Here is a 72,089-nt window from a genome sequence, read left to right on the forward strand (position 1 = left end):
CTCCTATGAGCTTCTCTGCCACAGAGTTCATTCCTCCATCAGGGCACATAAATCCTCTACCCCCACCATCTGCCTCCCTCACTAGACTTGAGGCAGCTCCTGGAAGACGTTGTCTGGGGGACTTACTTACCTTCTACCCTAATGGACAGACCGATGCATGCTGAAGGAACAGGTGACCTGGTAAATGCTTGGAATGGTCTTGTGTGCCCCTCCTTTCTTTGAGACAGGCTGCATCTTGTCACTGTCCCAGTCACCCTTCCTTGAAACCCTGCATCAGAGTGAGTCATTGAGCACAAATGTTCATCTAGCTAAGGAATTCAAGAAAATGGAATTTTCTTACATTTTTGCCAGTTTATGGAAAAGCCACAAAGAAGCCAAACACAAACCCCAAACCAAACACAAAGGTCCTCCACATGTCAAGTGTGCCAGAAGTTAAGCCCTAAAGATGGAGTGTCAAGCTGGCTTTTGGCCTGGGGAGAGGATTTGCCTCCTTGGGGTCTTGGGACTGGTACAGCCATAGGGCAGGCGAAGATGTAGGCCTCTGAGTGAGGTGATTTATCCCGAGTGGGGACTGTGGGACTCTGTGGGGCCTGTGTAATCTGGGCCAGCCAAACATCTGGCTGATTATGAAGAGTAAAGCTTCCCAGAATCTGGTCCCCTAATTCCTTGTAGTCCTGTTGAGAGAGCAAGTGCACAGACACGCTTTTTCCATTTTCATGTACATACTTGACATCTCATAGTCCGAGACGTGGCGTGATCAGAGTAGGCCAGAAAAACTTTGTGTGAAGGTCATCGAAGACCCTCAGGGGAATCCTGGGGAGGAACCACTGTGCCTGGCCGGGTCTCCTCCTCCTTTCCGCAATAGTCCACTCTACCATGCTGGCGGAGGGCTGCTTTGACTCTGAGGTGCGGGGACTGGAGCCTGGCTGGGCAGTGCATGGCTTCCATCTCTCCACTAGGGGGTGGGGGAGTTTGGATGTCCAGTGAGGAGGCTGCTGCCTTAAGCTCCAGCGGGCTGGGAAACCAGGCGACTAGGAGAGCTAGTGAGCCACAGGGACCTGAGAGGCCTTTTGATGAGTTGCCTGTTGGAGGCAGGCCTGGTCCCTGGGGAAGAGTGGGCTATTTTGGGTCTTGCCTGGGTTGGCCTGAGGCAGGCCAGTGAGGGCGGCTACCCTGGGCTGTGACTCCTGCAGTCCTCACCTCCAGGCTAGCCTCCATCCATGACGGCTCCATCCCTTGTCCTAGACCAGCCATCAAAGGTGACTGTGAGCTGGGTGGAGGGCACAGGGATGGGCTTCCTCTTCTTCCCTGTACCCTGTGGCATGGGGCCCGAGGTGTTCCCCTGACAGGGCAGTCAGGGTGCCAGGAAGCCTGCTGCCACTGGGAGAATCTTTCCCCAGCCTCCTGCTAACTTACCCAAATGTTCTGCGTTTGAAATTTTATTCCTCGGGTCAAGGTGTGGATGCTTCCCTGTGGTGTCTTTGAAAAATGCGTCTCCCTCTGAGAGACAGAATATGTTAACAAAGGGCCAGCATAGTTCCCTTAGAATGAAGGAATTTCTCACACTCCTCTCCCCACCAGGGCCCCTCATCGTGGAGCAAGGACGGAGGGAGAGGAAGGACCAAGATGGGAGCCTAGAGGGGCAAACCACAGTTAGGAGGTCTGGGACAAGTAGGGAAGAGTGGTGGTAGAGGCCTCTTGGCAGTTTTCTAGGGAGGGAAAAGCTGGAGTAGAGAGAGGATTTTTGGAATGCAGGTGGGAACTGAAGCACGAGGGGCCGGGACGCTGACCAAAGCATTCCGTAATTTAACCTCACACTGCCTTTCTGTCAGAACTCCTGGAATTCTGAGCCGAATGTTTTGTTTCTCACCCTTCCCAACATCCCGGTCACTTGTCACTTACTGAGGGACTGACGAAATCTTGAAATGCAAACTCAAGTGAATTCATGTTCCAGGTTCGGGTTTTCTTCTTGGTAAAATGGAGAGAACTCTACTCATCATTCTGCACGGAAGGATCCAAGCATAGCATCTGCAAGGAAATACTTGTTTACCGATGCCATGGAAGGAAATGTAGAGTGTTTCCCTTTACCCCAATATGGAGGAGTATGAAAAATAAAAAGGCTGTCCTTTCTGGGAGGGTGCAGAAAGGGGTCTGATGAGAATGGAAGGCCAGGAAGATGCTGGCCTCCGCTTGTGAATTGCCCTCTGGTTGGACCGGATGTTACCATCAACTGAGAGTATGGAAGAGGGCCATATTTGACCTCTGGATTTTCAGAGAAGTGCCTCAACTTTAAGATTTTTATTTAGGTGGGCTATACGTAGACCCAGGTTCTAAGGACACAAGAATTAAAGAAAAAAAAATTCTCCAAACAAAAATAGACAAGTGATATACAAACACCACTTTTGATGATTTACACCCAGATAAATAATTTCAGAAAACCAAAATCTACTACAAGTACAAAAAGCAAACAATGTAAAAATGCACCATATTTTTCCCTGGGACAAGCAAGACGTCTGTTTTCCTATGAGCAGGCAGACTTTTCCCGTCCTGTGGCCCATCTTCATGGAGGGAAAAGAAGGGTTGAAAGATCTATGAATCATCTCTCCTTCATTCAGGAGCCTTAGGAGAAACTCACAGTACACAACAGGACAACCTATGTAAAGAAAGATGTGAGGGTAAAAGGAGTAAGAGTGACATGGGAGAACCTTCCAGGGGTAGACCTGGATGTAGACACTGAGCCTTCAAATCCAGTGCAGTTTCTAAAGGCGAGCATGCAAATCTGGCTCTGAGCACAACGGTGGCCAAAGCAAAGATGGAAATCAGATCTTCAAGAGGGCCTCCCACTGCTTAGCGCCCAGACCCAAGCCAGCTCACTTAGGAGCAGCACAGGTCTTGCTGGAACCAAACATCTGGCTGATTCTGGAAGAGTAAAAGTTTCTCCCAGGGCTTTCACGGAGGAAGCACTGAGTGAGGAAGTCAAGGACCTCTCTTCCACAATGCTGCAATACATGGAGCGGTGAGTTTTATACGCCTCACCAAAAAATTCCCTCCATGGTGGCAGATGCCATGTAAGCAAGGCCTTGCCAGTGAAAACGATCGCACCAGAACCCAAAACACTCTGACCCAAACATTCAGCTTTTTTTGCAGTTGGATTTGGCCCAAAGGTAAAATTTAGAAAATGCGGAGCAATAACTTGCAAGGTGTGTCCTGGGGGATAATAATATACAAGATGTGAAAAAAGGTTAAGCAAAGGTAAGCAGGCTATTTTCATAGCTGCAAACCCTCTCAGAACCTTTCCTGGGCTGATGCATTCAGACCTCTCTCTCTAAAACCTATTTACCTGCTTAACTCTGTGTGTGTCGGTAGGATGTTGGGGGTGGAGCGGAGAGGGGAAGCCTGGAAACAAAGAAAACTCCCCCAAGCCCCAAAGTGAGAGCTCCACTGTCTTGTGTCCCAACTATACCCCTGCTTCCGACTTGTTTTTAAAAGGGAAGCTTATACAGTGTCACCAGGAAGTGTTCATCTGAGGCAATGTTTCATGGCTTGGCTATAATTTTCCTGGGAAATGTAAAGAAATAATCTAAATAAATTTGTAAGTACGTTAACAATGAATGTTCAACTCAGCCCTATCTGGAATGATCTTGCATCTCAGCAGCGGTGATGGCCATCCAGCTCTGGGGGGATGGGGGGTGGGCCACCACATGCCTTTCTGTGAATCCTCTACAGATTCAGGGTCTCATCCCTGGGACGGTAGGAGAGTTGGCAGAGAAGAGTCCGTAGTTCTTCTGTGGCCTGGCCTTGTACTACCGCAGCCCTGGGTTTGGCATGCCCGGTGCAGAGCGGACCCATTCACTCTGGACTGGCATGGAGTGTGAGGCAGGGAGGACGTGCAAAGAGGTTCAGGGTCAGAACCTGACAGTGCTTGACCCTCGTGGGTATGAGCTAGAAAACAAACATCACACCCACTTTCTTAAACTGCCTGGTGTGTCCACTTCTTCTCCTTTGTTTGCATCTCTTCTTGTCTTCTTCAGGGGGAGATTTCCAGATGGGATCCTTCAAGTTGTAGGACAGTGGATCAGGTTCATATCCTATCAGATCTTCAACATTCCCCCCAGTTTTGTGGCCAAGTGTTTGGAAATGTTTGCTTTCCAAAGGCAGCCATTCATTTGTCTCTTGGTACAGCAAACATGCATTCAGCGCCGACCATATGCAAAACCAGAGTGAGCAGACATTCACAAACATATACAAAAGTCATCTGAACGTTACATAAATCTCTGTATAAATAGTATAAACCACATTTCTAGCCAGAAATGGCAAGCATCATGTATTTGACAAAGAACATTTATACAACAAACTCTATTCTTCTAGTAAAGTGGTTTTTAAATAATTTACACTCAAAGATTGTTGCTTGCCAAACCCGTCTTGTCATTAAATACAGGCATCCTGATTTGGGACAAATTGATGTGGTCAAGTTTTTTACTTTTCTGTGTCTGATTTTAAGCATCTTCCCCCTGCTCTGGCCATAAGGCCTTTTTCTGTCCCTTTCCTTCAGACTATTGCTCGGGACTAACCCTCTTCATGTACTCTCATAAGCCTATCAGGGAGCATTTAGTCGCCAGGGCGGCTTAGCACTTTCACATTGGGCAAATGGTCATCCCCTCCCCTCCGAAAACCTCTGGGTCCCACCTCGTGTATGAAAACTTTCTCTCAGGAAATTTTCTCTGTAGCTTTCTGCCAGACAGGTCTCTAAAAGAACACAGAACACCCCCTTCTGGGAGAATTATGGTGAAGAGAGGTTTAGCCGCAGATCATTTCCAAGCGAGATGAGGTACTGCGCTCATAAGCCATCTGAACAGGGTGCAGCGATCTGGTTGGTAGGAAATGTGCAAACAGCAGGACGAAGCCCCAGCGTGGTTAAAAGCCAGTGAAGATGAATTTCTTTTACTGTCCCATTCTTCAGTTAAGAAATAGTACATTAGGAGAGGAGAAGGGAGTTGAGGGAAATTGGAAGGGGAGGTGAACCATGAGAGACTATGGACTCTGAAAAACAATCTGTGGGGTTTGAAGGGGTGGGAGGTGGGAGGTTGGGGGAACCAGGTGGTGGGTATTGGAGAGGGCACGGATTGCATGGAGCACCGGGTGTGTTGCGAAAACAATGAATACTGTTACGCTGAAAAGAAAACGAAATCTTAAAAAAAAAAAAAAAGAAATAGCACATTAGGAATAAAATTCTCTCTACATGGCAGGTCAAAGATCAGAAGGGGTTATTGTCTGGATCCTGGGGAAGATCGATAATAGGAAACAGGAGACAGAATTCTAGTGTGCACATAGTTGTTCATTAGATGGTAGGACAAACTCATATACGAATGGCTTCCTGACTTGCCCAAAGGATGTGACTGGACAGTGAAACATTCCTCCCAGCACACGGGTGTGTCTGACAAGGAGTAATAATGAACTTGCCAATCTTGCTTCAGGATTCTGGAGGTTAGTGCCTACTTGGGAGGGTCTCCGTAGGGATGGTGGAGGAGAGGCATCCATGGATTAAGCTATTAACGTCCTGTTGAGCCATTTCTCCTGTGTCTAACCTTCCCCTTCATAGAGATGTCGTATTGTCCTACTTGTCTTAGTCCTGTGGCCTCAGTGCTTTGTGCTGGCCTCCACTGAGAGGGAAAATATTTCTGGTTGACGATGTGAGGTCAAAGAGGAGTTTTGAGAGAAATCTAGTGAAATCTGCCCCCCAGCATGATCCAGCCAGTATTTTGTGGGCAGCTACTATGTTCGTGTGTGTGCTAGCCCTAGAAGAGTTCTGCAGGGCAGGGAGGGTCTCCAGTTTCCCCTCGTCGAGGTCTTATCTCTTTTCTTGCCATGGCACATCGATATTTTTCAGCTGGTACATGGCATTTTCTCCTCAAATAGACCCCTTTCTTTATCTGAAAAATCAAGAGTTTCACACTGGCACAAGGCAATATCGGTGGTCAACCAGGTTGCCCTGCTCCCAGAACCCAATGAAATCTGCCTTTCCACCTTGAGTTTTAAAGATACATTTGTTTTCTTCTAGGAAAATAAGGGAGCAAGCTTCTTCTTTTCTTTTCTGTGGGTAAGAGTAGGTTATGATTTTAGAATGTTGTCCCGGTCCAGCAAGTTTTGCAACGCAATGACCTCATCTGTGTGAACTCATATTCTGTGGTCTAAAGGCATAGAAGATTAATTGGAGGGGTTATTTGGAACAACTGATACTACTTTATCTTATTTGATATGCCTTTGGTTCTTAACTTGTTGACTTAAAGATGTTTGTTTCCTGATTGATTACTTGAGAATGACTCTTGGATGTGTTTCAACACTGGTATTTTCAATGGCAGAAAAACATAAAGGAGAAAATTAAAATAACCAGTAATTGGGTATTTAAAAATTTTCAATGCATATATATATATATATACACACACACATATATATATACACATATATAATAGCTATCTTTATTTATAAAATAAACCATTTGTAACCAGTGTTTTTCACTGACTGTATCAAGAACATTCCATATTGTTTCATGTTTTTCTCTAATATCATTTTAATGGCTGCAGAGTTATTCCCTGTGTATAATACCATAATATATTAAACCAGTCCTTCATTGTTTGGACAGTGAGGATATTTCCAACTTTTTGCTTTTATAAACAAATCTTCACTTGACATCCAAATACATGTATCTTTAGCCATGATGATTTTCCTTAGGGATAAATGCTTAGTTGTGGAATTGCTATGTCAAAGTTTATGCATATTTTAACAGTTGTTAATAGGCTTTGCAATATTGCTCTCCAAAAAGGTGTTACCAATTTATCCTTCTATGAACAGGGTTGAGGTTGTTAACCTGTCTTCTTATCAACAAATATTATAAAAATTTTTGAAACATATTTGCTAGTTTGAGAGGCAAAAATGTGATCTGATTTTCATCATGTGCCCTCAGTTATTAGTGGGGATGAATATTTTCTGTTTACTGGCTACTTGTATTCTTTTCTTTTATGAATTACTTACTTATTTTAAATATTTTCCCTCCTATCATAGTTTAAGGTAATATCTTTTTTGCAAATAGAAATGTTTCAATTTTATGTGGTTAAGTTCATCAGTCTTTCCCTCTGTGGTTTTTGCCTTTACCATGTGCTTAGCTCATAGTGTGTATATATATGTGCATTTTATCCTTGATTTAATTTTTTTTGAGAGATTAAGGGGTGGAGGGGTAAAGGAAGAGGGAGAGAGAGAATCCTAAGCAGGCTCCAACCCCAGTGCAGAGCCTGAAGCGGGGCTTGATCTCACAACCCTGAGACCATGACCTGTGTTGAAATCAAGAGGAGGACACCCAACTGACTGAGCCACCTGGGCGCCGCCTTTATAGCCTTTCCTTTAAACACTGTAAATGCAATGCATGCTCCTTATGAAGGCTGCAAATAACGGGTATGAGTGTAAAAGAAAAGAGTTTTCTCTGCCTCCTACTCTGCGTCCCTATACTCCAGAGTAACTGCTGTTTGCCGTTTGGAAGGGGTCTTTAAAACAGGTATAGTTGGTCTTCGGTCCGTGGAGGGATCGTTTTCCCATGTTGACGGCGTGATGGTGCAGAGAGCTGGGGGTGGTGCCCACCTCACCTTCACTCACCTTCACTTCACTTCACCTACACTCAGCTTCCCATTCTCCACTCTGCATTTGCTTTCTTCCGGCTCTAGGACTGACATACCAGTTTGTTTCGGGCTGGGGGGTCCTCTCAGCAGACAGACCCTTTGGTTCTTGCTCTGGGACTCTGAAAGTAGCTTGTCCAGAGGCTGAGGTAGGTTGAGAACGGCAGTCCTGCTGGCCCAGGACACTTTCTCCTGGGGCATGAAATTTGGTGTTAGATGCTTTGTGCAGGCCTTCTACAAGGGGACACACCCAAAGGGATCCTCCATGGCTAGCATCAGGTGGGCTGAGTCAGGCTGTCTGGGAGCCACACCTGCCCTTGACTGCTGGTGACCACAGCTCCAGAGTCATGTGCCTCTACTCAAGGCTCTGTCCGCTCAGCTGGTGCTTTTTAGGCTATGTGATTATAATGGATCAATCCTTGAAATGCTTTTGTCAATATGAAGGGAACTGAATGTTCTGAAAGTTTCACATTCATCTTTATAGAGGGTTAAAATAAAATAACATTTTTTTTGTTGTTGTTGTCGTTGCCACATTAAAGAGAAGCCAGCCTCCGTTTTTCACACAGTGTTCCTTAGAACACTATTACATCCTTCACCGAGCCACACGGGGAGGTAAAACGCTCTTTCCTGAATGTCTTTTCAAATCAAGAACTTGGATCGGATGGACATTGGTTTCACGCACAGAACATTTTGATGTCTGATTTTTGTTCCTGTCCGGTAGTCTTAGAAAATACTCAGGTTTTAGTCCAGGTTCAAACTGGTCTGCTTTTTTTTTTTCTTTTTGGAAAAAACCCCCACTTCACTTTGTTTCACTCTTTCATAACAAGCTTAATTTTGGGGCCCAGCTCAGGGTTCAGCTAGAGAGTTTGGGTTGTTTTGGTTAGAGACTGACAGTGTGAGCTCTTGATTTGGACTGAATTTCTCCTGTACTAGGGGGAGAATCACTCATCTGTTAGTCAGCAGCCTTCACAGCTCCCGAAAGCTGCTCAGAATTCCCTAAAGATAAGACTTCAGCTCCTGGCCAAGTGGGGAACATGGTCCTGAGCAGAGGAGATGGGGCTGGGCCATCAGCACAGATACGGGGAAGCCATCAACAGGGCCCTTGCGCTTCCAGTTCGCAAACCTGGGCTGCCTGGCGAGACAGCCCCAAAGGCCATTTGGCCTTTCCTCTTGCCTGACCTGCTCCTTCCTGAAACGTGCACACCACAGATGAACCCATCAGCAGATGTTTGGGAGGAATGGAGAGGTGAGGAGCCTCATCGAGCTGAGGGTGTAAGTGTCTGTGATCTAGAATTTTGCCATCTCGAAGGATCCCTGTTCTTGAGATACTTGGCTGGGTAACCTCTGGTAAGTGACTTTTTTTATTTGAGCTTCTGGGCCTCATCTTTAAAGTGGGGATAATGAGATAATAACCATCTCACAGGATAATGAGATAATAACCATCCTCTCCCTACGGGATGGCTGTGAGTGTCTTATAGGAGCCTGCATGGGATGGGTTTAGCACAGTGCCTGGAGTATGGTGATGCGCTTAACTACACTAAGGAATTTTGGGGGAACACAGCACATATGCATGGACTGTGGCCTAATAATATCAAGGCACTGTAAGAACCAGTGAGTGGTTCTTGGACAGGCAAATGTTGTAGGAATTTGGAGGAGGGAGGAATTGCCAAGGACTTGGGAGTGAAGGGCAGGTTTCCTAGAGGTTTGAACTAGGATTTTTTTAAAAAAGATTTTATTTATTCATTTGACAGACAGAGATCACAAGTAGGCAGAGAAGCAGGCAGAGAGAAAGGAGGAAGCAGGCTCCCCGCTGAGCAGAGAGCCCGATGCGGGGCTTGATCCCAGGATCCTGGGATCATGACCTGTGCCGAAGGCAGAGGCTTTAACCCACTGAGCCACCCAGGTGCCCCAAGGATTTTTTTTTTTTAATTTAAATTCAATCCGCCAACATATAATACATCATTAGTTTCTGACGCATTGTTCATTGGTTCATTAGTTGCGTGTAACACCCAGCTTTTGAAGGGAATTCTGTGGAAGGTAAAGGCAGAGCAAACCTGGTGTTTTCTGCTCGGAGCCTGGGAATAGATCTGTATGTTACCTCTCCATCCCCTTTGTTTTAGATGTTAAGGGCCTTGACCAAAGCCGGATGACCAATTAGAGGCAGAGCTACAGCGAGAGGCGGTTTTCTTCCTTCATACTTTATCTGTTGCTATTTCTTTTAGTTATTGTGTTTTTGGGTGCCAGGGACAGAAAAAGCCCAACTCGTGCTGACTTAACCATACAACAAAAACAAAACCCGAACAACAGGGAAGGTAGTGCCTTGACTTCACTCTTGAACAGATCCTTCCCACTGTGGCTCCTGGCATTGACAGGCTTATGTGCTCCTAGCCTCTCATCCAGCAGAAAGGAAGCTTTCCCTCTCCCCCAGTCTACCATCAGGTCTCACTGGCCTGCCTGTGCTCATGGGTCCACCCACGACCAACCACTGTGGCCAAGGCTCCCCATGAAGCCTTTAAAATGACATGGTCTAGGAGGATCTTGCTGGTAGGAGGGGGAGTGGCTTTTGAGAAGACAAGAGTTGCCATGCTCAAGGACAAGGTTCACACACTTCTTGTGGTCATTTGTCCACAGAGTTAGGAGGGGCACTGTAGAGGGGCCGAGAGGCGAGGACTTCCTTTCTCTGGAATACTGAGTAAAAGTTTTTCTAGTGGCAGCAAAAGAGGCAGCTCTGGCTGCCTGTGCTCCCAGAAGTACATGAAATCGGAGGGCCCATCATGGGGTCCTGGCACATGGCTTTAGGGTCCTATCTAAGATGGGTCTGGAGAGCTGCCTAGTGGAGTTCTGGGTAACTGGACTTGGTAGTTGACCCAGTGACTGCTGAACATTCCAGAGGCACTGCAGTAAGACAAGGAGAGCTTGAAGAGGGCAAGAATCTTGGTGCCTTGAGTCCAGGGCTCAGAATGGGGATGAAAGACAGAGTGCCTGAGTGTCCCGTGTCAGCCCCGCTGTCCTTCTTCTCAGGCTGGGAGTCTGGTTGGTTTCCCTTCCTGTGTGGTGGTGCTGGGTGCTGGGTACTCCCGGGGCCACTTACTAGTGCTCTGTGGCTGTCAGGAGGTGGGGGGCAGGCAGCAGGTTGTGCCACTGAGGTAGTCTTCTGGGGGTTGGTAGGAAGCTGCCGTCCAGGCCCCATGGCCCCCTGCTCTTTGCGGTGTGCAGAGCGCACTGGCCTGGCCTGTTTGCACCCGGGTCCTCAATTATGTCCCTCAGAAGATTGGTGGGCAGCTGATATATGAAGTGAGAGCTCCCGAGGGAGAGCAGTAAGGGATGGAAGTGGGACCCGAAGCCGAGCAGGAGAGGGATTTTAGATAGAATGCATGAGCGTGGCTTCAGCTCCATCCTGCAGGGGACTCTGGGGTGTAATCTACTTCTCAGAGTTGGTTCTGAGCAAGAGAGCTGGGTTTTCACACCCCCACGACCTGTAGTCTTTGGCTTAGGGCCACCTAGAGGAAAGAAAACTCCCGCATACTTTTTGCAAGCTCACGATTTTGTAAACAAAAACACCTGGGGGTTGGGTACCAGAAAGAGCAAGAGGCTCTGGGGTAGGGGTGTGGTCTGGATGGAGCAGAGACACTGTCTACCCCTGTAGTTTCTTCTGTTCACAGAACTCTACCACACGTGTTCCTGTGGAGAACCCATGAGCACACATCTTCCCCATGGGGAAGAGTCCAGGAAATACCCAAGTCTGTATCTGAAGGCTTCCTGTATTAACTGGGTCTAAGTAAACTGAGCTAAACATAATTAGCTCATCACAGTGAGCAGGAAGGGATAGGTCTAGCTTCAGGCATGGCTATATCCAGGTGTCCAAATGGTACATCAGAAACTCTCACTGTCTCTTGACTCTGTCTTTGTGCTGGCTCCATCCTCAGGTTGGTGCTGTCCTCATGGTGGGAGGATGGCTGCCAGCCGCACTGGGAGGACTTAGGTCCAATGCAAGAGAGCACTTTGCTCTTAGGCCTCTGGCAAGAGTCATGGGACGATTTATGATTGGGTTATATGCTCGTCTATGAACGAATCTCTAATGTTCTGGTGACTAGGCCTGGGCCACCCTCACCCCTGGAGTCGTGTGCAAGTGTGCGCATGTGTACAAAACCTTGCCAAGGAACATCGGGGAAATGGAGAGAGCCTAGGTTAGTGCTGGGGCTCAGACCCCAAAGCCACACCTTAGGGACTGTGTGGTTATACCCCAAAGACCTCTTGCTGTCTCCTGATGTTCATGGTGACCTGTCCCTGGAATCTGGGGCTCAAATCTAAGGGGCCAGTCTCCTGGAATGGTTTGCTGTGTGCATTCATTCACTTCATTTTTTCAATTTATTTTATTATTTTGTTTTTTTTTTAAGATTTTATTTATTTATTTGTCAGAGAGAGAGCAAGAAAGCGAGAGTGAGAGAGCACAAGCAGGGGGAGCAGCAGGCCTGCTGTAGGGCTGGATCCCTGGGATCATGACCTTAGTTGAAGGCAGACACTTATGACTGAGCCACCCAGGAGCCCCTCACTTTTTCAATGTAATATTATAGAAGTTCTATGTAGGAATGTTATAATATCGAATAATACATAATTCATGTAAACTCAAAAATATATATTATTTTAAATATAATATAAAACATAAAAGTATTTTTATTATCTATTATTATGTATATTTATTTTACACACATATAAAATACAAAATGCCAATTACTCATAATCTCAACCCCAGAGCAAATCATTGTTAGTAGCTTTGGGGAAAATCACTCTCTAGGTAGCCCTTTCCCCAGCTCAGTGACCCAAATTTCTACCTTTTTCTTTAATATCTGGATGAAGTCACTCCAGCCCCTGACTTTTGCGACAGCAAGAAATCCATTTTACCTAAGTAGTAACTCATCGTTTCTTGCCCTGAGCCTGTCCATCCATGTGTCCCTTCATGTAATTTTTACTGAGAGCCTATCAGACATCAGGAGCATGCTCTAGGCACCTGAGATGTGCTGGTGATTGAAAAAGGCTAAGATGCTGCCCTTGTAGGGTTTAGGTAGTAAATGATGAACCCAGCAACTGAACCAATGATCTCACCTATGAAAGATGCTAAGTGCTAGAGGGCTGGAGCAGGGTGAGGGGCCAGGATGGAGGCTGTGGATGACAGGTGGCAGGGGTACCTAAGGATTGGAGCGGGGACTTGAAGGACGAGGGTGGCCATCTGGGCAAAAAGCGTCCCAAGCAGAGGGAATAGCCAGTGTGAAAAAGTTGGGAAAGTATCTGGAATGTTCTAGAAGAGAAAGGAGGCCATATGAAAAAAGCCAAGTGAATGGCAGGGTCTGTGTGTAGGAGGTGGTCCAGCTGGGTAGCCAAGTGGGATAGGACCACACAGTGGGAGTCTGGAAGGCTTTGGGGACATTGGCTTTAATGACACAGAATGGCGAGCCATGAGCACGTTCTGCTAGAGGAGAGAAGCCTCTGACTTGTGCATACTCGATGGGGGCTCCATATTTCCCCTGGGCTTCCTCCTGCTGCAGTGGCCTGCAAATTGGGCAGGCCTCCCTCCTCCATTCCCCATGGCAGGACTGAGCCTAAGCTGGCTAGGGGATTCTGAGGCTAAGTGGCTTTATCACCACTGAGGTACAGTATGGGCACGTGTGTGATGGGTGTTTAAATGCAGAGATGTACTTGCTCTTGGCAGGCAAAAAAAGACCAGGAGGTTATACAGTGCTGGGCAGGAAGCAGGACTTGGTGCAAAGAAGGGAGACTTCCTTGACTCCTGTATTGTGGCTGCAATCTCGTCAAAGATTATGGCTCAAGCAAGGTGCTTCTGTCTGTGTTCCCACAGTGCCTGCAGTTGCCAACCTGGCCTGTCCTTACCTTGCTGCTTCTGCTTGTGGCTGGCATCCTCAAACTTCTCTCTCTCCTCCCCCCTCCCCAGCTGCTGACCGTCTCTGTAAGTCTCCCATTCATTTTCCCCAAGATCAAGGATCTGCATGGTTTTATTAACCACCTTGACCCTACCCCAGGCTACGTGGTAGATCACTAAACTGGCTCTGAATCAAATAGAAAGGTGCCTGTGTGCTATCCCAGCCCCCGGGAGAGTGTGCATGAGATGTATTCCTGTCTCACTCTCCAGGTGGTTGTTAGGGGTCTGTATGCATGGTAGGGAAGACAATGGTGGCTCTGTTCCTTGGGAAATTCTGCTTTGCTTTGGACCTGTAGCCACTGTCCAAAGAGTCTGTTGCTTCATGTTTCTGGTTTCCACTTGTTTAGTCATTAGACAAATGCTTTTAGAGCAGCAAGGCCCCATGCTGGAAGCTGGAAGCATACCGATGGTTTTAATCAGAATCTTGACCCCTGGGGGACACATACTTGTAAGATGGGGGAAGTGTTCCAGTGTATGGGGTTGTAATCATTATCATCATCATCATCATCGTAATCACCATCATCTTCTTCATCTTTACCACTAATATTTATTCTAATTTGTCTAAGCATTCCACATGCATTAACTTATTCCTTACAACCATTCTAGGAAGCAGGTGCTGTTATGACTCCCACTTTACAGATGAGAAAATCAAAGCACAAAGAGATTTAGTAATGTGCCCAAGGTCCCACCACTAAAAAGTGCCAGAGCAGGGATCTGAATGCTGGTGGTTTGGATTCCAGAACCGGAGAAGTAACTGTGGTCCTCAGTGCATTACCGTGTCATTCAATACTCTGATGAACGCTGGTTTCATGAGATGTTCATAGACGTTCCAGAAGGAAAAGGGGTAGTTAAATGGTTTGGGAAATGCTGGGCCAAACAGGGAGGTAAGCAGTTTTTTATTGCAGGCCTTCTCAGAGCCTTTAATTTGCTAAGGTATGAATCTCTAGTGGCAGCAATTTCTAAACATAGCTGACCATGCTTTTGAGGGGTGGGAACACCTATCAATATTGCCTGGGACTGGTATTTCATTGAATGAAATTTAAGAGAGCTGTTTTGTGGCTTGTTTTTCCTTGCCATTCCTACTTGTAGCTTTCTTACTTTATCTTTCTTTTTTTTTTTAAAGATTTTATTTATTTGACAGATATCACAAGCAGGCAGAGGGGAGGCGGGAAGCAGGCTCCCTAAAGAGCAGGGCGCTCCATGCGGGGCTTGATCCCAGGATCCTGAGATCATGATCTGAGCCAAAGGCAGAGGCTTAGCCCACTGAGCCACGCAGACACCCCTTACTTTATCTTTCTATGACAACTTCTGGGGTATTCTTTTACCACTCATTCTACTCATGTGACCCACCCAGTGTAGGTGGGGGATTTCATGCAGAGAATATTATTCTGACACTTGATGCTTGATAGCATTTTTCACTGACAGTAACGATACTGGTGTGGAGTGGAGCAGTCAAGCGCTGAGCTGGACTGGTGGAGTGGCCCAGAAGGGCAGGAGGGCACGAGGAGGTCAGCTAGTACGGGTCACGTGTGGTCTACTGAAATCCCACATGGCAAGGTAGGGGCCGTGTCTGGGGCCCCAGAGAAGGTGTGGGGGATTGCCCTTAGTATCCAGGATGGACCTGAGGATCAGGATGTCTACTATGTCTGTAGGTCTAGTCCAGGCCATGGCTTCACCTGTCAGTGGGGCTCACTGTTAATCCCAGCTGGAGTGGCTTTGCCCTCCGCCTGGCTTTTGGCACCTTCCCTACGGTGGACCATGAGGGTTGGAAGATTTATGCTGATCCCTGAATGAAGCAGGAATGATGCAAGACTCAAGTTTTGCTTTCAAGTTTACTTGTAGGGATCCTTCTGGGACCATTTCCATGCCTGATTTTAAGATCCTCAGAGCAAAGGAAAAGGCTCATGGCGCAAGGATGTAAGGCAAGATGTGGTCAATGGCTGAGAATGAAGTTTGAATTCAGTCTGGTGGTCCAACTTCTTGGAATCCAACTCTGAGAAAGAGAGAGTGAAGGATAGCAAGTGAATTTTCAAGAGAAGGGGTGTGAGAGCTGAAATTCCCTTCCTTCCTTCCTTCCTTCCTTCCTTCCTTCCTTCCTTCCTTTTGAATTTGTATTTAAATTCTAGTTTGTTAGCATATGGTGTAATATTGGTTTCAGGAGTAGAATTTAGTGATTCATCCCTTACACATAACACCCTGTGCTCATCATAACAAGAGAGAACTGAAATTCTTTAGGAAAAGAACAGGCAGGACTGTGTGAGAGTTGGAGTGTAGGCACCCAAGGCCTCTATGGGAGGTGATTGGATGTAGTCATCAATGAGGCTGAGATGGCTAGTGGCCTCCCAGTGTCCATCCTCCCTTTCAGGAAGCATTGCTGCCAAGCAAGTCCCAGCCTCCCTTGCAGCTAGGGGAGGACATCTGACTAAATTCTGCCCCATGAAGTATAAGGAGTATTGCATGGTAATTCAAAAAATGACCATAAATGGGAGGAAAATGATCCTTCATCTCCTCTTTCTTCTTTTGGCTGCTTGGAATGCAGAGATGATGCCTGGGCTTGAGCAGCCATCTTGGACATGAGGTGACATGCCGAGAATGGTGAAGTACAAAGACAGAAGGTGACACTGTGGAGCCACCACACCAACCATAGGCTGGCTGTCTCCAGACTACTTGTATGTAAAAGAGAAATAAATTTCCATCTTTTTTTTTAAACCTTGTTACTTGCAGTGGGCTGATGGGGGGGAGTTCTATATATCAGTGAAACCGAGATAGCCATCATTCTACCTTCCTGTCCTAGATGGGCGATGGCCTGTGAAGTAAACTTCTGGAGATCTGAGGTTAAAGTAGAAACTCTGAAGGCCTGGGGTGGTGTGGTATGTTCTCCCGACTGGTTCAGGCTGCTTCTGTCCACGGCCTCGAGGCACTCCTCCTTTCTGGCCAAAGCAGTGAAAGAGATGGACATGGGATGGGACAGGGGAGAGGGGTGGGACCTCTGACTGGTCCTCGTAAGCCTGGGCTGCCAGAAGTCTTGTTCTGAAAAGGGAACAGGTTTCACACAGACAAGATGGAAGGACTGCTTGTTCCTTCTGGAAAGTTCTATTAAAATGACCAACGCAGACGCACTTTAATATTAATGGGAAATTCCTCCCGTTGTTTATGAAATCATCTTAGAGTTGATTTTAAAAAGAGGAGAGAGAGAGAGAGAGATTGAGAAAGCCGTTTGTTAGCTAAACGAAGCCCAGACAATTATTTATAGATGCATCGATGTGGCTTGTTTTAACATGGAGCAACTGTCTGAAAAGACTCCACTTTGACACCAGTAAGCACCCCTCGCACTAAGAATAAATTTATGAATGTCTTTTATGAGAGTCAACACACTAGACAAATAGCCCCACAGACCGCCCTTCACATCGAGAACCAGAACAAAGACAGTCGTATTCGCCATTTGCTCAGGGCGGGCACGGCGCCCAGCAGTGCAGCCCTCACGGGGCCGGATGTTCCCCTCCAGCTAATGCCATTCCTTCGGGCACTGCCACAGTGGCGGGCAGATGCCTGGTTTATTTCCATGGCTCCACTTCTCTGATTTGTTTGAGTAGCTAAATATCTCTTTCCCAGGAGAACATCTGCTCTTTTAAAAATGGAAAAAAAAGCAGGAAGACCTCCAAGCCGTTAGGGCTGAAACTCACTGCCTGGTGAGACAGACCAGAGCCTCCTCGAATGTGGCTTTTGGGGTCTGTGCCACCTCGTGAGAGGGAGTGCGTGCCACCCAGACCTCTCTGTAGGGCTCCTGGGACTCAGCTCGCTTGCACGGACTTCACGGCAGCTCGCATTCCACGCTGGGAGGCGTTAGGCTGATGCACTGCCTTGACCAGGTGCAGGTCATTCTTGCTGTCTCATTTATGGGTGACTTCATACCATCAGTAACACCACGCTTGGTTGGAAGTGAACCCACAACAATTCAGAAGTGCCAAAAAATATGGTTCAAAATCCTCACGCTTGTCAGTTAAAGGTAACCTCAGTGCTTCGGAGTGAAAACAGTCTCTTTGGGGGGAAAATAATCTTTCAGAGCTTTTTTCCTCTCGTGTCCTCCTGCCCTTTCTAGGGGCTCTCCGGCTGCTGGGGGAAGGGATGCTCACAGAGCACTGTGGCAGCCGGCCCATGGGCCTTGCTGTGGCCTGGATGATCTGGCCTGGTCCCTGCCGCCCTGACTGGGTCCTGCCAAGGGAGCTGGGTCTGCTCACCCTTCCCGGTCAGTCTGTGGGTCACGCTAGCACCCACTAGTGAATTCTCTGATCTCTCCATTTCCTTTAGTAGTGAGGTGCTGGTGTTTGGATGCAGCCTGGTCCCACCTTGTGGGCCACTGTGGGTTTACTGATACTCATTGGTGGGAACAGCTAACCATGCCAGGTGACATTTCTGCGTTTCTTGCCTTCTCCTGTGGCCTCTCTCCTTGCATTGCAGATGGCAGCCTTATCTCTGTGTCTTCACAGGGCCTTCCCTCTGTTTACTGACACCCTGCTGACTCTTCTTATAAGGATGCCAGTCAGATTGGGCTAGGACCTTATTCTAATAGCTTCATATTTTTATTTTTTATTTTTTATTTTTTTTTAAAAGATTCTATTTATCCATTCGACAGAGAGAGATCACAAGTAGGCAGAGAGGCAGGTAGAGAGAGAGAGAGGAGGAAGCAGGCTCCCCGCCGAGCAGAGAGCCCGACACGGGACTCGATCCCAGGACCCTGAGATCATGACCCGAGCCGAAGGCAGTGGCCTAACCCACTGAGCCACCCAGGCGCCCCAAGCTTCATATTTTTAAAAAAGATTTTATTTACTTACTTATTTACTTATTTATTTTAGAGAGAGAGTGCAAGTGGGGGGAGGAACAGGGGGGGGGGGAGAAGAAGGGAGAGGCAGGGGGGAAAGACTCCATGCTGAGTGGAAAACCTGACATGGGACTTGATCCCACAACCCTGACATCATGACCTGAGCTGAAACCAAGAGTGGACGCTTAGCTGACTGAGCCACCCAGGTGCTCCTCTAATAACCTGATTTCAATGCAGTTACCACATTGAAAACCTTATCTCCAAATACAATTATATTTTGAGATATTGAAGTTTGAGACTTAAACCTATGACTTTGAGGGGATGTAAACACAGCCCAGAGCATTTCCCTTCCCCTCCATGTATCTGGGCTTTCTGGGCTTTCTCTTGTCTTGCTGGACCCTTCCTGGCCCCCTGGCCAAGGCCCAGGGACGGGTGGGGCTGCTGGGTCCTTCAGAGATCAGGCACCATCCGGCCTCATCTGCATCTCTCTCTGGTCCTCTAGACCAGAAGGGCTCTTCCTCCTTCCTGCTGGACAGGAAGCCTGGAGAACTCCCCTCCTGTCAGATCCCGACTTTTCTCTAAATATAGCTAAATAGGTTTGGACCACCGCATGTTGTGCTTTGCAGGGGAAGCAGTTTGGCATTTAGAAATCCCTTTTCTCAACAAAGCCCAACTTTTAAAACAGTTTTCTTGCCTCTGCCATTACAAATCTTGTTGGAAATTCACAGCTTAGCAACTGCTTGTCCCTTTGAAGCAGTGACTAGGGAGGGAGCTACAGGACAATTTGATTTATAGGGAATGCAAAATAAATCAGTACGATATTGTCAGAATGACAATTTCTGCTTCCTATATCATGTGACCCAATTTATTATTTTCTTCAATTCAGATTTTTTTTTAGTTTATTTTCTCTTATTGTGGAAAAACAATACATGTTCATTTTAGGAAATTTGGTAAATAAGGTCAAAGGAAAAAATCATGCTTAGGTGTAACATACAGAAGACACCTACTATGATCATTTTCACCTATTTCCTTCTAATTTTTCTCCTGTGGATGATTTTTAGGCTTTATTTAAAATTTATTTTTATTTATTTATTTTTATGGATATATTTTTTTTAAAAAAGATTTTATTTATTTATTAGAGAGAGAGGGAGAGTGGGAGAGTGCAAGTGGGGAAGGGGTAGAGGGAGAGAGGGAATCTCAAACAGGCTTTGGGCTGAGCACATAGCCTGACACCAGGCTTGATCTCATGGCCCCAAGATCATGACCTGAGCTGAAATCAAGAGTCGGATGCTGAGCTACTGACTGAGCTACTCAGGTGCCCCTAGGCTTTATTTTTAACTTAATTTATATTTTAAAAACTGGTAATACTTTCAAACGGTTAAAAAATAAAAACAATACAAAGGTGTACAGTGAGAAGTTCTGCATACACTCTAATTTCTCCCCTTTCTTACCCAAAAGTTCCTGATCTAGAGCATTCTGTACCTCGAGAACTTCCCACGCCAGCATTTCTTTCATAGCTTCCTACATCTCTCTTCCTCCCAAGCTGTGACACTTCGGGCAAACCCCTTCACCTGCCTGGGTCAAGCTTCAGCAGTGATGCAGGTCTTTGAATTTGGGGGAGCTAATACTACCCGTCTCCTTTTCTCTCCACCTAGTAATAAACCCTGCCAGCTGCTGTCCCACCGTAGCCTGGGTCACAAGTGTGGACACATGGCGCAAGTCTGGGCAATCCACTCGTTGTCCTGTTGACAGTCATTGGTTCTGGGATGGTCATGCGACTCTCCGTGCTGGTGGGAATGCCTGCCTCTCGCCCTTTGGGGCTTGCCATATTGGTGTGAATGTGGGCCGGCTTGTGGTCATCTTCCCATCGTGGGGAGGGTCCATCCCTCATAGGTCAGACGTGGCCGACATTCAGAGAGAAGCAGAGGGGAGATATAAAATGCCTGATGATTCCTTGGAGCCCTGGATGCAGTGCTCCCGCAGGGTCCACCCCTCTTTCCGAGCTCTGAGAGTTTAAGCTGCTCTTCTGTCACAGCGGGGGGCGTCCTAGCTTGGACCAAGTTCAGTGAAGCCATTTAGGGAAGGAGGGGCGTTTACCCAGAGGGGCGGGTTAAGGACATAGGCTCTGGAATCAGACTGGCTGGGTACACAGCCTGCCTCCACCACTTAGTATGTGGCCTGGGCCAACCATGTGACCTTGCCATGTCCATTTTCACACTTGGAGGGTGACGTGATTGGATGAGTGGATGTATGCCAAGTGTGCAGCCCTGGGGCATGGTAAACCAGTGATAAATGCTATTGTTGTGTCCACCTGTTTGCACTTCCCAGGTGCCCTTGCACGCTCACCACCCCATGTCCGTGCTGCCCGGTCTCACCCTGCCTTCTCGCCAGCCCAGGGGTGAACATTCACATGAGCTGCACCAGGCCGGCAGCATTAAGATAGGAGGAGGGGACGGCTGAGATTTTTCAGTCAGCAGACTCCTAAGGCTGGGCAAGCAGACAAAGACCAGTTTCAAATGAAAAACACTAAAGGAGAGCAAAATTTTAAGGACAGACTGAGAATGTACAACACCAATATACACCCACAGGAGACTGTCTTTCCCCCTTCAAGAATTCTCTTCCTTCAGGAGGGGCCTCTTGTCAAGGTGACTTTCCCAATACCAAGTTGTTCATTTATTTTTTTTTTAATCTCCCTATATTAGTTTGTGAGAGTTGCCATTCAGAGTACCACAGACAAGGATTTCTTTTCAGTTCTGAAGGCTGGAAGTCCGGCTCAGAGGTGTCAGCAGGCTGGGTTCGTTCTGAGGCCTCTCTCCTTGGCTGTAGATAGCTGTCTTCTCCCTGTGTCCTCACGTGGTCTGCGCGCATGTCTATGTCCTAATATCTTACAAGGACATGAGTCACATTGGGGTAGGGCCCACCCTACTAACTTCATTTTTAATTTAATAAGGGCCCTGTCTTCAGATAGAGCCCTATTCTGAGGTGCTGGGGCTTAGGACTTTCACATACAGATTTGGGGATGCACAGTTCAGCTCATCACACTCCCTGAAACAGGGTTGTTACTCCTGCCCCACTTCTCAGACGTCTCTCCTGCTCGGCACCCCGTTCCCTGTTCCCGAACCCCAGACACCGCAGCATGGTATTTTGGTAGAAGCAGCAAAGGGGCTTTCATGAGAGTCCCAGGCTCCTGACGAGGGTGCACTGTGAAAAGCCCTCCTGAGGCCGGTGGGCGTGGAGATGAGGAGGTATGGGCAGGAGTATTTTGGGACTGTTTGTCCTTCACATGTATTAAAGGCTGGCTTAGTTTAAAATGGAGTCTTTCCTATTTTTTTTTTAAATTGTAGTTTTGAAAGAGGGTGGATGATTAGTGTGTGTGCCCAGGAGCCTGTCTTGGGGTAAAAAATAAGCCAGTGGGCAGTGTCCATAACTGGGTGTAGACGATCTCAGGGCGCTGAATAAAGGAACACGGCAAGATTCTCGCCCTTCTAAGACTCCTAAGGCTAGTTAGTTCTAGTTTCTTAGTTAGTTCTAGTTTCTTCCAAATATTTTTAGTTGATCTCTCATTTTTAGCCTCGAATCATAGGAGGGATGGTTTCATTTAGTTCTGTCACCAGGAGAGTTAAGATCATCGGTTGTCATCGTGACACAGTGGGGATAAGGGACAAAGAGTACCCCTTTTGTTTTGGTGGCTGAGAGCTGAGGATGCAGCCTGGAGACCGTGACTGCAGGGGGCCTAGCACCTGCAGGGTCCGCTCTGCCTTCCTTTTCCATACCTGTAACTTCAGGTTCTTTTTTGTTAGATTAGATCTATTTGTATCAGCTGTCTTCAAATCCATTCATCTGTCCATCTCTCCCTATATAAAAAAAATGATTATGTATGTGAAAATATATAAAAATACATAAAATATACATAAACATATATAAATATTTGGGAATATTGTTCTGTAACTCGATATGATGTTGGAAGCAATCCAGCTTTAACCTTATAATTGGAGGTGGAGCCTCATAAATATTGTATCCAGCTGTGTTTAGTAGTTTCTTTCAGATTGAGATTAAGAATAAAAAGCAGAGTTGTTTTTTTTTTAAAGGATGAATGTACTTACTTTCGTTGGCTTTAAAACATACTCTTTGTGTAGCTATCTTTGAGCCTGCACATCTGCAAATATATGTACACACATGTATATACAGACATAAATAAACTGCTCAGTAATATTTAGGATTCTGTCATTTGGCATGATTAGGATTTGTGAGATGTTTTGGTTAGTGGAATATTCTTGCTAATAGTAAATTTTTTGTGTGTCATATAAAAAACTACCAATTAAAACAAAAATGCAATAAAACCTCTAACTCTGAAGTTAGACTGCGCAGAATTGGACTTTTCTCTGTCATTCAGGAGGGACTCTACTCTTGGGATGATGTGTGTAGCTATGTCAATGGACTAGAGATAAACCATGTAATTCTGGACCTTTTCTGTTAAGTTAGAGGAATATACACCAGAAATTGCAAATGTGTGGTTTTGGGCTGTCTTTTATGATGATGGCACAAGGTTTGGATTTTTTTTTTTTATAGTGTTGGGAATTTTAAAATGAGGTGCCAACTTTTACAAATTGAGAACTCACATAATCTAGATTTGAGGATAATCTTGAGTGATAGTGGTCCTAGACTCCAGAGGCCCGGCTTGTCTCTCTGACCTCCCTGGTCCTTGGCAAGTTTGATATCACAACTCCTGAGCATATCTTCCCAGTTTATTGCAAGTTCTTTTTTTTTTTTTAAAGATTTTATTTATTTCTTTGACAGAGATCACAAATAGGCAGAGAGAGAGGGGGAAGCAGGCTCCCCGCTGAGCAGAGAGTCTGATGCGGGGCTCGATCGCAGGACCCTGGGATCATGACCTGAGCTGAAGGCAGAGGCTTAACCCACTGAGCCACCTAGGTGCCCCATTATTGCGAGTTCTTAATAAGCAATGATTAAATTCTTAAAATAATCTGTGTTTTACATCTATTTATTTGTTTGTTTATTTTTCAAAAGTGTATCAAATCCATTGTCTCCTGGTTGCAGCCCTGTGGGATGGGCAGAGCCATAGCATTGTACCCATTTCCCAGATGTAGAAGTTAGGATTCCTGGACAGGAGATAGCAAATTCCATATTTAATGGCCCCTCATGCTCTTCGGGACGCAATTTGGAGTCTTGTCATTCATGAATTTTTAAAACTTGTTTTGGACTTTTAACTCTAAGAAACAAACTGAGGGTTGCTGGAGGGATCCTGGGTGAGGGGATGGGGTAACTGAGTGACGGGCATTAAGGAGGGCACTTCCTGTAGCGAGCGGTGGGTGTTACATGCAACTGATGAATCACTGACCTCTCCCTCTGAAACTAATAATACGTTATAAGTTAATTTATGATTTTAAAGAAAATAAAATTTTAAAAAGCCTCTTTTGAGGTTATGTACACGTCCCCCCCAAATGAAAATATATTTGCTATTTTTTTCTGATTATATAAACAATACATTTTCAAAGTAAAAAAGCTTAATGAATGCAGAAGTGAAAGAAGGGAGGTAAACATTACCCCAAAATGCCCCCACACAGAGATATCACTGTTAATTTGGTGAAGTCACTTCAGAACCTTCCTAAACATATCTGCAGATGTTTGTAGATATGTAAATTTATCTGAATGAGATAATACTAATTGATGGGTTTTATAACCTACTTTTAATTTCAGTCAGGAATACGTCAAGCTTTCCATATCTGTACACCGAGATATATGTATCATTTTTAAAAAATTTGTTTATTTATTCATTTGAGAGAGAGAAAGAGTGTGAGCACGAGGAAGAGGGAGAAGCAGACTCCCCGCTGAGCAGGGAGCCCGATGTGGGGCTCGATCGCAGGACCCCGGGATCATGACCTGAGCTGAAGGCAGACGCTTAACCGACTGAGTCACCCAGATGCCCCCCCACCGTATGTATCATTTTTAAAGCATCACAGCATTTTGTTAGGCATTCACCGAGGTATTTTTACCGAGGCGTCTGTAATCAGTCCTCCCTGGTCAGCCATATAGGATACTTCCATTTTCCATTATAAACAAGACTGTAAGGAACATTCTTGTATATGTATCTTTGTCCACCTGTTCAGTGAGCCCCTAAGGGCAAATTACTAGTTCGAAACTGTGTACCTGTGCACATTTTAACTATTGACAACTCTGGAGAGAATGTTCTTCAAATCCACATGAGGAACAAGTTAGTATTGGTGGTGTCCTCGTTTCTCCAAGTACAAGCTTTGTGACCAAGGACATTACAAAATTTAACAAAGCCTTATTGACCATCTTTTACATATACTAAGCAATATACAAAGAAATAAAATACTATTTTGGCCCTTCTTGAGCCTGACTCCTAGTGTAGAAGCACACGCCCACACACACACACAAACACACACACACACACACACACACACACACACAATGAACTATAATACAATATGGTAAGTGCTGAACTTCCAGGAAAATGAGTCAGAAGGCAAAATGGGTAATTATGCCTGGGAAAGTCTGTAGTGATAACATTCCCGCTAAGCCTTGAGCGATGAATAGGGTTACATCAAGCAAAGATGACCAAAGGCATAGCAGATGGAAAGAAACATGGGACAGCCTGATGGTTCAGAGGTTCAGGGAGATGCATGGGAATCCTGGTAGGGCTAGATCTTAGTAGTGAGATGTGAAGAGCCTCCCTTGGGGACTTGTTTGTAAAGACCTCTTAGTCTCATCTTTCTCATCCATGTAGGTAATAATGTTGCCTGTTTTATAGGGTTGGAGGATTTAAAAAGGTAGCGGGTGTAAGGTGCTTAAAATGGTGTCTGGCACATACTAAATGCTCAATGAATGTGGCCCTTTGATTATGATTATCTGTTCCCGTCACAGTTTATTTGAATGCTCCTTTCAGCCATCAGCTTTCTGAGCAGAAGTCTGGACACCTCCCAGGACAGCACTCCTGTGCCCAGTCCTCTGGGGAGCTCTCTGGACCATCTCCAGCTCCATGGTGACTGTCCCTGAGACCTCCAGGTTCAGATGTGAAGGGAGAGAGCAACGAGGCTCACTGTATTTGGTTTCAATAGCTCAACTCGGGAAAGTTTGTTTCTGTGCTAAGGACTCTTGTACAAGCACACTGGACTTCTAATTTGGAAATGTGGAAAATCCATATAATTCAAATATTTTCCATTATGTGCTATAAATTTTTAGGGCCAGGCAATAGCGTTGTCTCAGGGTGATGAAATGGAAAACCCCACTGTTTTGTGTGGTGTGTGTGGGGGGAGACTTTGTTTTGCCACAAGCCACAGCTGTGCCATTTCAGACAATCCCTTCATCTCTCTGGGCTTCAGCTTCATTATGCTATCGATGATGGTGATGATGAGGATGATGAAGACGATGAGGACGAAGAGAAAAAGGAAAAAGCAGAAGCCGTAGAGGCATGTGCCAGGCTCTCAACATAGATTATTTAATCATATTTACCACTTGCCACAACCCTCAGGGGTTGGCACCATTATCCCCATTTTTCTAATTAGGAAACTATGTCCCAAAGGCAATAACTCAAGTTGTTTAAGACCATATAACTAGTAAGTGTCCAAGTCAAGTTCAAATTCAGGGCAGTTGACTCTAAAAACCAATAGTCATCACCGCTGTCTCTCAGTGTTTTTTTTTTTTTGGGGGGGGGAATGAAGAGATTTGGTGAGATGACGTCAAAGGGTGCTTTAAACTCTACAATCCGCAGTCTGTGGAAGCCTGCCCACCACTGTCCAAAGGTTGTTGATGTTATTGAATACAATTCGGGATCTTTGTCACAAACATGTTGTTCTAGCCCCCTGGCGGAGCAGGGTAGCACAGCATGCACAGAGGATGGAAAGTTGGTGTCACCGGCACCTGTATTTACTCAGCCTCAGAGTAGGAAGGGTGGAGGGGACAGTTCCTGTCCACACTCCCTGATGCCCGGTGGGATTAAATTCATCATTTGATTTGGGAGGTTTCGTTCCTCCTGGTTTGAGCCACAGCCTCTGAGGTAGTTGCTTTTTATAGACAAGGTTGCTGGGGCATGTTCTGCAGGCAGAGCCACTCCACGGGCACCTGGGAGCCAGTGAGGACTCAGGAGGAACACGGGTCCTAAGTTATCCAGGTTGTTTGGCTCTTGGAGCTACTCAGGGGAACAGAGGCCAGCAGCTGTGGCTCTTGCTGGCAGGGTGGGAGCCGTTCTCAGCCCCAGCGGAACCGGATTTACCAGCTTATTAGAGAGAGGCTGCTTTATCGGGTGGAGGGAGGGGAGAGCTTTATTCCCGGCCTCTGGATTCACAGACCTACGTGTGAATCCAGGATCTGTCACACTGCCTAGGGAAGTACCTGGATTTTGGTGTGCTTCCTAACTGAAAAAGGTGTTTAGGGATCTTTGTGTCAGTGGGGCTGATTTCTTAAACTGTGGCATAATATGCATACATGAAGTGTAATAATCTTTTTGTGTGTGGTAATATATATGTAACATAATACTTCGCATTTTAGCCATTTGGAAATACACAATTCAGAGGCACTGGATACGTTCCCAGTGTTACGTAGCCCCCCCACTATCTACCCGAACCTCTTTCATCATCTCCAGCCCGAACTCTGCCTGTTAACCAGTAACTCCCTTTTCCTCCCTCTCCCAGCCACTGGGAAGCTCTGTTCTACTCCTGTCTCTGTGAATTTGCCTCTTCTAGGTATCTCATAGAGATGGAGTCGTGCAATATTGGTCATCCTGAATCTGGCTTACTTCCCATAGCAGAATGTCTTCAAGGTCCACCTGCATTATAGCAGAGATCAAAATTTCATTCTTCATAGCTGAATACTATTCCATTCATTGTATGTCTATACCACATTCCCCCTCTCCTTTTTTTTCACTGTGGTAGAATACATCTAACACAAAATCGATCATCTTCACCAATTTTTAATGGCTAGTGATTTTTTATTTTATTTTGATTTTTAAAAAACATTTTTACTTAAATTCCGTTAATGAATAGACAGTGTTGAATCAGAACCGTTTCTGCACAGTCCAGTGGTGGTAAAGACATCCACACCGTTGTGCAGCCTATACCACTATCTGTCTCCAGGACTCTTTCTGGTTTCTCTCCCCATTAGACAATATCTCTCTATTCTCCCCTTCCCACTGCCCCTGGTGACCTCCAGCCTCTCCTTTCTCCATGAGTCTGACCACTGGGGGAGCCTCACAGAAGTGGGATCTTGCGGTGTTTGTCGTATCGTGACTGACTGACTTCACTCAGCATGATGTCTTCATGGTTCATTCATGTTGTAGCACGTGTCAGAGTTTCCTTCCTTTTTAAGGCTGAATAATATTTTGTTGTATGTATGCACTACATTTTGATTGTCTGTTCATCGGTTGATGGACACTGGGGTCATTTTCACCATCGGGCTATTGTGAATAATGCTGCTGTGAACATGGGTGTGCAAATATCTGTTTGGGTACCTGCTTTCAGTCGTTTGGGAAATATACCTTGGTTTGGAGTTGCCAGGTGGAGTGTCCCAATCTTAAACATACAACCTGAAGTTTTATATATATTTACGTTTGTGGACCCACTACTCAGATCAAGGTGTAAAATATTCCATTATTCCAGAAGGTTCTCTCAGGCCATCCTTGTTCCTCTCCCCAAGGTAAGTATCATTTGTTCATATTTGCAGCCTTAGGGTTCCTCACTGACCCGTGTAGAGACTCTGGAGGGTTAAACAGGACTAATGGATGAAAGAGGAAGACACACACACGTGTACACATACATGCACACACTCACAGCTGTTCTCTCTGTCACCTTGTAGCCAAAGACATGCTTTTGATCCAGCTTTTCATTTAGGCTTTTTGGTTTCTTGACTTCTGAGATATTTTTACATGACACAATGATTCTTAACTCCTTAGCTTTTTTTTTTTTTTTTAAGATTTTATTTATTTATTTGACAGAGAGAGATCACAAGTAGACAGAGAGGCAGGCAGAGAGGCAGGCAGAGAGAGGGAGGGAAGCAGGCTCCCTGCCCAGCAGAGAGCCCGATGCGGGACTCGATCCCAGGACCCTGAGATCATGACCTGAGCCGAAGGCAGCGGCTTAACCCACTGAGCCACCCAGGCGCCCCAACTCCTTAGCTTTTTGAGGAAAGAGGATAGACTCGGATGTTTAGGGATAGACTCGGATGTCATCTTGCTGGGATGGATTTTGAATTCCTGGGTCTGAAAACGTTGTCAATGAGAAATGTTTTTATGAGTTTGACTTTTAGATTTCACATATAAGTGATACCATGTAGTATTTTTCTGACTTGTCTCTCTCAGCATAATGCCCTCAAGGTCCATCTGTGTTGGGTTGTCCTTGGGCAGTGGCAAGCTAGGGGGCAGGCAAAAGAACTGGGGTCCATGCCTGTTCCAGGCCTACAGCGTGCTCCATGGAAATGGGTTATTTTGCATTCTCTGCCCCTTGGGGGCAATCCTGGGACTGCGTTCCCACATCCATCCCTCCCATGCCTCTCCCAGGCTCCTGGGGGAAGCTGTGGAGTTTCCATCTTGAAAACTCGGTCATTCGTGTCCAGCCAGATTGGGACCCTGCCACAGTCAGACATTGCTTGCTCCTTTGTGAGTGGCCACTGGCTCTGAGACCCACATTTTGTGTCTCTACATCCAGGTCTGGAGTCAGGAAACCTGAATTCTAGTCCTGAGTCCACTGTTGACTCCTTTAAGCTTCCCTGTCCCTGAAGAGGCCAGAGGTTCGCTTAGTTTTCTGAGGTATTTGTGGAGAGCCGATGGTTTGCCCACAGTAGTGTCCAGGGCTGTCGGGAAAAGTAAACCAAGGTAAACCTAAACAGCTGCTCCCTCTGCTCCTGGAATCTTTGCAGGTGTGCATAGACACAGGATTCGGACACCGGAAGCTCTCCCAGGCTGCAGAGCTCAGGGCTGGGAGCATCTGCTGTGGGCCAGGCCCCATGCCACGCACCCCATTTGCAAGCTTGCTTATTCCTCCCCCTAACTGGAGGTAGGTGTCTTAGCCCCCACTGCTAGATGTGGGATCCTGAGGCCCAGAGGCTTGGAGGGACCTGCCCAGAGCCATAGAGCCGAAGAGGCAGCGGAGCTGGCATGTGGACGCCAGCCTCCCTGCACTGCTCTGCCTTCCTCTCCATTCAGCTGACAGCGAAGTCCTCATCTCCACGCTCTAGCTTCCATATGACCTATCTCCTTTGTGGGAAAGGAAGTTGCGTGGGACAGGAGTGTTAAACCAACAAACAAATAAACAAGCAAGGAGGACTGGAGCCCAGGGAGCCAGCCCGGACTGGCTGCTGCTGACCGCGGAGCCTGCCTAAGTCTCAGTTCCTCGGGGGAAGAGAGTTGTCGAATATTGTTAGTGTCAAGATTTTGTTTTTCTTATGTGGGCGGTAAGGCAGGGAGTGTCTTCTCCATAATGCACCTGCGTGTTCGTCGAGGAAATATTTATCCCATCATACTTACTCTGTGTGAGCCACACAATGCCGAGAGCCAGACAAAGATTTGGGTCAGTGATTTCTTGAGACGCCTCCAGTCGAGAAAGCAATAGTGGCGATCCCGTAGGAAAGGATGTGGTCTTCATCTCATGGGAAATAGTAATAGTGATAATAATGAAAATATTAATAGTAGCCACCAGCAGAAAGTGTCCTTCACATCTGGCTCTGCCCCTCCTGTTCTGTATATGTTAACTCATGGTGAGAGCATCCCTGAGAGGGAGGTTTTGTTACTTCCCATGTTTCATAGGCGAGGAAGCTGAATCGAGAGGCAGGTGACTCGTTCACGGGCACACAGAGTTAGTGGGAAGCAAGCATTGGAACCCCAGCACCCAGGCTCCAAAGCCCACTGTGTAAGCACAGTTGCACTCTGCCTCTCTCTGTGCCCCAAGCACTCAGAAAACCAAGTTCACTCCCAGCTGGGGGGAAGTCTGAGCAGGCTTCTGGAAGGAGGGAGCTTTGAGATGGCCGGGGATGGGGGGTGGGGAGGAAGGGGGTCTTCCCCCTCTGGACATATGGGGGACAGCCACTCCAGGCCATCTGGAAGCCCTTCACCCCCTCACACCCTCTGTGGCAGGAACTGAAACCTGATGTTTTATTTCTCCAACGAGCTACACCGTGTCACACAAGTGTACTAGCGTGGACAGTCATAAATCGGCTACGCCTTTAAAATGTCGCCTGTGGAAAATACACACAGGGTCCCAGAAATCGCTCCTATGATGCATCTGAAGACCTTTCCTCCATTGCTTCTACATCTCCTTCAACTCCTGGGAACGACTGTGTGCATTTGTATGGCAGGACAGGATAAATGTGAGGGATTGGGGGTTTTTCCCTCTGTCCTTTGATCTGGAACCCTTTGGAACACTTATGTTTATCTTTGGAAGGCTAACATGTCAGATCATTCTGCCTCTCTCCCTAGGGGCATGGATCTCTCTCCCTCCTGTAGGCGTGTGTATGTGGGGTCTCTTTCGGGCTAAGCGCCCTTTGAGGTGTTGGCATCTGGAGGGAAAGATACTTCGAGACCACAGAGAGGTTAGACGCTGGTGGGGAGAGTGTTGTGCGGTCAGGTTATCTTAAACCAAGGTCATACTCACTTGGAGGCACGAAGAATGTGTATACTGATCAGGGGCCGGGGTGGGCTTCAGTTCTGGGGTGATGGCAGGCTTCCATGGGAGGTGACGGTGACTAACTTACCAAGGACAGGCAGGCAGATAAGGCGGAGCTGTGTGTTCCAGGAGTCACAGAATCAGTGCATTGGCAGCCGGCCATGAACGGTGACAGGAGGTGACACTAAATGGTTGGGGGGGTAGTTGGACTGGTCATCAAATCCCGCGTGGGTCACACCTCAGTCTCCATCCTTCCCCCCAGGTGAGGCAGAAAATGCTGGTTCTGATGACCCCTCAGGGTGCCTGGGCCCTGGTTGCCCTTTTTCCTCTCCCCCTACCCCTCTACTCCCACCCAAGACAATGGCAGAACCTACAGCAGAAGCCGGGCCACGGCAGCAGTATGTGGAATTTCCTCGTGTGTTGAGAGCAGCGACTGGAAAAAAGGCTCTGATGGAGAAACAAATATATATTTTGTCTTACTTTTCTGTAAAAAGGATTACAGAAGAATGATTCCCTGATGCACCACAGGTGGACACATTCTGTTCCTGATGTGGGCTGGGCAGAGCCCCTTCTCCCCACGCAGTCCCTCCCCAGGTCCCACGAGCAGGTCGCTCTGAATTCTTACTGTTTCCCATCAGGGTTGGCTGTGATACAAGCCAGGTTCTTCCCCCATCCTCAGCGACAGAGTTCAGTGTTGTCTGGAGAGATCAGGCAGAGGGGTTTTCTGGGAAGGAGGCCTTAAACTGGAGAAAGCCCATCAGAGGAGCAGAACCTCTGTGCTCTAGAGTGAGGGATAATTTTAGGGATCTGGCCTTGCGCAGCTGCGTGAGCTGATACAACAGACACTCTGTAAGGCATTGCTTCTGCATCTGGGTATGGACCTGAAGTCAGCAGGCTTGGCCGTCAGAGAGGAGGTGTATGGGAGGTGGGGAAAGCCAGGGTAAGCTGTGACCCATGAGGAATGGCTGGACTCATGGCCCATGGTTGAGTTAAGTACTAAGACTCAGTAGCAGCCCAAGAGCTGTTCCTCAGAAGGAGAGTAGTTCTCTGCAGAAGACGGTAGGGCCTTGCTCCAAAATCCTAAAGGCCTGTGCTGTGGTTTCCCTCAAGGGTCTTGCCACAGGTTCCCAAGCACACCCTGTCTGCCACTGCCACGTCAGGCACCATGGAATCCTCTGGATTGTCTGCCCGAGTGGCCGGGCAGCTTGCACAGTGGCCCGACCTTCTACAGAAACTTCTCTTGCTTTTGTCCTGGGCTCCACTCAAACCAAGCAGTTTTGGGGGTCACTTTATAAATGAGCCACAGCCACACACCCAAATCAGGAATGTGCTGCCCCCAAAATCCAGAGGCTCACTAGGCATTGTACCTCTTTCTTGCTTATAAGACAGGCCAGAAGCAACAATTTGTCCTTCACCTTAAAAAGATACCTCCAGGGCGCCTGGGTGGCTCAGTGGGTTAAAGCCTCTGCCTTCTGCTCGGGTCATGATCCCAGGGTCCTGGGATCGAGCCCTGAATTGGGCTCTCTGCTCAGCAGGGAGCCTGCTTCCCCCTCTCTTTCTGCCTGCCTCTCTGCCTACTTGTGATCTCTGTCCAATAAATAAATAAAATCTTAAAAAAAAAGAAAGATACCTTCACACGCCTACAACACTGGACCCCAGAAATTTCACTGAGGTAAAAAACTCCTGGATTTTAGTGAGATTTATTTCCCATCCCTGACATGCAAATGTCTTACTGAGAGCCTAGAATAGTTGCTACATCTCCCCCACAAGGTACAATCAGCACCATGCCATCCATGTGCCCACCCAGGGCCATGTCCTGTGGAATGGGAAGGCAGTTGAGACCCCTGCTCACTTGATAATGAGTGACATTCACGCATCCCCTGGTACCCAGTTTGCGGCCATTGCTGTGGCCAACGTCTTTTCTTCCTTCCCTGTCCATCAGGCCCGCTGGAGACAGTTTGCTTTCTGCTGGCGAGGCTGGTAGTGCCCCTCCCCCATCCTGCATCACAGGCATATCAGCTGCGTACCCCTGCAACTGTCTTGACAGAATGGCCTTTGGAAGACTCAGCGTAACAGGTGGTGATACCTTGGAGGAATTTGTGGGGCTGAGTCAGGACTCTTCAGAAGGCTGGATATGCTCTGAATCAGGATCCAGATTGTGCTGCTATTTCTCCAGTAGCCTGGATTCATGGGTCCAGGAATCAAGGGGTGGACCTGGGAATGGCCCCAATCACTATTACTCCTGGGGACCCACTAGCAATATTTTTGCTTCTTGTTCCCACAACTTTATGGTCTGCTGGCCTAGAGGTCTTTGTTCCAGAGAGAGGAATAGTTCTACCAGAAGACACAACCATGATTCTGTTGACTTGGAAGTTAAGACTGCTGCCTGGCCACTTTGGGCTCCTCATACCTCTGAATCAAGAAGAGAGTTATGGTGCTGGCTAGTGTGATTGATTCTGACTACGAAGGGGAAATTGTGCCACTGTTCCACAGTGCAGGGAAGGAAGAATATGTCTGGAATATAAAAGATCCCTTACCATGCCCTGTGATTAAGACCCAGGGAAAACCACCACAACACGATCCAGGTAGGCCTACTAACAGCCCAGACCCTTTAAGGGTGATGGTTTGGGTCACCACACCAAGTAAAGAATCACAACCAGTTGAAAGCAAAAGGAACACAGAATGGGTAGAAAAAGAAGAAGAAAGTTATAAATACCAGCTATGACCTCCTGACTAGTTATAGAAACAAGGACTAAAATTGTCATGAGTATTTTCTCCTAGTTTTGTTATAAATATATGTATCTATCTGTGTCTCAGATACCTTTGTTATGTCTTCGTTTTCTTCTCTCTCTTATTCCCTTATCATATAATGTAAGATCTCTTGACCTTATGTCTTACTCCTTAAGTATTACTAATTTTACGTCATAGGTTTAAATTACATCATAGGTTTAAGAAGAGTAAATATTACACAAGGACTTTACCTCTTTTTTTTGGGAAAGGGGTTAGTGCATTTTTGGTTGTTTGCAGCGTAGTTGTATCGTGGTTCGGTGGAATTATGTTACTGGTGATGTCTTCATTTGGAAGACTGTCCTCCTTGTGCCCCTGTTCCTCTCAACCTTCTCTTTTCCCACTGATCTCTCGTGCACCCCTCCAGAGACAAATGGCTCCTATTGGCTTCTCAGACACTTTGAACTTTGCACTTGCCCTTCCGTTCTCCTTGACCAGTAGATAAAGTGGCCTCCCCAGTTACTCGTTGGCTTTTCACCTGTTCATTGCCCTCCCAGCTCTCATTAGTCTCTGTTGGCTTGTTTCTCTATGTGTTACCTGTCTCCCTTACTAGAATGCGGCCCCCTGAAGGCTCAGCCTTATTTGTCTTATTGACTGTGGGTTGTCCTCTAGCAGATGTTGAAGGTACTTGATAAACATTGCTCAGATTGTTGAGTGGAGAGTGTGGTGATGCAGTGGAGAACTTGTGACAAACACAGATGTAGATCTGGGTGGGAGGTGAGGGGTGTTAATGATTCTGTTTGTCAACCACACCATGGGATGCCTGCTGGCTCAGATGCCAGACAGGCCTCTGAAAGCTTGCAGTGCAACTTTTTAGTATGAGAGCAAATATCATAAACCCGATTTTCCAAATGAATACCCTGGTTGTATGAGTCACATGTAACTTCTCATGCCAGTGATCATAATATGAGTAGCACATGTTTATTGAGTGTTTACTATGTACTCAGCCTTGACTGTGTAATAAGCAAACACAGGATCTTAGGGGTGTTCAGCTCATACATCTTCAGGTCAGCTGGGATTTGTCTTATCTACAGGGGCTTGGATGTGTTGGGCTCTGGCTATAGTGTGGTTCCAGACCTATTCCATGTGAATCTCGTCCTCCTTACACTAGCTGGTTCCTTGGGCCAAGGCGGGATCACAGGAAGGCATTGCCAGTTATGCAGGCACATTTCAAGCCATTGCTAGCATCGCATTGGCCAAAGCCAGTGATATAGTCAAGCCGAAAGGCAAGGGCAGGGGAGGTTCCTCCATAACCCCTGAAGCCATGTAAAGGTTGGATGTATAACACTACCACAGGGGCATGGAGAAATGTGAACAGTATCTCAGTCTTTGTCAAGGATGTAACTTAATCCACCAACAACCCTATATGGGTTATTATTATTGTATTACTATTATAATATTATATATTATACTATATGCTGTATTATTATATTATTCTATTTTGCTATACTATATTATACTGTCATCTACAGCATAGTATATATACATTTGTACATAGTATAAGATATACAAGTGTAATATAACATTGCATAACATATGTAACATAAGTATAGTTAACATATATTCTTACATAAAATATATACAGTATAATAGATACTATAATATATAGTATAATATTGTATATGTAGTATAATGTATCATGTATACATATACATTATATATTATGTGTAATATATATGTATATATTTTATGTTACACTACATAATATAGTTTAATGGTATATATAGTGTATATGTAATATATTATACGATTTATTATAGTATACTAGAATATATACTATGTAGGAAAATATATAATGGTATATACAGTATCATATACTATATAGTATACTACAGTATATTATATATTTAAGTATATATTATACAATACTATTAATAGTATTGTGTATTTGTATGTATTTTATATTGTAACATTATCCCACAAGTTCCTATTATTATCCTCCCTCTGCTGGTAAGTGTTGAAAAGATTTGCACAGGGTCACACAGTTAGAGGTAGAGCTGGAGTCTGGACCCAGTATGTCAGACTCTAGAGCTTAATCACAGCTCATGCTGCCTTTCATTATTTTGATAAAAGAAGCAAAGTGCCTCCCAGTTGAGATGCCAGAAATGTTGGATGCTGGTGTTCTTGCATCTCAAATTCTGGCTTTTTGCTCTGCCTACTTGCTGGTGTCTTAGAGTGTTCCTTGGCCTGGTGTTAGTACAAAGCCCTCTTTTCCTCTCATTAAGATGTGCACATCCAGGGCTTCGTCTCTGCAAGGTCTCTAATGCCCCAGGAATCAATGGCCGGTAATGGCTTAAGAGATAATTTTCTAGAATTGTCAAGACCCTAAATCCAAAGGCTTGACTGATGGGGGAATTTTAGATTCCAGGCAGACTCGTGGGAGAGGTAGTAGAAGATAAAAAAGCTTTTGGGGATCCTTAAATCACTTTCAAATGGGAAGTTTATTTACTTGCCTGGAACACTTTTAACAGAGTCAAGATTTCCTTAGCAGTTAGTCTGTGGCAGTCTTGCAGAGAGAAAGAGAGTGAGTTGGAGAGTAAAGAGAGCAGGAAGCCTCAAGATTGATGCTGTGGGTCCACATACGTAGATATGTCCTTACATAGAGGCATTCTGTGCTATGCCGAGGGCAAAGCCGCTGTCTGCTGAGAATCTGTTTCAATTATGATGGAACATTTCATCCATCATTTGGCATGTTCTCTAACCAGAGGTCTTTCGGCACAAGACAGGCTGGTGGGAAAGGGATCTGTGTGGAGGACTTAATGCCATGCCCTGCTCTGTGTGTGTCTGTGTTTGTGTGTTTATAGAAAAATTCAGTACTTAATTGTATGCTTGGCCTGCTCACCACTAGTTTCTAAAAGAGGCGTTCTGTACTCTTGGTTAAGTTTGCTCATATCTCATAAAAGCCATAACTTGACTGTGGGGGCCCAGAACTTACCCTGTTTGGGGATGGGTTTAGCAGTCACCTGGGAGGGTTTGAATTTCTGGACGACCCGCTTTGCTGAGAATTACTGGTCATCTTCCTAGCATCCATTTCCCCTCCTTCTTCCTAAAAGGACTCTAAATTGCCCAGCCTATGGTTTGGCTGGCTCCATCCCCAGGTCTAGAAGTGGATCTTTATCAGTTGAAAGCAATTAACTTAATTACTACAGCCTTGAATTGGTTCAGGACTGGGAATATATTGTGTGGCTCCAATAAGAGGGAGCCCAGGAGTTCTTTGAAGGTTGGGGGGAAGAGAAACTCTCTCCCTCTTGAGATGTGAATGAGAGAGATGAACCCTGTTATAGCTCTCTTGTGACTGTGAGAGGAGCCAGCCTTAGGATGAAGCTGACACTGGGGTAGGTCCTTAGTAAGAAGGAAGGAAATGGATACTGAGTAACATTGTTCAGCTACTGGATCAGACCATCCCTGAAGCCTTTTCTACCTCCAAAATCTTTAGTTCCTTTACAGGTTGAGCTTTGGTTAGGTTTTGGTTAGGTTTTCTGTTATTTGGAACTAAAATAACCTGCACTGTTAAACCCAGCCCGCCAAAATATTATCCTTTGCTGGTCTGCTCTGGTACTGGGAACATCTTCAAATAAAATCCCAGCTCTGGCACAAATCATACTACCCAAAAGACCTCATGAAGCACTTTAAAACATTACCCTGGAATTCCAGCTCATCCTAAGAAGAGTTCCTAGTCTTGTGGAGGAGACAGATGTGTCATGTCATGACAGGATGGCATGTGAGCACTAAGATGGAGATGGATGTGTGACATGTGTACACAGAGTGAACAATGACCCCAGAGCATAATCTAGCCCAATGCTGCCTCCCATTGTTTTGATAAAAGAAGAAAAGTGCCTGAAAAGTGGAATATAATCTCTTCCCACAGGACTATGGGAAGGTTTCACTCACAATATTTATGGGTTCTCCATCAGCCCCCAAGCACTGTTCTAGGTAATGGAGCTATCGCAGTTTGTCTTAGGATACAAAATGCCATGGTTATGTGGGTTACCAACAGACACTTGATTCTCAAAGTTTTGGAGGCTGGGAAGTCTAAGATCAAGGTGCTGGTCTATTTTGTTCCCGGTGGGGGCTCTCTTATAGATGGTGGCCTTTTTGCTGTGTCCTCACGTGGTGGAGAGAGAAAAAGAGCAGGCTGTCTGGTCTCTTCTTATATGGACATGAAACTCATTATGAGGACCTGACCCTCATGACTTCATCTAAACAAATTAGAAAAGGCTCATCTCCAAATACCACCACATTGAAGATTAGGGCTTCAACTTACGAATGTGGGGTGGGGGGGACACAAACATTCAGTCTATGCAGTGAGCATGTAGTGAGCAAAACAAAACCCCTATCCTCATGGGACTTACCTTCTGTGAAAGGAGGCAGACAGTAAAGAATTGAGCAATGTACAATTGATGATGGAAGAGTATAGAAATGCTGTGAAGAAAACATGAGGCAAAGTAAGGGGGATTAGGAAGTGGCAAGAGTATTAGGAGGTAATAGTGGAGAAATGACTTGAGAGGAAGTGAACCATGAAGGGAGCAGAGAAAACAGGAAGGACAAAAGCCCAGGGATGGGGTGAAATGGGGGTGGGGAGGGGAGGGGGCTGCAGCAGAGGGAGGGAGGGGCAGGGGTGTGATGAAGTAAGGGAGTTAGTGGGGACAATGTCCTAGGGTCTTCCTGGCCACGGTGAGGACCTCTGATATCTCTGATGAGATGAGCACTTACGTAGGGTTTTAAGGCACAACATGATGTGGTATATGGTTTTAAAGACCCTTGACTGGGTGCTTAATGGAGAACAGATTCCGGAGATGTTTAGCGTGTTGGATGGTGGCCCCCTCAAAAGCTACCCTCATCTTCACCCCTAGAGCCTGTAAATGTAAGCTTATTTGGAAAAAGGGTCTTTGCAGATAGAGTTAAGTTATGGATCTTGAGATGAGCTCATCCTGGATTGATTGGATTCTAGTCCAATGACAAGGTTCTTAAAAAAGAGACAAAAGAAGAGAAGACACAGACACAGAGGAGAAGGCCACATGAGGATGGAGGCAGAGATCAGAGTGCTGCAGCCATAAGCCAAGGAATGCGAAGCCACTAGAAGCCCATGTAGGTGAGGAGGTGTGGTCCTGCTGACACCTTGATTTTGTTCTTCTGCCTTTGAGCACTGCGAGAGAATATATTCCTATTGTTTTAAGCCACCCAGGTGGAGAACATTTGCTGTGGCAGCCACAGGAAACTAATGCGAGAGGCAAGAATGGAGCAGGGAATCTGGGAGAAGGCTGTTGCCATAATTCAGGTGAAAATGCAACTTCCTTGGCCTGGGCTGGGACCGGCGAAGGGGCAAGAGGTTGTCATGTTGTGAAAGTGGGCTTTGCTGAGACATGAGATGTGGGATGTGGGAGAGAGAAAGGTGTCAAGGAGAACTCCAAGAGTTTCGGTCCGAATAACTGTGAATGAATAGGACGCCTTCAGAAAGGGCACTGGCTGAGAGAATCTGGTTTATGTGTGTGGGAAGATGAGCTCGAGATGCCTCTTAGATGTCATGCAGGCAGCAATGCCAAGTGGGGAGTTGTTATATGAGCTTGTTACCTGAGCTTACTGGTTCTTAAAGCCAAGAGCGTGGATGAGCACACCAAAGACTGAGAGTAGACAGGAGAAGGAGAAATGGATGGAGCTCCTGGGCACACAAGGCCAAGGAGGTAAGAAGGACCTGGTGTAGGGCACTGAGAAAGAACAGCTGGAGAGGTAGGAGGAGAACCTGGTGAGTGTGGTGTCCCCAACGTGGGTGGAGAAAGTACCGGCCAATTCCAGATAAGTTGACCATAAGAAGAATTTTATTATGCAGTAATCAAAATAAACCTTTTAGGACTCAAGAATCTTGGTTTATGCTATTTCTTCCAACCTTGAGGACAGAAAGAAATGTATCTTGGCTGCCATTTCATTTTAACTGTAATGTGCCACACAGGCGTGAGGCAAATACCTTCTGGGATCAATGTGTCATGGGACATGAGGGGAACATGTTGAGCCCTTATAAGATGATAAGCGGTCACTGGGATAATTGCTTGAAGAAGAGGTTTTAACTACCTGTTCAGACATAATCCAGTTACTGAGTAATACATTTTTCAAAGCATCTGGTTCTTTTTGGATCCCACTGTATTTTAAGAGGAGGGCATGGGCATCTGTGTCATTGCTAATGGTCAGGCAAGGCAATGGGGACTGAGTATTGATTGCTGGATTGGGCACCATGGGGGCCTTTGGGAAGAGCCATTCCAGGGGGATGGAGAGGCTGAGAGCTAATTTGAGTGGACCTCAGAATGAGAGGGGTGAAACTAGACAGTTAGAGTTCAGTGAACATTCTAGAAAATCTACTCTGTGAAGGAGAAGAAAGAAATGGCAGTAGCTGGAGGGGAAAGTGGGGTCAAAGTAGTTAAAAAGTATTTTTTTAAGATAGAAGGAAGAACAGCATCTCTGTAGGATGATGGAGATGATTCAGCAGAGAGGGGAGACCCAGTAATGTAGGAGCCAGAGGTTTACTTGCTAGAATAATGTCCTCAAGGCAGTGAGAGTTGATGGCATCGGTGGCCTAGGGGAGCGGCTGGCCTTCTTAGAGAAGAAGTGACAGAGGAAGGCAGGAAGATGGGACAGAAGCTGGTGGGGTAGTAGTCAGTGGGGGTTGCATAAGGAGGCTCTCCTTGGACTGCTTCTGCTTATTCAGAGTGCAAAGATGAGGAGATCAGTTGAGAATGAGGGAGTAAGCATTGGAAGTTTGAGGAGAAGGTCCAGAGAATAGTCCCCAGGTGAGGGGACTGACTAAGGAAATGTGGGGTTGCTGGGCATGGCCAGGGGGTGTTTCAGTGAGGCCTGTTAGCACACCCGGGTGTGAGTCTCCACTGGGTTCAGCTGCTAGGAACAGACACAGGGTGGGTCGGTGGGTGGGCTTCACCAAAGTTGCATTTTGCTAGGCAAAAGGGAGGAAGGAACTGTATGCACTGGGATTGAGGGTATATGAAAGGGGGTGTAGACCTAGAATCTAGTCAGGCCAGGTGGGCAGATGCTCTTGGTGCTTGGGTCAATGATGGAGGTCTCGATGGATTTTTAAGATGATTAGAGTTGGATTCATGGAAAGATTGGGGATAGTGGTTTATGGCTGGGGTGTCTGAAGTGGGAATTATAGAGAAATTGAAGGGGATTAGTCTGTTAGGCCTGTCATAACAAAATACTACAGGCTGGATGGCTTACACAGTAGACATATCTCCCAGCTCTGGAGGCTACGTCCAGGGTCAAAATGCTGGCAGGGCAGGTTTCATTCGGAGGCCTCTGTTCTTGCTTTGTAGGAGATCTCCCCTCTCATTGTGTGCTCACGTGACCTCTTCTTTGTGCATGTGAAGGAGGGGAGAGAGAATGAAGGAGAGAGAAGCAGGGGGCTGGGGAGGGGAGAGAGGGAATGAGAGGATATGCAAGTGAGCTCTCTGGTGTCTCTTTTCACAGGGCACCAATCCCATTCAAAGGGCTCTATCCTTATAGCCTCATCCAATGCTAATTACCTCCCCCCATCTCCAAATACCATCATATTGGGTGTTAGGGTTTCAGCATATGAATTTTGGGGGGACATAAGCATTCAGTCCATAATATGCAGTTATTGCCAGTGACCTGATCTGAGCATCTGGCTGAGGTTATAGGATCATAGGTTGACGAACAGGAAAACTGGAGGCAAGGAGGCCAAGGAATGAAGTGGAAAGTGTGCTAGGAGAATTGTGATCATGGAATTGAAATCACTAAGCATTATGACAGGAGTGGTTTTAGAAAGAGAGTCAGTAAGGCAGGTGCTAAAATCTTCAAGAAATGGGGGTGAGTGGAGGGAGCCACCATATCTGGGAGTGAGTAGGTGGGGCTGGTTAAGAGGCCAGATTCTAGTGCAGGTTCCCTGAATGTGAGTCTTATCTGTGTGATCCTTGGCAAACTGCTTAACCTCTCTGTGCATCAGTTTCCTCATTTGTGAAATGAGGATCATCCAACCTACCCCGTGGCTGTTTTGTGGGATTAATAAATGAAAAGCACAACAGAGTTGGAACAGGAAGGGGCTGGGTGGTGTAGTTTAGTGGTGTGAGCTTCTAGGTCCATGAGCTTTTTCAGGGAAGCACGAGAGAGAAAGTCCTGAATATGGCGAGGAGGACATCTTGTCTAGCTATGGGTCAGTGGCACAAGGAGTTTAAGTAAGAGAAGAGCTACCCTTTAGCAGGCAGAAGAGGAAGCAGAGTTTTTAGGTTTTGGGTAGGGGCAAGGTGAAGGGGAGCTCCAGGGAAGGGGTTGAGAATAGAGGATTGTGCTGAATGGACAGTGAAAGGCGCAGGACCCATGAGAAGGCTGGGACACTGAGTGGGGGGCAGCAAGTAGGTCACAGCAATGTGTGCACAGAGCCCTTTGGGGATGGAAGAGCAGGTGATGTGGGATGATGGTTGGGAGTTGTGGGCTTCAGGCAGAGGCTGAGGCATGGTGGAACTGATCTGGAGGGTTTTTAGACTGCGGTGTTGAGATGGAGTGTTGGGATACGTGTGTGGTGGTGACAGGCGAACTGCCTTGCCGAGAGCTCTAGGGGTGTCTGCTCTGGAGCACCAATGGCACCATTGAGACCCCCTGCAGGGAGCTTGTAGAGCTGAGCAGAGGGTGAGCATGTCACTGGAGCTGGGGTCAAGTGTGCCTGGGGATGCACAGGGGAATAGGAGGGCTTGGCCTCGTGAACTGATGGGGACATGTATCATGAAAGGCCCCCTGTGCGTTTTTCACAACGCAGATCTAAGCCTGAGAGTCATGGAGAATGAGGGTGGATGGTGGCTGATGTAACCAGGAGAAATCTGTCTGTGTCATAGGGACCAGTTAAGGGACTATCATAGTGGATAAGGCAGCAGATTATGAAGGCCAGAAATCAGCAGGGGGAGAGGGCAGGAGGATGGAGGGTAGGGGAGCAGAATTGAAAGAAATTTCAGGATCTGTTTCTTGGTGATACTTAGAAATCTCTGAACAAACAGGCCCTAGTAGAGTCATTGGGACCCAGAGTTGCTAAAAGGAGGCCAAAGAGGGGCAAGGGATGTGAAAACCTCGCTCTTTATGGGGCTCCCTCACCACATCAGTAAGTTGTCACTTGTAATGATTCTCCTAAGTTTTCTGGAACCTCATTTCCCTGACTATTCCTCTAGCACAAGAATATATCCAGCTTCCCCTCCCCTGGCATTTTGTCAGTGGGGAGTGAGTGGATGGGATGTTGTTACACATTTGAGTACTTCCGTGAAAGATGCCTTCTCTTTGTAAAGCACATTCATGTCCATTATCTCCTGCCATGCTCATGGTTCTGTCAGTCAGTGGACACAGATGATGATGACGAGGGTTATGATGAAGGCAGCTGCTGTTTATAGTGTACTGACGAGTCCCAGTCACTGTCCTAAGCATTTGCCAACACGGTTTTGATTCCCACAGCAATGCCTCAAGGTACATGATATTTCCTCTCTCCATTTTAAAGATGAGAATCCTGGAGCATGGAGAGGTTAGCAGATTTCCTGAAGCTGTACATGTACTCAGGGTCTGGAACTGGGTTCTGGACCCAGGCGGTAAATGAACGCCACCATCGCTTAACCACCTCTGCCGTCTATGTTCTCATTCTTGCATGAGAGGAAGGGTTGGTAGATCCAGCCCACTGATTGTTTTGTAAATAAAGTTTGAGTGGAATCCAGTCATGCCTGTTCACACATGTATTGTCTGGGGCTGCTTTTCTGCAGTGGTGGCAGTGTTGAGTACCATGACAGAGACTGCATGACTCGCAAAGCCTAAAATATTTACCTTCTGACCCTTTGCAGAAAATTTCTTGAGCTCTATGTTACACTGTTTTTTTTTTTTTTTTTTTTTTTTTTTGTCTGTTTCTCCTTCCTCTTCCTGCCAGGTTTTTTCTTTCCCTCAGCCATATAATAATATATAAGATATAAAAGTGAAGAAACATTATTCCTAATGCAGCGTCCCATTTTCATGGGCATTTTACAGTGCCAAGTTGAGAAAGAAAGAGCTGTTAATGTGTCATCTGGTGAGTTTTTTGATGAGGACTACTTTTTTTTTTTTTTAAGAATTTTAAACTTATTTGAAAGAGAGAGAGAGAGAGTGGGGGGTGGGAGGGCAGAGGGAGATAATCCCCAGGCAGGCTCCCTGCTGAGCACAGGGCCTGATCCCACAATCCACGAGACCACCGGAGCAGTAACCACGAGTCAGACTCTTAACTGACTGAGCCACCCAGGCACCCCAGGGAGGTCTACTCTTAAAGTTATGACAAGGATTAAAAAATGGTACCTCATTCTCATAAAATGTTTAGGAGATACTTCCTGTGTACCAAGCATTATTCTAAATGTTGTTGGGATTTCCCCCATCCGTAAAATGAAGGGATTGAAATTAAACAATCTGGATTAGGGTCTACCCATCTCCAACACATCCTAAGTTGTTTTTTTAAAGAAACCTTCTGTCTCTAGCAGCTGTAATGTGCACACAAGTAGCATACACAATCAAATGCACCCAAGGGAAGAACCTCCTTTTTAGAGATTAGTTTGTAAAATGGGCTAGATCACAAACATGCAGGTACTAGGTCATAGGAAATGTGTTTTAGCTCATTTGGCCACAGCAAGGGGAGAGAAGGAGACCTGCCTTCTCCTTCTCTCCTGACACCGTTAGCAGAATCAAACCCAGCTAAATGAAGGTCGCCAGCAACCGTTGGGCATCCTGTGTTGGACTCACATAAAAAGTTGTAATGTCACCTCCTGGCCACTAGAGGACTTCATCCCATTTGAGCAGAAAAAAGACTTGCTAGGGGCCTTTCTGCCCTGGGGGGAGGATTGCTCATCCTTCCTTCACTGAATTCGGCTGGTGGCCTTATGGGGGGGATGCTTCGTGAGATAGAAAGCATCAGAGGTAGTTATGACGAGAGCCATCCAGTGTTGAATTGCTGAGGAGTACACCTCCAGCCTGCTTAGTAGGAGACAGCTCTGGAGTTCCCAGTCTTTATGATTTTGAGCACAAAAACATCTCCTGCAACTTCCACCAGTTGGGTACCCTCAGCATGAGGGTTGTCTGGATTCTCTATCACGTTCCCTTCCCAGATGCCCCCTCCGCCCTGGTGGAGAAGGCATCATGAAATGTCTTGTATTTAACACACGGTTACAGAGCACTTACGGGGCACTAGGCACAAAAGTTTTTTTACCAGTGTTAACTTAGTCCTGTGAAACAGGTGCTCTTATTAGCCCCAACTTGCAGAAATGGGGGAAACGGAAATACAGATTTTTAAGGAACTCATGGAGGGTCATGCCACGTTCAGGGGGTAGGGCTGGGATGTGAACCCAGACGGTGAAGTTTCGAGCTCATACTTTTGACTAGTGTGCTCTGTTTCGCCTTCTGCCAGGAGAGGGGCCAGAGAAAAAATGAGATATTTAAAAAACATTTTAACCTATTTTTTTCACTATAAGTACTTAACAGGAAATTAGGAACATCAAAAAAGAGTGGAAAACTCACCCAGGCTTACCACAATCGCAGCCAGCAGTCTTGTGTTTTTTGCTTTCATTTTTTTTTTTTATTATAACCCTCAAGTGAATATTTCTTTTTAAAATATTTATTTATTTATTTATTTATTTTTATTATGTTATGTTTGCTTTCACTTTTTTTTTTTTTAAGATTTTATTTATCTGTCTAACAGAGAGACAGAGATCACAAGGAGGCAGAGAGGCAGGCAGAGAGAGAGAGGGAGAAGCAGGCTCCCCGCTGAGCAGAGAGCCCGATGTGGGGCTCGATCCCAGGACTCTGAGATCATGACCTGAGCCGTAGGCAGAGGCTTAACCCGCTGAGCCACCCAGGTGCCCTGCTTTCACTTTTTTAGGTGCATGTGTGTTTTTTCCAACCTCCATGCACTTGGTGTTCTGCTTTTCTGCTTTTTTGTATAATGTCCTGATGTGATTACATACTTTTTGTAACCATTATTTAAAATATCGCAAATATGTGTGTGCACATTGACCTAGTCAGAGGTCTAGAGAAGACAAGAAATGGCCACAGAAGGGAGGGAGCAGGACAAGCCGTCAAGGCATGGATGCAGAATGCCTGTGGGACCTCTGGACCCGCATGAAAACCGCTAAAGCTGACACGTCACGTCAGTGGCGCTGAGCTAGGAGGTGACAGCTGGCCAGCCAGTGCCTCACAGCATTTGGAGACTACAAACAGCTCTGTGAGGTGACAACATGTGGTGAAGACTCCATGAGGAGAAATGGCTTGTGTTCACTGGGGTGTCTTTTTCCCGCATGTGTGTGGATTCCGAGAAGTCCCTGAGTTCCAGTTCCAGTCTTGTTGGCTGTGTGACCAGGGATACGTCCGTCTGCTTCTCTGGGTATCAGTGTCCTTAACTATCTCGTAGGAAGAGTAACGTGGGTAAAAATGATCGTTGCGTCCATTAGGGGTCTTTTGGCTGCAAGTGACAGCAAATCTGATTTATAAGGCATCAAGCAAGCAAGACTTTTAATTAGTTCACTGAACAAGAAGTTTGGAGCTGAGTATTCCAAGGCTTGTGTAAGGGCTCAGCAGTGTCATCAGGGAACCCAGACCTCTCTTTGCAATACGCCATTCTCAGGGTGTTGGCTGCAGTTCTTGGGTTTTTTTTTGTTTTTTTTTTTTGTTTTTTTCAGTTCTTGTTTTTGAGGACATTTTGATGACTGGGTCCATGGTGGAGTAATAGTAACCCTTCCTTATAGTAGGTGAGTTTCAGGAAGACACTCTTATTCTATCTGACCAGCAGGAAGGTGCCTATCTTTCCAGGAGGGCCCTGTATCGATCCTTGCATGACTAAGGCAGCTTCTCTGTGAAGGAGCCTTCTAGCATGAGCTGAGAACTACTTCCAAAACCATTGTTTTAGTCTGCTCTAAGACTAGCTAAGTGGGTACTGCTACACACACACACACACATAAACACACACACATACACACACACCCCATAGACCAAAGCAAATTAAAATGGAAATAACTAGAAATGCACGAGACCAGTATGATCAAGTCAGTCCTCTCTCCCCTGGGCCTGTGCACTCCATCTTGGAGACGTGTGATCCATGACATTTCAGAGGTGGAGACAAATGATTCTGACCTACAAAATACAGTCTCAGTGCTTTCATTTGGCAGTTGATTTGGGGAGTGGAGGCGAGTTTAAATTTCGAATTGTTTTTTCTACTAAAATATTTTTGTAGTAGAAATTCATACACATGATAAAATTTCAAAGTCTATGGAGAAAAGTATGAAGTAAGAGATACATCTCTGTTTTCCCTCCAGCAGTGGTATGGGTTGAAATTTGTCTCCCTCCCCCAATTTATATGTTGGAAGTCCTAACCCCTGGTACTCCAGAATGTGATCTTATTTGGAGATAGGGTCTTTATAGAGGTAATGACATGAAAGTGAGGTCATTAGGGCAGGTGCTAATCCAATATGACTGGTATTCTTATAAAAAGGGGAAATTTTGACTCAGAGACCCATAGATGGAAGCCTGTATGAAGAGACAGGGAGAGAAGATAGCCATGGACAAGCTGAGGAGAGAGGCCTGAAACACATCCTTCCCTCATGGCCTTCAGCCTGCCAGTGCCTTATTCTCAGACTTCCAGCCTCCACACTGTGGGACAATGCATTTGTGCTGTTGAAGCCTCTCACTTTGTTGTACTTTGGTATGCCATCCCTAGAAAATGAATCCAAATAATAATTCTTTGTGTGTCCTTCCAAAAAAAAAAAATCTGTCTATATCCATGTATGTGTTTTGTTTTATTCTTACATAAGTGGATCATTTAATAATACATTTCTAGACGTGGGTCTCTTCACTTTCTGGTTTATCATGCTAATCTTTTTATGTAGGCGCATGTGGCCCCGTTGAATTCCTTTTAGCAGCTGCATAGTATTCTGTAGTGTGGAGAAACCACACTTCATTTAACCACTCTCATGTTAATGGACCGGTTGTGTGCTTTGAGAAATCCTAGGAGTGCACAAGTGCCCGAGCCTTAAGTTCGGTCAGGTTGCTGAGGGACAGATGGACAGCAAGTGTTCGGGACCCAGGCAGTAGAGCAGCACAAAAAACAAAATAGCCTCGGCTTTATTGGCTGCTTCTGTAACATTGACTACAGCCCATGCTCTGGACCTCAGCCGAGAGCTCTTCCCGTGATGAGTCAGGGCACCATGTTTCTATCTGCTCTTAGCTGAGTTGGGGTTTTACCGGTCTGTGTGGTTTTCTGAATTTCTGTTTTGCTCCCCAGATGCTCTGACATTGCTTTTCAGTGTGTCTGGCACCTTGAACATCATCTTGCTCGATCAGAGGGGATCCTCAAGATCCTCCTCCCCCCACTCACGTGTGTGCTCTCTCTCACAAATAAATAAGTACAGTCTTTCTTAAAAAAAAAAAAAAAAAAAGAGTTACCACAGCAAGAAAATAAACTGGGAATCAGGAAACTTGGCCACTACTCATGGGACTTTGGCAAGTGATATAGAAAGAGTAAGAAAACAGCGTCTGCAATAGCTGCTAGCATTTATTGACCACTTACTGTGTGCAAAGCATTGCAGCTGGCATTTCGAATTGTTTTTTTCTACTAAAATATTTTTGTAGTAGAAATTCATACACATGATAATGTGAGCTTAATGCTCACAGCAACCCTGAGCTAGACACTGTTCCTATCTCTGTTTTGCAGAGAAGCAAAACACAAAAGCAGGAACACGGCTCAGAGAGGCCAAGAGACAGCCCTGCAGTCACACACCTGGGGAGTGGCAGTCAGGTTTTCACTCCAGGTTTGAACCACTCCCATATCCCTCTGGAGACCTTGATGTCTTCCTCTGAAATGGGGAAAGTAGTTACTGAAGAGCTCCAGGCTCCTGTGGTTTTGAAGCAGGAGATCTCTCTTAGAAGAAGTTGGGCCATCTGTAGCAAGTCAGTTGGGCACCGAAGATCATGTGTCTTCAAAGCAAAATATACCCACCCCTGAAACATAAAGAACCAGACAGCAGAAAGTGACAGCATTGGCCATGCAGAGCAGAAGAGTTAGAAGTAAGAGTAGTAAGAGAAGTTAAAACCAAAACCACAAGGAGAGATCATCTCACACATGCCGTAGGAGAGCTACTGTAAACCATAATCACCCCGACTGCCGGGAAGTAAGTGTGGACGGGGACATAGGTGTGGACGAGGGCGTGGAGAGATTGGAACTCTTGTGCACTCCTGGTGGGAACGTAAAGCAGTGCAGCCACTCTGAAGAACGGTACGGCCCTTTCTCAGAAAATTAAGCATGGAACTACCACACGCTCTGACAATCACACCCCCCGGGTGTAGAGCCAACGGAACAGATGAAGAGAGACCAGCACTCGCATGTTGGTGGCAGCGCTCGTCATGATGGCCAAGATGTGGGAACAGCCTAAATGTCCTTCGGTAGGTGGCTAGGTAAAGAAAACGTGGCACATACATGAACTGGAATGTTATTCCGCCTCTAAGAGGATGGACCTTCAGACACCTGCTACAACATGGGTGAACCTTGTGGTCGAGAGGCTGAAATGAAATAAGCTGGAATCAAAAAGACAAATAAGGTACGATCCCCCTTATATGAAGTACCTGGAGTAGTCAAATTCAAGAGACAGATAGTGGAACGGTGCTGATTGCCGGGGGCTGGGGAAGGGAAGTTATTGTTTAAAACGGGTGCAGAATTGTTTAAAATAGGCACTTGGGTGGCTCAGCGAGTTAAGCCTCTGCCTTCGGTTCAGGTCATGATCCCAGGGTCCTGGGACCAAGCCCCGCATTGGGCTCCCTGCTCAGCGGGGAGCCTGCTTCTCTCTCTGCTTGTGCTCTCCTTCTCACTCTCTGACTAATAAATAAAATCTTTTTTTTTAAAAGATTTTATTTATTTATGTGACAGAGATCACAAGTAGGCAGAGAGGCAGGCAGAGAGAGAGAGGGGGAAGCAGGCTCCCTGCTGAGCAGAGAGCCCGATGCGGGGCTTGGTCCCAGGACCCTGGGATCATGACCTGAGCCGAAGGCAGAGGCCTAACCCACTGAGCCACCCAGGCGCCCCCTAATAAATAAAATCTTAAAAAAAAATAGAATGGGTGCACAATTCCTGGTTTGCAAAATGAAATAGTTTGGAGATTCAGTATTAACGCTACTGAACTGAACAGTTAGAAATGGTTAGGATGGTAAACTTTTGTTATGGGTACTTTATTAGCATTTAAGATATTAAAAAAAGAATGATGATAATGACTATGATCTCAGAGGATGGCCACTGGCAGTACAGAGGACACAAGGGTTTTGCTGGATGGAGCATCAGGAGCTTGACTCTGGGGGTGGGGGGGTGAGTCTTGTCTTGGGAGCTCTCTGAGCAAGCCCTTGGTTGTGCTGGTGGCCCAGTTGGCTGTGACAGCTGAGCAGGGAGCCCTCAAGGGCCGAGGCTGCTTTCATGCCTTACGTGAGCCCTGTGGCATCTGCACTGCCCGTATCATTTCAGGAACTTGAGGACTCCAAGTGGGGAGCCCTGACAGCTGGCCTGGGGGATGGCTGGAGGGGGAGGAGATCGCCCTTAATCAGCAGCCAATGGCATCTGGCTGGCTACATGCATTTGTGACATTGCATTGGAATGCGTTTCAGGGGAAAGGACCCTCTGTGACAAGATAGTTTCCTTTCGTTTTGAAGGGGGCTGGTTTGATTGGTTTTTAATGCTCTAAAGTTCAGAAATATCCGGTTCAGCTGTCATATTCCTGAACACTGAGGGAGGCAGGGATAGGAGGGGATGACATGCTCAGGCTTTTGTCCCCCGCCAAGTAAAATGAGAAAATTACTGAGAAAATAACAAGTGTCTGCATATACAAACAGATGCTTTGCAATATTCCCGACCAACGATGATGTCCTTTGCCATTGTCAAGGATTTGGAACCACCGGCTCAACAAAATGGCAGAGGTCAGCAACAGAAATTCCAATGGAGGAGCATGAGAATTCTATGCCCTTTCTTAACATTAAACAGACTTCAAAGATGCAAGGATGGAAAGGAGCAATTGCACAGGGTGCCTGATGAAGGGAGCATCCTCAGTGGGGGAGGGAAATGACCCAGCTTCACAGGCTGAAGAAACAAAAACTTATGGGCTCATACATCAGAGGTGTTCAGGATACTGTTAACTTAAGGCACAGCTGGATCCAGGTGTTCACACAAGAGCTTTAGACATCTATCTCTTTCCATCTTTTAGCCCTGGCGTTCCTCAGTCTGTTTTGGGTGGCTTCAGCATCTCTGAGCCCAGATCTTACCAGAAAGAGCTCCTCCTCCCAAGAGGTTCCTGCAGGAGTGCCCTGGTTGGCTCTTTTGGGTCTGGCTTGGGTCATATGTCCATCCCTGACCTACTCACTGTGGCCAGGGGAACATATGCTGCATAGTACGAGCCCATGCCTAGAGCCAGAGAGCAGGGACCCTTCCTAAGCCATAGGGCTGATGGGAGGCGGCTCCCCAGAGGGAGGATGGGGGCTAGTGCCAGAGGAAGGGAAAAGGGATGTGAGGCAGGCAAGCCCAGTCATTCACCACATGGGGCATGAGAGGCAGAAGCTGGGTCCATCCAGGATTCCCATTTGTTTCCTTGGGGAGTCATCATTGCCAAGTGCTGTGGGGTTATTGATGGAGTGGCTGCTCTTCTCTCTTCTGTCCTGCAAGGATGGCAGTCTATTTTTTAAAAATAAAATATTTATCATCCTTTTTTCCAAGCTTTATTGAGCTATAATTGACATATAACATGGGGTAGGTTTTAGGTGTAGAGTGTAATGATTTGCTATACCAATATATTGTGAAATGATTACAACTATAAGGTTACTTAGCACATTCCTCATCTCACATAGTTACCTCTGTGTGTGTGTGTGTGTGTGTGTGTGTGTGCGTTTAGGAACTTTTAAAATCTATTCTTTTAGCAACTTTCAAGTATGTGATACAGTATTGTTAACTCTAGTCACCACACTGTCCATCATGTCCCCAAGACTTCTTCTTATAACTGGAATTTGTGCCCTTTGCCCACCTCGCCCATTTCCCCTGCTCCTATCCCCCCACCCCCAATAACCACGGGTCTCTTCTCTCTTTCTATGAGTTTAGTTTTTTTAGATTCAGTGTATAAGATGAGATCATATAGTACTTGTCTTTCTCTGTCTGACTTATTTCCCTTAGCACAATGCCCTCCGGATTCATTCATGTTGTCTCAAATGGCAAGATTCCCTTCTTTTTTGTGGCTGAATAATATTCCATCTCTCTCTCTCTCTCTCTCTCTCTCTCACACACACACACACACACACACACACACACACACACACACACTCACATACCACATTTTCTTTATTTGTTCATCTGTCAGTGGGCACTTAGGTTGTTTCCAGATTTTGGCTACTGTGAATAATGCTGCATTGAACATGGGGGTGCAGATAGCTCTTCCAAATGTTGATTTCATTTCCTTTGTATGTATACCCAGAAGCAGGATTGCTGGATCATATGATAATTCTATATTTAAATTTTTGAGGAATCTTCATAACTATTTCCTATAGTGGCTGTACCAGTTTGCGTTCCCATGAATGGCGTACAGGGGTTTTCTTTTCTCCACATCCTTGCCAACACTTGTTATCTCTTGTTTTTTTTTTTTTTTTTTATAACAGCCATAATAGTCATTCTTTTTTTTTTCATTTTTATTTTAATTTATTTTCAGCATAACAGTATTCATTGTTTTTGCACCACACCCAGTGCTCCATGCAGTCCGTGCCCTCTCTAATACCCACCACTTGGTTCCCCCAACCTCCCACCCCCCCGCCCCTTCAAACCCTTCAGATTGTTTTTCAGAGTCCATAGTCTCTCATTGTTCACCTCCGCTTCCAGTTTCCCCCAAATAATAGTCATTCTAACAGGTGTCAGGTGATATCCCAGTGTGGTTTGGATTTGCATTTCTCAGGTGATCATTGATGTTGAGGACCTTTTCAATATACCAGTTGGCCATTTGAATGTCTTCTTTGGAAAAATATCTATTCAGGTCCTTTGACCATTTTTTAAAAAAGATTTTATTATTTATTTACTTGAGAGAGAGGGAGAGTATGCACACGTGCACCAGGGGGAGGAGGAGAGGGAGATGCAGACTCTCCGCTGAGCAGGGAACCCAACACGGGACTTGATTCTGGGACTCCAGGATCGTGACCTGAGCCGAAGGCAGATGATTAACCAACTGAGCCACCCAGGTGTCTGCCTTTGACCTTTTTTGAATTGGATTATTAGTAACTATTGGACTGTATGATTTCTTTACATATTTTGGATATTAACTCCTTATCAGAGATGTGGCTTGCAGATATTTTCTCCATTTCCATCTGTAGCCTTTAAATTGTGTTGATTGCAGTCACCTCCTGGTTTGGGGCAATAAAGAACCTTGTGGTCAGGATGCCAGGAAGGTTGTTTTGGGGTGATGGCCATTCTGTTTGGGTTTTTCAGCATGCAGACAACTATAGACATTTGTTTTCTTGCTCACGAGTCTGGGGGTTGACTGGGTCTTGTTGGGATTGACAGCTTGGCTCTAGGCTGCTGGTTGAGTCCTAGTCTCTTTGGACTAGTGGCTACTTGGGGCATGCCTTTCTCATGGTGGGTCATGAAAGTGTAAAGGGGCAAACCAAACTGTGCAAATCCTGGGAAAGTTCCTCTTGTGTCACATCTACTGATATTACCTTGGCCAAAGCAAAGCACTAGGCAAGCCAGTGTCCATGCAGTGAGGATGTGCTCTCCGTGTCACCCTGCTTGGCGAGGCCACGTGGCAGAGGGCGGGGAGAAGAAACGGGAATGACTGTCTGATCTTCCATGTGTTCTATCTGATCTTGTGTGTGATGTGCTTCCGGGTGTACCAGATGGACCCTGGTTGATATGTCAGTTGTCCTGCCCAGAAGTAGCTTCATGGCCCACCCAGTCCTTTCTGTGTCTGATGGTGATGGTGATAAGGGGGTAGTTTTGCAAGAGTTTGATTTTCCTCCTTGAGGTCAGAATCAGGATTGAGATGGGTACCCAGAATCTTCTCAGGTATTGCTCCACTTAGGGTGTAACGGGATGATCTTCTCTCATATCTGTCTGGAGTCACCTGCTGGACAGGCAGGTGATCAGGTAAGAGTCAGCTGAGGGCTGGGAGATCCTGACCAGTGGGCTGCAGAGCATGGGGTCAAAGGTGAGCTGGGAGAGCCAAGTCTACAGCTAGGAAGCCAGTCTCCCTAATAGACCTGTCTGGAGGGGTAGGCAGAATGAGATTGAATCAGGGCAATTGGACAGAGCCCAGGGGACAGGCCAAGGCAAGAGGGTGCTGGACAGACTGGGGGGGGGGGGCGGTGAGGCTCAAGAAAGTTCCCAAGAAACAGGAATTCTTTGCCCAGAGGGAAGGAAGTGTTAAGATTTGAGACATGACCCATTTTTTTTTTTTTTTTTAACCCCAAGGAGGAAACAGTCACTGGGCAGTCAGTCTCGCCTCTGGTTCCTGCCTCGGCAAATTTCTTTAAACTGCTTAAAAATATCAATATCCACAATCACCATAAGAAACTCATAGACCATAAGAACACTTGCAAAGAAATAGAGTGTGGTAGTTATTTTTCTTTTTTAGCTCCTGGTGAAGGCTGAATATTTTCCAAGATGAATGGTTACTACTGAAATAATCTTTCCAGAACTCTTGAGTTTTTTTCCTTATAATTAACTTCAGGATTGCCGAAGTGGGTTTGTTACATTTGAGTAATGGAGGCACGGAGTAGCAGCTGCACTTGCAGAAAAAAGGGCACCGTTACTGTAAATGGGTATTTCTGTGGTGACAGAGCTGTTCTGCGTAGTCCTGTTACGTATTGGGAGTCTGAGGGGCAGGGGGCAGAGGCGGAGCAGGTGGAGAGGGGGAGGGGAGGGCTCTTGGAGGGCAGAGAGCAAGTTTCTGTTGCAGAGAATGTGGGGCCTTCTGCACAGCTGGGTGTCCGCAGATGGCAAGGATCACGTTTCTGGATCTGGTGTGAGCAAAGGAGGAGCAGAAAGCCTCTACTTTTCTGTGCAGTTGGGGGGTGATATTGGTACCAGATGGGTGAGAACTCACTTATTATGATTAATGATAATACCACAATCTACAAGACACTTATGGTCCACCACAGAGTAGGTTCAGACTGTCCATGCTTTATCTCATGACAGTAGCCCAATAAAATATGTACTATTATTATTCCCATTTCACAGATGAGAAAACCAGGGGTGACCATGGTGAAATAACATGTTCGGGTTATATATCCAGTAAGTGGTAGAGCAGGAATCCAAACCCAGGCGCCACTGAAGCTCACAGTGACTTGGCCAATGTAAGCCCTCGGCATGGCATGAATGGGGAAGTCCCACGTGAGGTTTGGTGAGTGTCTCTGGGTGCCCAGGGTACTGACAGGCACAGCTGCTCTCCACAGGCTTAGCCGGAGAGGCAGCCGACTGCAAGTGGCCCCAGGCCCCTACCTGTGGAGGATCAAGGGAAGAGACTGGATTTTTCAACCAAAAAAGGAAAAGAACCATAGAGTGGACATGGTTGTTGTGTCTCCAACATCCACCATACTTTACCCCCATTATGTGACACCAGGAGTGGGGGGAGGAGGTGGGGTTTGGTAGATTGACCCACAGCTTGGATGGACCTGGCTGATCTGTAGCTAAGCCAGTCATGGAAGTCCCACCCCCCCTTGCCTCTGTGACTGTCTTAGAGGTGGTGGATTTAAGACATTTCAGGCCAATGAAACACAAGGAGGGGTTTGATAAGGGTTTCTAAGAAAGTAAGTCTGTGCTTTTTTGAGGGGGTTCAGGAAAGGGCCAGCTCTCTGTCTACCCCTTCCTTCAACAGTAAGCGAGAAAGCAGGTAGCTTAGTTGGCTGTTGGCAGCCGACCCCTAACCACAAAGTCATCCAGCCCTGGGAGATGGCAGAGCCACTAGATCAATCCCCCTCCCCCGCACAAGCCCATGCCAACTCAGGGCTGCCCCGCAGGCAAGTCTATAAATCTCCTCATTGTTTTATCCTCATTGAGCTGCATGTTTTCTTAATGCTACAGCATTTTAACTGGCATATCCCGGGTTACGAAAGGAAGCTAAGTTCAATGTCTGTGTTTCCAGGAAAGCAGATGAGAACTATGGGGAGCTAGGTATCTGTCTCAGTGGAAGGAGCTGCCTTGTAGTGAGTGCTCTAGCATTTGAAGCATCCAAGCTAAGGCTGGGGAATCTTCAAGAGTTTTCTCCCTCTTCCTCCCTTCCTTCCTTCCCTCCTTCCTTCCTTCCTTCCTTCCTTCTTTTCTCTTTCTATTATGTTCAGTTAGCCACTGTATAACACATCATCAGTTTTTGATGTAGTGTTCAGTGATTGATAAGTTACGTACAATACCCAGTGCTCATCACAACACGTGCCCTCCTTAATACCCATCACCCTGATATCCCCTCCCCCAACCCCTGACTCTCTGAAACCCTCAGTTTGTTTCCCGGCGTCCATAGTCTCCCATGGTTCGTCTCCCTCTCTCTGATTTCTCCCCTTCATATTTCCCTCCCTTCCGCTATGGTCCTCCATGCTATTGCTTCTGTTCCACATGTGAGTGAAACCATACGCTCATTGTCTTTCTCTGCTTGACTTACTTCACTTAGCATGATTCCTCCCAGTTCCACCCGTCGATGCAAATGGTAGGTGTTCATCCTGTATACAAGGCAATATTGTCCAAGAGATTTCTAAGAGGGAGGAGACGCATGGCTACTGGTATGCTCACCACCATCAGGGGGGGGACTCCTGTGCCACTTAAGAGTGGGAGCGGGACACTGAGGCAGGGGGCTGCAGGACAATGTCTCAAGGACAACTGAGGGCACCCATGTAGTTTTTCCTGCATCATCTTCAAAGAGACCAGAATTTTAAAAATCGTTTCCCCCAAAGCTCCCACATATTAAGTAGTTGAGTCAAAGTGGTGCTCATGTGATGTACATTATAGCTAACATATCGGCTGTAGGTCAAGTTGGTGGTGCAGTTGCATTGTATTTTTTTTTTAGTTTTTGGTATGCTTTAGTGTAAAATGGGACTTTTCATATAATTAATGCAGCTGATATAGCAATGTCCATCTTATCGGGCATGCTGTGTAAATTCTTAGCATGGCAGACTATTGTAAAGGTTTATGGTTGTGATATATTTGCTTTCCTGACATATTGAGTCATACTTATGATTTAATCATTGTGAGGTCCAGAGGTCAGAATGCTTCATAACCTTGCCACAGCAATATTGTTTTTGTGGGGTAGAGGGAAGCCAATCTGTTTTAGTCATTGTGCTAATTTATAAACACATTGCCTGTTCTAGGTTTCTTTCATAATCCCTTCTGGAGCTGTCATCTATGAATTTATTTGAACATTTAAAAAGCATTGACTATTTCCAGGGTGTACCACCCACATGCTGTGGATATAAGTTTATCCTAAACTTATCTCCTGAGATGCCACTATCTTCAGCGTCCTCCACTTTGGATTACTCTCCAGGGGCATGACAAGCACAGGATGACAAGCAGCAGTGGCCTCTGTCATTCTCACCTAATGCCACCTTAACTTAGTTTTGAATAAGTGGCTCATTTGCTCTCCTCCACTGGGTCTCAAAGCAAATTAAGAGTATCAGGAGATTTTGCTAAATGAAGATGGATTAAGCAGAGACCACAGAATATATTGGTGCTACCCTGGCAGTCTTTCATGTGATGAAATGAGGGAGAACTTGGCTCTTGGCTGCCTTGCCTGGCACATGACTTTATGCAGGAGGATGGCTGAAAGGAGGGCCGTATTGCAAGCAGTGTGTTCTGGGTTGTTACTAAGTCCAGAAGAACTCAGGGTGGATAGTGGGGGTCCTTATTTGAATTCATAGAAGCAGCTTATTTTGCGATCTAGAATATGGGCACAGGGCAGGAAGAATCAGGCATGTTCTCAAATGTCTGGGATAATAGGCTTCATTTTCTTAAATTATCTCTGCTTCCTGTAGAATTAGTTTTTTGAGCTCAAAGTCCCCCAGGTCACTTGCTAGCTGCCCCAAAGCAGGCGTGTACACCCCTTTCTTATCCCAGAGCTGCAGATGGATGTCTGAGGTCTTTTCTTCTTGCCCAGTGCCAGAGGGAGACCACACAAACTGCTTAAGCTTTGCCCAAGGGGCTGGGTCCAGTGTGTGGTCCATCAGCCCCAATGCTCTGTGTGGCCAGCTCCACACTGAAGCTCCCATTCCTGTTATACAGCTAGGAAAACGAGACCATTTGCAACTTGAAAGCCCATCCTTGGTGAGGGCTCTTGCTAGCAGAGATCTTAGAAAAATTAAAGACTTCAGCTTTTGCTCTCCAGCCCAGAGGAGCTACTCTGTGTGCATTTTGGTGCATGCTTGTCTTTCTCTCTGACTTTTTGATAACAATTGCTGGTCCTTATCGAGGGCTGACTTTGACCATGCATTCACTTTCTCTAAAGCTCCCAACCATCTTACTGGGTCTGTGTTATTCCTCCACTGGATGGACGAAGGAACTCATGCTCCAGGGAAGGAAGCACCTAGCCTAGAGTTACACTGCTTCAGGGTGGCAGAAGTGGGATTTTCAGTGCTGAAATGCCACTGTTTACCTATTTGCTTATACGAGATTGGAGGAGCACTTTAAAAAAGACGAGAATAAGTAGGAATGTGTTTGTTCTAAGTTCCTTGCCTATAACAGCTGGCTGGGATTTTCATTTCTCCAGGTTTTGATGCATTTGTAAAGGCAAGACCCATGCTTTGTTCTCTGTCCCCATAAGCGCTCCCTTGGCAGAGCAGGGAGCAGTGGGCTCTTAGGGCCCCGGGAGGTGGTGCGTTAACTCAGAGGGTTATTGACCCTCATTTAGTGAAGGGCCTTGGGGCTGAGACCGAGGAGGCTAAGGCTCTCTACATGGTCTCAGGAAGGGGTGAATTTAGTTGTGTTGTTTCTTTGAGTGTGAGGATAAACCTTGATGGGCTTCCTTTTCCTGCCTCCCTCTCCCCCTCTCGCTACTCTTGTATATATTGGCCTGTCTTACTTGATCACCATTTTCCCCATGGTTTTAGGGTTCATTTTTATTTCTTCTCTTGTAAATGATCAGTTTGTGTTTTCCAGCACCAATTCTAAGCCTACATCAGTAACACAGAGAGGTCTTGCTGTTTGACAGGCTGTATTTGCTTTCTGTCACTGGCCTCATTTTTGACCAGAATAATAGGCATTCTGGAAAACATGCATCTCCTAAGACCTTCTTCCTGCCTCTCCTGCTGGCATCACTAGGTTTACTCTCCTCACATCTTTTTCATTAGTGACAAGTTCTCTTTCCCTTGGCTCATGATGGTGCACCAAAGGAATCCTCTTGCCACTTAATAAGATTCTACCCATGTTGGAAAGCCATTATCAGATGCTGTTGCCTTCATGTGGTTCTCCCTGAATTATCCTCAGATGGGTATATCCTCATCCTTCTTCATACCCTCACACTGATATTCTATCTTTAATCATTTTTTCTTTAAAACATGCTGTTTCTCCATATTTACCTAGTTGTAAAATTAGCACATATCCATCACAGAAAATGGAAAATGCAGAAATGCACAAAGAAGAAAGTAAAAATTAGCAAGATAATGATAAGCTCTAGCATTGGGGGGTGTCATATGTAGGCATCTTCAAAGCTCTTCACGTGTCTTCGTCTAGCTCATTTTCACAGCTGCTCCTGGAGGGTGCTATTACCAGAATCCTGATTTTACACATGAGGAAATGATGTTCAAGGCAGTCATGACCTTTGTCTCAGATGTCATCGGGTCCCTTGTGTGACATTGGAGAGCTTACTGAACTCTGCTGAGCGGGTTCGATAGCTGGGAGAGTCAGGAGTCCTGAGTCGAGCCCCTGGGCTTCTCCCAGTTCCTGTTCTGGACTCCATGCAGCCTGGGGTTCTGCTTGGAAGTCCAGCTGGAGACCGCAATTTTCAGAGGCCACCTCTGTGTGTTACTTTCTTCCTGTTTCTCCCTGTGTGACTTCTCCTCGGGTCAGACAGAGGCTGCCACACATAAAGAGAAGCTGGTTTTAATTGTGGGAATAAAAAGCACAAGAAGTAATAACCACAGCAAACATTTATGGAGCGCTTACCATGTGCCAAACCCTGTACTGGGAGCTGTGTGTGTGTGTGTGTGTGTGTGTGTGTGTGTGTGAACTCCTTTCCTCCTCACACAACAGCTGTGTTCTGGATGAAGGGACTTCAGCACAGGTTAAGAAACTTGACTGAGTTACACAGCTAGAATGCGGCGCATTTCAAGCTCAGGTGGGTTCATTACTTCTGTAACCTTACAATTAGAAAAGAGTCTCACGGGCCTCTCCCCACCCCAGAACACAGGGGTGTCTCTGGGCTGGAGGGAGGACTGGCAAAGAGTGGGTGTAGAGCATAGTATAAGATGGGGGACCTGACTGAGTTCATGGCAGAGAGGGGAAGGTTAGCAGTGTGAGACTGTCAGAGGCAGCCTGGGAGCTGACCAGATGCCCACACGGGAGTCCCAAATGCCCTTTGTCTCGTCACTCCAACCTGTGGCCTCTGGGACACCTGTGGATCACCTCTCAGAACAACACTCACCTGAGCCCAGAGACTTCACCAAGTCCCACCCAAACAGCCTGTGTGGACACCCCCGTTCTTTCAAGGTCCATCACACCTCTAGCCCCTGGAGATAGAGGGCAGGGGGTCTCGAAACCCAGAGGGATGGTAGCTGTGCTCTTGAACTTGGGTAAGAACAGCACTGAAACCCATTACCTCTTCTCATTTTCAGAGGACCAAATGAACACTTTCAGGTCATGGGAAGTCAGAAATGGACAGTCCTGTGGATGAAGGGCTGGGAAGACTTCTCAGAGACAGAAGAGCATAGCCTGGTTCTCGAATGACAGAGACAAATTCACGTGGAGGAGGAGTGAGGAAGGAGAACACACCAGTCCAAGGAGAAGGGCTGAGAGAGGGGAGCAGCTCGGCATCCAGGGATACAGACTAATAGGACCTTCCAGAAGCCGGGCTGGGGTGGATGGTCGGTCATGTACCACCAGGGATGGGGGTACACATTGAGGTCAGGGAGAAGTGTGGATGTGAGAATCAGACAGACCTGGGTTTGAATCCTAGCTCTGCTACTTATTAGTTAGCTGATTCTGGCAAGTCACATGTCCTACCCTCATCCTCCCTTCAGTTTCTTCATTTGTAAAATGGAAGCTGTAACAGCTACCTGAGGAAGCCCCAAGCAGGACTTGGTGAGGTCGTGAATAGACAATGCCTAGCCCAGTGCCCGGGCACATATGTAGGACTTGCATAACAAACGGTATTCATTACTCTTGCTCTGCTGGGAAAGCTCCTCGAACTGCTGCTTTGGTTTATATGTCTTCATGCAGTGTCCCCAAGCAGCGGTCCCCAAGAAGACACTTCTAGCCTCCACATCTGAAAGAAAGGGGGGGAATCTTGGGGGCTGTCAGTGGATGTTCAGCTAGAGGAAAATTATACAGTGGGCATAAAGAAAATGTGGGGATGCCATTCCTCCATCTTAATTTGCTTTTGGTTTGCTTTTTATGGGAAGCTGTGTTCATTTGAGTAGTTTTCCTGGCAAACACTGGAAACATATGTCTAGTTCCTTCATGCACAACAAGGACCACTTCTGGCTTTCGACCTTGGACAGACCAGGGTTCAGGAGAGCTGTTTGTCTTGTGGTAGGGTGGGATTTGACCTAATCCACCTCACCGCCCTCTACTCGGCCCATTTCTGGGAAATAGAAGCCGATGGACCCATGTTGCTGCTTCTCAGCCCTCAGCGCTTCACAGGATCACCGTCCCACCCAGACCCTCCCCAGGAGCTGGCCACCCTGGCAATGAGACAGTGGCAGAGAACCTCTCAGATTCAGGTGGAATGTGCCAGGTGAAATGATTACTGGCCAGATTGCATTAACTAATGAGTTTTTACATCAGAATAATAAATATTCAGTTGGGTCCAGTACTCGGTTAGTGACAGCACCAAGGCAAGATAGAATTCAATGGGAAATTAGAGGTCATTGGCCCATGCCTCTCCTTATCTCCCTCAGCAGAGGCATCCACACGAGGATCCTCTGTCTTCTAGAAAGTGTCTGTGTCTCTGTGTTCTTCAAAGTAAACCAACAAAGTTCTGTGTGTACTTGCTTCTGCAGATAGCACTGAAGGCTTTAAAAAGATAAAGCCAACTTTTGGTTTCCCTGCCCTTTTCCTGGCCCCATCCACCATTTTGTGGCTGTGTTCGCATCTGGTGCGTGTCTCCCAGGGTGTGTAGCCAGTGCCAGGCACGTAGTTGGCATCCAATAGGGCAAAGGTCATTTCCAAAATCTCGTTTATCTTTACACCACTTCTTCGTGCTCTGTAGCTCCTTCCCTGGTCCTCCTGTCGGAGGCATCAGTGTTAAAGATCATCTAACCCGATACCCGAACCTCACACACCACAAATAACTCCCAGTTATTTGTAATATATAAGTACTGGTAGCCACGAGCAAATAGATTATGTTATTTTTTTGCAGTTTTGGAAACAGTGAATTTCTTTAAAAAAAAAAAAACTTTGATTCCAGTCTAGCTGACATACAGTGTTACGTTAGTTCCAGGTGTTGAATATAGTGATTTAACAATTCTGTACATGGCTCAGTGCTCAATATAAATGTGCTTTTAATCCCCTTCAACTGTTTCACCCATCCCCCCACCTCCCCTCAAACAGATTCTTAAAATGAACTTTAAAAAAAATGCATCTCATTTTGAAGGAAAACTTCAAGGCCTCGATGAGCTAGTTACGTTTTTATAAGCCGAAAAATAAGTCTGAATCCGTTGGAATGAAATAAAATTTAGGAGTGTTCCTTTGCATTCCACCTGTGGAATCTGTCTCACAGTCGGCTGATACGGTTGTGAACGAACCTCTTCGTGGTGCAGGTGAGGAAACTGAGGCCCAGTGGTATGAAGTTCCTTGCTCAAGGCCACACAGCTCGCCAGTGGCTGAGCTTGGACTTGAACCAGATCGTCTGAGTTATTTATGCATCTTGGCAGCCATCCTACCTCTGATTCATGTGGTCCCACGGAAATGTTTGGAGTGCAAGCACAGCTCCAGGTGTTGTGGCAGATGCAAAGAGCACAAAGGAGGGCCTGTTCTGGTAGACTCGGGAATCAGTGGGGGAGACAGTGTTCCAGCAAGCCATCTCAGTGCTGAGTTATGTGACAAGGGCTGTGATAGAGACAAGCGAAAAGGATCACGGGACAGAGCAGCTCGGGGTCTGGCATTGGGCATCTGGATTCTCGTGCTGCTCTTATCCAGGGCTGTGGTGATGCCACTCTCCCTGCAACAAGTAACACCCAGGCGCCTGTTTCCTGCCTCACAGTCCTGTCATGTGGCAGAGTGTGTAGACTAAGGGAGAGTACCACCTCGAGGGTCCCTCTGACCTGAGTTCAAATTAGGTGTACACATGGCTAGCTTTGTGACATAGCCACCTCTCAGCTGTGAGCTTCCGTCTGTAAGAGCTTTACGTGGCCTGCCTGATGTGGAAAGGAAATGAAGTCATGCATGCACTGAACATTGCCTGGCCTATCATAGATACCCAAGAAATGAGAGTTCTTATGTGTTCTAGACAGATAGTTGCTACACATGCCTGCCATATCCCTTCCTTACACCGAATCATGGGCACCTTTTTCCTCTTCCCACCAGTCTATCTGATAGTACAGAGCCCTGGGGTGAGGGTCTTTCAAACAGCCTCTCGTGTGATCTAGGGCCCTCCAGTCAGAGTTCTGGGCATGCCCTTTGTCAAAACACTCATCTCTCTTGCACATGCAGGTGACAGGTCGGCCCTTAAACACAACTTGGGAAGTGACTTCCCATGAACAAAAGTCGGCATAAACATGGTGGCCTTGTGGTCTTTGGGCCCAGCAACTGGAAGTTGGGTTGAGTCTGTCTGACTTCATTTCTGGAGGCAGACCTAGCTCCAACATTACCCAAATTGGGCAGTGAGGGAATTCTCATGTTCCCAACACTTTCAACAATGTCCCATTATGCTTAGTGAGTCACAGTTGGGCCCTTGTCCATGGAACAGCATGTGTCTCTCTGTAGTGAGTACAGTGCCTTGCTGTATGTTTGAACTCATTTCATAGGCTCGTCTCCACCGCGGATGTTACTTGCCTTCTCGTCTGACGGTTGCTGGAAGCTTGTTGTATCAGAGAAAGCCAGAAAAGGAAAGTGCTGGGATTCTTTCCACTGGACAACTGGGGGCGGGGGGGTAGTGCCCGGGAAGGAAAGTTAGGTTGAAGATGAATTAAAAGTGAAGTCTTGGATATCTGCAGAAAGGCAGAAAGACCTTAGTTGGCAGGTCAAAGAAAACTCTCAGGTCACCTGTGATTGTTGTGGTTAATGCTGAGGGCTTGCTTTCCCTTGACAGGCAGAGGAAGGGGCAGCAGACTATTGAAACAGCTCCCTGAACATGCCAGGGTCAAGGAGGCACTGTAGACTGTGTGCAGAGACAGCTGATTTGTTTCTTGCGTTGTTATGACGCGGACAATTGCATAGACAACGGAGAACCCGGGGAACACAGACTTGATTTCTAGCATTCCAAAGGGAGGGAAGAAATGCTGGCATCCACTGAGTTCTGAGGACACCGTGGCCTGTTGTTTTTTCCCACTGCCAGGCCCACGTGCCTTGGCTGTGCTGAGCATCGGCCACTTAGCAGGGCTGCGTGAAGCCGGTGGCCCATGGCCAGCCCCGCTTGCACGCTCTCAGACCACTGTGCCATTGCAGATACCAGACTGCCCACATCCCCTTGGTTCCCTGGTGAACTCCTTATCAACTGGAAGCAGCCAGTGGAGATGGCAGTTTCTCTAGCAGGCCTCTGGACCTCCCATCCTTTGGGTAGCTGCCTCCGGTCCCCTCGTGAGTTCGCAGCCTGTCCTGCAATATTAAGACGGAGACTTAAAGCTCCTTGACAAGGTCTTTGCTGATTGCTCTGTCTTCTCAACTAGACAGTGTGCTTTCTGAGAGCAGGGACTCGCTCTGTTATTCTCAGCACACAGGATACTTTCTAGCAGGCAGAAGGCGCTCAGTAAAAGCTCAAGTGCCACAAGAAGACATGAATGAATGAGTAACTTCTGCAGGAAATGCTCTGTGTCTGGTGTGACGTTGTCAGTTTCCAGGAGACCCGAAACTCCTGCAATTAGCCATTCTAGTGTGTTACGCTATTGTCACTAGAAGGTACCCTTTATTTATTTCATTTTTTATTTTTTAAAAAAAGATTTATTTCTTTATTTGACAGAGAGAAAGGGAGTGAGAGAGGGAACACAAGCAAGGGAATGGGAGAGGGAGAAGCAGGCTTTCAGCTGAGCAGGGAGCCCGATGTGGGGCTCGATCCCAGGACCCCGGGATCATGACCTGAGCTGAAGGCAGATGCTTAATGACAGAGCCACCCAGGTGCCCCTAGAAGTGCCCTTTAGAAGTTCCATTTGTGAGCTGTTGTTATTCCTCAGTACTTAGCAGGAGTGAGTTTACAGGATTACAAGGTACCTGAGGAAATAGACTGGGCTTCGTAATGATTTTGGGGTGGAAAGAAGGCACTATAAGTGTATGAGGCAAGGGGTGAGTAAGAAAGATCTGGAATGAGGCTGTGGGGTACTATCCAAGCAGGACCCTGAACTGAGGGGCTCCTTTTGGGCATGACACCTAGGGCAGTGTCCTTGATAGGGAAGAGCACTGGGGAGGAGAAGGCAAGAGATCAAATGTTCCTATTAGCCTGAGGCAAAGCCTGGGGCAACATTATACCTGGAGACGGGGCGGGGGAGGTGTCCCAGGTGAGTTCCTGGTCCTTGTTTCTGGTTTCTTAGACAAGGTAATTGCCGAACCCACTTCCATTCATTTGTTCATTCATTCATTGACCTAAACCACACTGACCTCTGGTAATGTACCAGAAACTGTTCTAGTTGTTAGGGTATGGTCAAAAGCAAAATGGACAAGTCTCCTGCCTTCATGGAGCTTATGGTCTAGTTGGGGAGAAACAGATACTAAACTGTTGTGGTACCAGATAACCAATAAGTGTCCTGAAGAAAAATGGAGCAGGGAAGGCCAGTGGTAAGCCATGAGGTGCTGCTTTCGAAAGGGCAGTCAGCGGGGCTGTGTTGAGGAGGGGGTACCAGGACAGAGAGTAAAGGAAGGGACCCTGCTATGTGGGCTGGTCACTGGTGGGAGACAAAGAGACTGAATGCCAAATCCAGCTCTCTTGCCTTTTTTTTTTTTTTTTTTTTTTTTTAAAGATTTTATTTATTTATTTGACAGAGAGAGATCACAAGTAGACGGAGAGACAGGCAGAGAGAGAGAGAGAGAGGGAAGCAGGCACCCCGCTGAGCAGAGAGCCCGATGTGGGACTCGATCCCAGGACCCTGAGATCATGACCTGAGCCGAAGGCAGCGGCTTAATCCACTGAGCCACCCAGGCGCCCCTTTTTTTTTTTTTTTAAGATTTCATTTATTTATTTGACAGAGATCACAAGTAGGCAGAGAGGCAGACAGAGAGAGAGAGAGAGAGAAAGGAAGGAGCAGGCTGCCCACTGAGCAGAGAGCCCTGGGATCATGACCTGAGCCGAAGGCAGAGGCTTTAACCCACTGAGCCACACAGGTGCCCCAGCCAGCTCCCTTGCTTTTGACAAGCATTTAGGATTGGGGGAAATATGTTCCCTTTGGAAGTAATTCTTTCATCTGAGCGGAACGGGGACCTTTGAAAGGTAGGTGTGCCGGGCATCTTTGGCTTTGAGTTGGCATGACACTTTCCACTGAGCCTCAGGTAGCTCCTTTGTGAGATGGAGACGGCTTAGATCCCCTTTCCGGGCTCTCTTGCAGGTTGTGAGCTGACTTGGTGACTGTGAGGGACCGCGCCCAAGAGTATGACCTATACGTCTCCCTCCCCCCCGTGTCAGCCTTCCGGGTGCGGAAGCCCCACAGCAGTTGGTGGCCCGCTGATCCTGGGGAACTGTTGGACACCCTCCTTCATGCCCTCAAGCCTGATCCCCTGATCTGTGCCCCAGAACTCCCATTAGGGTCGGGTTCTAACAGCGTAGAGGTGAAACTGAACAGCCTTGTGACCTGGGGCACATTATGGTCCCTATGCTGTTTCCATATCTGTAAAACAGGATCTGAGAGTACTGTTTCATGGGGTGTGAGAGAAGGGAACGGATCATGCCAAAGGGCCTGCAGCCATGCCTCCTACCACATCACTCTAATTAAGTGTCTGACTTTCTGCCCATTACTTCTGTGCCTCCCCAGGGCCACTGGGACTTCCTGTGGAGAAGAGGCCTGTTCCGTTCATCATTGGCTCCCAGTGGCTCCGTGAGGCTCAGCAGAGGGTAGGCCTTCAGTTAATGTCGGTGGGTGTGTGACTGGATGGATTGGTGGGTAAGTGGGGGCAGGGGGGCTCCTTTGTATTTCTCCTAAACTTTATGATCAAGGCGGTGAAAGAAAATGTGGAGGGTGCTGACGGTAGAGTTTGGAGAAGGGGCAGAGCACGATGTAAGCTTTCCTGCAGGCGTGCCTGAGGATGGAGGGGAGAAGGCACCTGACCGCCCTCAGCTGGTCCCACAGCTGACTGGTTGTGGGCTCTGTGCCCAGCGTGGAGCAAGTGGAGCAACGTTATCTGTCTCTGCTCCTCACAGCCGCCCTAGGGGGCAGCAGTGGTACAGCTTCCCTCTTCCAGGTGAGGAAGCTGAGGCTTGGAGAGGTGAACTGACTTTCTTTCTTTCTTTTATTATTTTTTTAAATTTAATTTTATTTTTCCAGTGTTCCAAGATTCATTGTTTATGCACCACACCCAGTGCTCCATGCAATACGTGCCCTCCTTAATACCCACCACCAGGCTCACCCAACCTCCCACCCCTCTCCCCTCCAAAACCCTCAGTTTGTTTCTCAGACTTTCTTAAGGCCACACCCAGGACAGTTGATTCCAGAACCTTCGTCCTTAGCCCTGATGCTCCACTGGTGTGTCTGTTCCTCAGCCACATTATGAACAGTTCTGCTCCATAGTGTGGACCTAAAAGGACTTACTCTTTGGAAGTCCCTCATTCACCTCATCTGAGGTGAATGGGGACCTCTGGCAGGCAAGTGTGCTAGGCATTCTCAAGTGGGGGTTGTTTACCCCATGCTCTTCTAAGGAAAATTCTATGATCTCTCCAGAGCAGTTTGGCTGAGTTCATTCCGTTCACCCGGTAATGATAAAGCTGGTGGCCGTGGATGTACACCCTCAATTCAGAAATTTGATCAGAGAAATGTGAAATTGAGAAAAAGGGGGTGAGATCTTAGAATGGAGGAAACACAGTGTTTATGGAGTGTTTACGATACACCGGCACCTTGTGTATTTTCTCAATAGTCTTTTTTTAAAAAAATATTGATACATGCTTTATTTATCTTGTATTTTCTCAATAGTCTTTACCCATAAGGGCTCCTCCTGAGATTGGAACTGGGTCTCTTAGGCTTCCAAACCCTGCCCCTTAGACTGGGAATGAGTAGTTGGTTGTGATGAAGAGAGGGTTCCCTGAGGTTCAAAACGCTCTGGGCACACAGTGTACTGTTAGAAGTCTGAGTGTGCGTAAGTTCGTAATTGCTATGTTTTCTAGTCACTTGACAGCTCTGTCATTTGCCGAAGCTCAGAGAATGCTGGGTTTTCTACCCACCTCCCTCTCTCGGGGGAAATTTCACTGCTCAAAAGAAATCCCAGTGTCTCGACCCAAAAGAACTGAAAGCAAGGACTCCAAGAGATATTTGTAAACCCATGTTCATACTAGCATTTGTCACAAGAGCCAAAAGCTGGAAGCAACACGAGTGTCCATCGACGGATGAGTGGATAAGGAGAATGTGGTACATACATTCAGCGGACGACTGTTCATCCTCAACAAGAAGGGACATTCTGACACATGCTACTGCGTGGTTGGATCTGGAGGACATGGTGCTGGGTGACATAAGACAGACACAGAAGGACAAATCCTGTCTGATCCTACTCACATGAAGTCCTTAGAACAGTCACATGGGAAGAGACGGGAAGAAGGGTGATGGTTGCCAGGGCCCAGTGGGTAGGAAATAGGGAGCTGTTGGTTAATGGGTATAGAGTTTCATTTTCTTCATGATGAAAAGAGTTATGGAGATAGATGTTGGTGAGGGTGACACAACAGTGTGCTTCATGCCACTGAGCTGTACCCTTAAATATTGTTACGACAGCAAATTTTGTGTTGTGTGTATTTTACCACAATAATAAAAACAAGAGCAATTCCAGGTGCATGGGTGCAGTTTAATATTCTCTGATGGGAAGGATTTGAATTTCACTTCACGGAACTTAACTCTTTCTGATCCTTACCAGTTAATGGGTAGGAAGTGAGGTAAGGTGGGATTCTGTTGGGTTTCTCCAAGTAAAGCAGGTACTTGAGTAACTCCTAAATTCCTGGACAGGGTTCTCATGGGTGGAGAATGTCCCACCTTCCTTCCCTTCTATCCCCCTTCCTCCCTTCCTCCCTCCCTTCCTTCCTTCCTTCCTTCCTTCCTCCCTCCCTCCTTTCCTTTCCTCCCTCCCTCCCTTCCTTCCTTCCTCCCTCCCTTCCTCCCTCCCTCCCTCCCTTCCTCCCTCCCTCCTTTCCTTTCCTCCCTTCCTCCCTCCCTCCCTTCCTCTGTCCCTACCTCTTTCCCTTTCTTCCTTCCTTCCTGACGTGTTTATTAAATGCCTACCATGCACCATCCGCTCTGTCAGACACTGGACATAACATGTGATCTGTGCTCAAATATGCTCACATTTTCTTCCATTTTTACTATGTTTTTGTCAGTGTATATGCTGTTTTGCTTAATATTGATTCATGCTCCATTTATTTTCTATGCTTTTTTTCCCCCCAGAGCAGAATTGAGCAGTCGCTTCTACTTTGACTTCTGATACTTCACGAAGGCTGAGCTGAAGGCTGTGCCACCAGAAGCTTGGTGAGTGTGGGTGACTGGCCTTGGCTGGGAAGCTGCAGAGAAGTTCAAGTGGGAAGGGCCCCAGAGAGTCAAGTGAGTGCTTTCAGTTTTCAGAGTCTGGCATCGTGGGAATTTGCCCGGCGTGCTGGATGGAGAGAGGCTGACTTGGATTCTGTGGGCTTGGAAAGACAGTCAAAAGTCTCTTCCTTTCCCTGAAATAGCCATGCATTTGTTTAAAGACTTGAAACAGTTCTGATGCTGGAATTTCCCGCTGTGTTTATTTTCACATCTGGGTGATGGTCTTCTGCCACTGAAGGACTTTTAATGAATCACTTCAGAGATGGCTTTTAATGTTTCCCAGATGAGAGGGGGCTGGCGCCTGTCTCTTTTCTGAGGCCTTACAGGGCAGGACTGACTTGGCTGCCTGGAGCTGTCCCTTGGGATAGTCAGACATTTTTCGTTTTTCTGGGAAACCTGTTCCTGCAGAGCTCCTCATCACAGGGCTCTCTTTCCACGAGAGGAAGTGGGGAAAGGTGGACTGGAGTATAAATTAAAGAGATAGGCTGGTTTTAATTGGTTCCAGATGTTCTAGGTTGCGCTCACTTCGGTAGCCACTGGCAGACAGCACCCCTCTGTGTTCCCAGGCTCTTGTCTGCCGCTGTGGGAGCTCCAGGAGACAACAGCGGCTGGGGTGGGCTTCCAGGGCGCAGCTTGGAAGGCTTGGGAAGGTGTTGGCTTAGCTCAAGAGTCATTGGCTGCCATGCATCATTTGATGGACGCCTGTTCCCAGGGCCCTCAGCGGAGGCCAGCAGTGGTCAGTGTCTCTGTGACCACTTTGGGTCAATGGTTTCCACTCACTCTTAGCCTGACAGATGGGCTCACTTTGTGGTCACATCCCTGCTCTGTGTCCCTCTGTCACCTCTCACTCCGATACATACTCCATGTTGCAGCCACATTTCACACACTCTGTTTGCTGCCTTATTTTTGCCCCACCCCAGATCCTCCCTCCACTCTGCCCTGCCCAGCACTAAGCCCCAGGGATTGGTACTTGGGGTGCATCACCTAGACTCCCCTGCCCTGCCCTCTGGTTTCCTGTTGAGCTTGGTGGCTGGGGAGCCCCATAGGCAGAAGGGAGAGAGAGGTGGAGGTATTGATTTCCTTGGCCCCCATTCTGTGGGGTCATCTTGGGCAGGCTATGTGCCTTAGATGTCTCAGATCCTCTCAAGGTGGCTCTCTGTCTTCAGGTAACTGCTGCCCGCCTTCATGCTTTTGAGTCCAGGGGTGGTACAGCCCTTCGAGGCCTGCATTCTCTCTTGCAGTTTCCCTGTATCTTGCCATATCTTTGTCAGTCATCTGTCTTACTGAACCCTTCCTGAATTCTCTTAATTTGAGTATTCCTGCTGGAGATTAGACAGATAGATATATGGTGTCATTTTCTATACTTGAATCTTTTCCATGTTGTTTTTTCTGCCAAGAATTCCGTTCTTCGCCATGGCTGCCTATTGAACTACTCCATGTCCTTCAAAATTCCACTGAAATGTCACCTCTGGGATGACTATCTTGAGTTCCTCATAAGAGTTCATTATTGCCCCCCCTTTGGCCTTCTATCTCTCTTTGTGGTGTCAGTCTTTTGTGTGTGTGTGTGTGTGTGGTGTCAGTCTTTTTTTTTTTTTTTTGTGGTGTTAGTCTTGTTCATAAACCCTCCATCCCCATCCTCTCTCCTTGCTAACAGACCTGTCCAGATGTTCCCCTCATCAAAATTTTATCATGTTTAATTCCTTCAAAGTCTGATTCAGTGACTGTCTAAAGTGCTTACTTCAATGTGAGGCCCGATGTAGATGCTTAATAAATAGTAGCTCTTATCAGCCTACTTCATACTAAAGTGTGAGTGGCTGTGTGGTTTAATCCCTTATCCCTCCCAGGAGCAGCTTGTGTTTATAAAGGACCTTTTAGAGTTAATATTCCCTCCAATGACTCTAAATTGGCAGAGGGGTGAAAGGTCAGGGGGTCTGTCTCTGGGGCTTCTCAAATTATATCCAGTCCAAGACCTCTCTGTCTACAAGTTTGAGAAAACAGAATCACTTCGGGTCAGTATTCAGCATGCAGACACTGCTTGGAAAGGGGACAGGTTGCTCAATAGTGGCCTGGGGGGGGCAGCGTCTGTGGAAAAAGACAGATGTGACTGGACACATCTCTGTTCAGCTAATATACCCTTCTAGTGCTATTGGAATGTGATTTTCTAAATTGTGACTGGCTGACTTTCTTCTCTTGTGGTTGAGTTTGTAATA

Source organism: Lutra lutra, chromosome 5 (genome assembly GCF_902655055.1).
Source record: "Lutra lutra chromosome 5, mLutLut1.2, whole genome shotgun sequence".
NCBI classification, from domain to species: domain Eukaryota; kingdom Metazoa; phylum Chordata; class Mammalia; order Carnivora; family Mustelidae; genus Lutra; species Lutra lutra.